The sequence below is a fragment of the Lampetra fluviatilis genome, unplaced genomic scaffold (assembly GCF_964198595.1).
Source record: "Lampetra fluviatilis unplaced genomic scaffold, kcLamFluv1.1 SCAFFOLD_643, whole genome shotgun sequence".
Lineage (NCBI taxonomy): Eukaryota > Metazoa > Chordata > Hyperoartia > Petromyzontiformes > Petromyzontidae > Lampetra > Lampetra fluviatilis.
The window spans coordinates 1-60675 of record NW_027621835.1 but is presented as its reverse complement, the minus strand read 5'-3'; the positions used below and the strand labels follow the sequence as shown (position 1 = coordinate 60675).

At 54.0% G+C, this 60675-nt stretch overlaps 1 protein-coding gene across 5 annotated transcripts; it reads left to right on the top strand.

The window, feature by feature from the left end:
* Positions 1-28344: 28344 nt before the first annotated feature.
* LOC144955766 (chemokine-like protein TAFA-5) lies at positions 28345-57027 on the top strand. Of its 5 annotated transcripts, none has more exons than XM_078885901.1 (6): positions 28345-29098; positions 51221-52483; positions 53573-53993; positions 55553-55702; positions 56162-56289; positions 56565-57027. In XM_078885901.1, the coding sequence occupies exons 3-6, from the start codon at positions 53906-53908 to the stop codon at positions 56571-56573; spliced, it is 375 nt and encodes a 124-aa protein (XP_078742027.1). In that variant the 5' UTR covers positions 28345-29098; positions 51221-52483; positions 53573-53905; the 3' UTR covers positions 56574-57027. The 5 variants fall into 5 exon arrangements, with proteins under 5 accessions (XP_078742027.1, XP_078742026.1, XP_078742023.1 ...); XM_078885900.1 differs by having other exon boundaries at positions 53558-53993; XM_078885897.1 differs by having other exon boundaries at positions 53524-53993.
* The last annotated feature ends 3648 nt before the right edge of the window (positions 57028-60675 follow it).

Genomic DNA, 60675 nt, shown 5'->3' with positions numbered 1-60675 from the left:
CCCCTGACCCTACCCCCTCTACCCCCTCACCCTACCCCCTGACCCTACCCCTCACCCTAACCCCTCACCCCACCCCCTCTACCCCCTCACCCTACCCACTCTACCCCCTCACCCCACCCCCTCTACCCCCTCACCCCACCCCCCTCACCCTACCCCCTCTACCCATCACCCTACCCCCTCACCCCACCCCCTCTACCCCCTCACCCTACCCCCTCACCCCACCCCCTCACCCCACCCCCACTACCCCCTCACCCTACCCCCTCACCCCACCCCCTACCCCTCACCTACCCCCACCCCACCCCCTCTACCCCCTCACCTTACCCCCTCACCCCACCCCCTCACCCCACCCCCTCACCCCCTCACCCTACCCCCTCTAACCCCCTCACCCTACCCCTCATCCCACCCCCTCTACCCCCTCACCCTACCCCCTCACCCCACCCCCTCTACCCCCTCACCTTACCCCCTCACCCTACCCCCTAACCCTACCCCCTGTAACCCCCTCACCCTACCCCTCACCCTACCCCCCTCACCCTAACCCTCTACCCCCCTCACCCTAACCCCCTCACCCTACCCCCTCTACCCCCTCACCCTGCCCCTCACCCTCCCCCTCTAACCCCCTCACCCTACCCCCTCACCCCACCCCTTCTACCCCCTCACCCAACCCCCTCACCCCACCCCCCTCACCCTACCCCCTCTACCCCCTCACCCTACCCCCTCACCCCACCCCCTCAACCCCCACACCCTACCCCCTCACCCCACCCCCTCTACCCCCTCACCCTACCCTCTCTACCCCCTCACCCCACCCCCTCTACCCCCTCACCCCACCCCCCTCACCCTACCCCCTCTACCCATCACCCTACCCGCTCACCCCACCCCCTCTACCCCCTCACCCTACCCCCTCACCCCACCCCTCACCCCACCCCCTCTACCCCCTCACCCTACCCCTCACCCCACCCCCTCTACCCCCTCACCCTACCCCCTCACCCCACCCCCTCTACCCCCTTACCTTACCCCCTCACCCCACCCCCTCCCCCACCCCCTCTACCCCCTCACCCTACCCCCTCTAACCCCCTCACCCTACCCCCTCATCCCACCCCTCTACCCCCTCACCCTACCCCCTCACCCCACCCCTCTACCCCCTCACCTTACCCCCTCACCCTACCCCCTAACCCTACCCCCTGTAACCCCTCACCCTACCCCCTCACCCTACCCCCCTCACCCTACCCCTCTACACCCCTCACCCTAACCCCTCACCCTACCCCTCTACCCCCCCCCCTCCACCCCCCCTCCTCCACCCCCCCCTCCTCCACCCCCCCTCCTCCACCCCCCCCCTCCACCCCCCCCTCCTCCACCCTCCCCTCCACCCCCCCCCTCCTCCACACCCCCCCTCCACCCCCCCTCCTCACCACCCCCCCTCCTCCACCCCCCCTCCACCCTCCCCTCCACCCCCCCTCCTCCACCCCCCTCCACCCCCCCTCCTCCACCCCCCTTCCTCCACCCCCCTCCTCCACCCCCCCCTCCACCCCCCCCTCCTCCACCCCCCCTCCTCCACCCCCCCCCCTCCACCCCCCCCCTCCTCCACCCTCCCCTCCACCCCCCCTCCTCCACACCCCCCTCCACCCCCCTCCTCCACCCCCCCTCCTCCACCCTCCCCTCCACCCCCCTCCCCTCCACCCCCCTCCACCCCCCCTCCTCCACCCCCCTTCCTCACCCCCCTCCTCCACCCCCCCTCCACCCCCCCCCTCCACCCCCCCTCCTCCACCCCCCTCCACCCTCCCCTCACACCCCCCTCCTCCACCCCCCCCCCTCTACCCCCTCACCTTACCCCCTCACCCTACCCCCTAACCCTACCCCTGTAACCCCCTCACCCTACCCCCTCACCCTACCCCCCTCACCCTACCCCTCTACACCCCTCACCCTAACCCCCTCACCCTACCCCCTCTACCCCCCCCCCTCCACCCCCCCTCCTCCACCCCCCCCTCCTCCACCACCCCCCCTCCTCCACCCCCCCCCCACCACCCCCCCCTCCTCCACCCTCCCCTCCACCCCCCCCCTCCTCCACACCCCCCCTCCACCCCCCTCCTCCACCCCCCCTCCTCCACCCCCCCCTCCACCCTCCCCTCCACCCCCCCTCCTCCACCCCCCTCCACCCCCCCTCCTCCACCCCCCCTCCTCCACCCCCCCTCCTCCACCCCCCCCTCCACCCCCCCCCTCCTCCACCCCCCCCTCCTCACCCCCCCCCTCCACCCCCCCCCTCCTCCACCCTCCCCTCCACCCCCCTCCTCCACACCCCCCTCCACCCCCCCTCCTCCACCCCCCCTCCTCCACCCTCCCCTCCACCCCCCCTCCCCTCCACCCCCCTCCACCCCCCCTCCTCCACCCCCCTTCCTCCACCCCCCCTCCTCCACCCCCCTCCACCCCCCCCCCTCCACCCCCCTCCTCCACCCCCCTCCACCCTCCCCTCCACCCCCCCTCCTCCACCCCCCCCCTCCACCCCCCCTCCTCCATCCCCCCTCCTTCCTTCTCCTCCACCCCCCCTCCACCCCCCCCCCTCCACCCCCCCTCCTCCACCCCCCCTCCTCCACCCCCTCCACCCCCCCCCTCCACCCCCCCTCCACCCTCCCCCCTCCACCCCCCTCCACCCTCCCTCCACCCCCCCCCCCTCCACCCTCCCCTCCACCCCCCTCCTCCACCCCCCCTCCTCCACCCCCCTCCTCCACCCCCCTCCTCCACCCCCCCTCCTCCACCCCCCTCCTCCACCCTCCCTCCACCCCCCCTCCTCCACCCCCCTCCTCCACCCCCACCTCCACCCCCCCTCCTCCACCCCCCCTCCTCCACCCCCCCCCTCCACCCCCCCCTCCTCCACCCCCCCCCCTCCACCCCCCCCCTCCCCCCCCCCTCCTCCATCCCCCCCCTCTTCCATTCCCCCATCACCCCTCCCCCCCATCACCCCCTTCACCCATCCAGAATCTCTATCTACGCTGCAGGAGGATTCAATCTCCTGGCGCGGCACTTGCAACATTGGAGGCAACTTTATTAAACCCTTCCAAAGGGGCCGTCCATAAATGACGTCACGCACCGAGGGGGGGGGGGGGTCAGACATTGGTGACGATGTGTGACTAGGGGGGGGAGTTTGAGAAATGTGACGTCACAAAAAAAGTTAAATAAATATAGACAACACGTTCTACTTAATTAAATGGACTTTTTAATAAATGTTTTCTCCTACAACATCAGAGTGCAGCGCCACATTAAATACGCACTACAATGACAATAGTTTAAAGCGATTTGAAGCATCTTCTTGGTTCTTTCGGTAAAGTCACGTGACTTTACCGAAAGAACCAAGAAGATGAATCCTGCAGTCACGAAAGCTTTACTTCAAGATAAACGACGTTGCTATATTTGCCAGGTAAGGCCTCACTGAGCTGTGTAGCTCTTCTGAAGAAGCGACCTGGTTGATGGGTAGGTGAGTGGCCCCTCGTCGTCATCATCACGTGGACACTTACAGCAGCAGCAGCAGCCACAATAGTCTAAGACAAGCGCGTGGCGATGTCGATTCTCAGCGTGGAGGAGAAGAAACCGGAGGACCCGGAGAAAAATCCACGCGTCCACAGGGAGAGAGAGAGACACGCAAACTCCACATACACAGCAGCAGCAGCAGGCGTCAGGGTCGAACCCACGACCTCCTGTATACCAGCGCGGGTTGGTAGCGCAGCGCGCTAACCGTTGCACCACCGCTCCCCACCACCACGGCCGCCGCCTCCAGGATGGCCCGGAGCTTGCCTCCGATGTGCCTCCGATCCATTGACATCCACCCCCCCATCCCCCCATCCCCCCCGCCCCCTCCATACCCCCTGCCCCCCCCCATACCCCCTGCCCCCCATCCCCCCCGCCCCCGCCATCCCCCCACCCCCCCATCCCCCCTACCCCCCCGGTCCCCCCCGGCCCGCTGTCCTCCCGCCCCCCCCCCCCCGTTTTCTCACAATTAGCCCCCCCCCCTCCCCCACGGTCTTATCCCTGCCGCCGTGAACTCCTCCCATCAGCGCCATCGCCTCCTGAACAGCAGAACACGGATTTTAATTAAAATCTCCAATTAACTCCCCGCGCGCTCCTGCAACGGCGAGATAGCCGCCGCTGCTGCCCTCCGCCGCGTGGAGGGAGCTCAGAGGGGAGAGGGTGGGGGGTGGGGGGGAGAAATCTCCCCCGCGTCCGTCTTTGTCTCTCTCTCTGTCGAGTAATTAAGCGGCTCCCCGTGATCTACAGTGCTGGTTCTGATTCTCCCCGCCCCCCTCTCTCCTCTCTCTCTCTTCACTCTCCCCTCTGTCGCTCTCCCTTTCCTCTCTCGTTATCTCGCTCACTTGCTCGTATCAGCGGCTCTGCAACTAAATTAATTACATCATTAGTTAACGTCACGAGCGGTGGGACGAGCACGACAGATAAAAAGAGACGTTTTTTTAAATATTCCTCCATTTCTTATTGCTCCTGCTGCTGATGCTGCTGCTGCTCCTGCTGCTGCTGTTCCTGCTCCTGCTGCAGCTAATGCTGCTGATGCTGATGCTCCTGCTGCAGCTGATGCTGCTGCTCCTGCTGCTGCTCATGCTCCTGCTGCTCCTGCTGCTGCTCCTGCTGCTGCTGCTCCTGCTGCTGCTGCTGCTGCTGCTCCTGCTGCTGCTGCTGCTGCTCCTGCTGCTGCTGCTCCTGCTCCTGCTGCTGCTGCTCCTGCTGCTGCTGCTGCTGCTCCTGCTGCTGCTGCTGCTGCTCCTGCTGCTCCTGCTGCTGCTCCTGCTGCTGCTGCTCCTGCTGCTGCTGCTGCTGCTCCTGCTGCTGCTGCTCATGCTCCTGCTGCTCCTGCTGCTGCTCCTGCTGCTGCTGCTCCTGCTGCTGCTGCTGCTGCTGCTCCTGCTGCTGTTGCTGCTGCTCCTGCTGCTGCTGCTCCTGCTCCTGCTGCTGCTGCTCCTGCTGCTGCTGCTGCTGCTCCTGCTGCTGCTGCTCATGCTGCTGATGCTGCTGCTGCTCATGCTCCTGCTGCTGCTGCTCCTGCTGCTGCTGCTGCTGCTCCTGCTGCTGCTGCTCATGCTGCTGATGCTGCTGCTCATGCTCCTGCTGCTGCTGCTCCTGCTGCTGCTGCTCATGCTCCTGCTGCTGCTGCTCATGCTCCTGCTGCTGCTGCTCATGCTCCTGCTGCTGCTGCTCATGCTGCTGCTGCTGCTGCTCCTGCTGCTGCTGCTCATGCTCCTGCTGCTGCTGCTCATGCTCCTGCTGCTGCTGCTCCTGCTGCTGCCGCTCATGCTGCTGATGCTGCTGCTGCTGCTGCTCATGCTCCTGCTGCTGCTGCTCATGCTGCTGATGCTGCTGCTGCTCATGCTCCTGCTGCTGCTGCTCATGCTGCTGATGCTCCTGCTGCTGCTCATGCTCCTGCTGCTGCTGCTGATGCTGCTGCTGCTCCTGCTGCTGCTCCTGCTCCTGCTGCTGCTGCTCCTGCTGCTGCTGCTCATGCTCCTGCTGCTGCTGCTCCTGCTGCTGCTGCTGCTGCTGCTGATGCTGCTGCTGCTCCTGCTGCTGCTCATGCTGCTGCTGCTGCTGCTCCTGCTGCTGCTGCTCCTGCTGCTGCTGCTGCAGCTGTGGCGTGATCTGCAAACGCCGTGCATGATGTTCTCACCCAACCACTCACACAGCCACTCACCCAGCCACTCACCCAGCCACTCACCCAGCCACTCACCCAGCTACTCACTCACCCACTCACCCAGCTACTCACTCACCCACTCACCCAGCCACTCGCCCAGCCACTCACCCAGCCACTCACCCAGCCACTCACTCACCCACTCACCCAGCCACTCACACAGCCACTCACCCAGCCACTCACACAGCCACTCACCCAGCCACTCACCCAGCCACTCACTCACCCACTCACCCAGCCACTCACACAGCCACTCACCCAGCCACTCACACAGCCACTCACACAGCCACTCGCTCCCATACACGTGACTGGGTTTGAATGTAATTGATTCTGACTGATTGAGTGGGTGGCGTGAGTAGGTAGGTGAGAGTGGGTAGGTGAGAGTGTGGATGGGTGGGTGGGTGAGAGTATGGGTGGGTGAGAGGCTGAGTGGGAGGATGGGTGGGTGGGTGGGAGGATGGGTGGGTGGGTGGGAGGATGGATGGGTAGGTTACTGGGTGAGTGAATGACAGGATAGGGAGAATGAGTGAGTGGGTGAGTGAGTAGTGGGTGGGTGAGAGGCTGGGTGGGAGGATGGGTGAGTGGGTGGGTAGTGGGTTGGTGGCTGGGTGAGTGAGTTGGCAGGAGGGTGGGTCGTGGGATGCATGGGTGAGTAGGAGGGTGAGTCGGTGAGTGTGTGGGTTGGTTGGGTCACTGAGTCGGTGGGTGTAATGTTTGGGTGGTGGGTGGATGTGTGGCGAGTGGGCATGTGGGGGGGCTGACAGAATGGGCGAGTGAGTGTGTGGGCGGCCGAATATTTAGCAAATTATTTGGCGAATTAACGGGTGAGCGAATGAACGAGTTGGTGCGTGAATGGCTGAGCGAGCGGCTAAGTGAGCGGCGAGCGATGGACCCGTGAGTGGAGTGAGCGGTGGTGGTGGTGACGGTGGTGGTGGTGAGGCTTCGTGTGCAATGGCGGGTTTTTGAGTGGCTGAGTGATTCTCGTGACCGATCAGCTGAGCGAGGGGGGGGTGCGACGTCTCGATTAACGAAGCGCGTGATTGATCATTCACGTCGCCGGCTTGCTAGGCTCCGCGCACATCACAGTTCCCCCCCCCATGCACCACCACCACCACCGTCACCACCACCACCACCGTCACCACCACCACCACCGTCACCACCACCACCACCGTCACCACCGCCACCGTCACCACCGCCACCACCGTCACCGTCACCACCGTCACCGTCCACCACCGTCACCACCACCACCGTCACCACCACCACCGTCACCCTCACCACCACCACCACCGTCACCACCACCACCACCGTCACCACCACCACCACCGTCACCACCACCATCGCCACCACCACCACTACCACCCTCACCACCGCCGTCGTCTCCCCGCCATTAACATTCCCATCTCGTAGCAGCCCCTGAACTTTCCAGTTTGCCTCCTTATCTCTCTCCCATTTGTTATTTCACATTTTCTCTCTCTCTCCTCTCTCGCTCTCTCGCTCTCGCCCCCCACCCACCCACCCTGCCTGCTGTGTTTTATTCTTCTTACTTTTATTCCGGGAATCTCGCTCCGTCCTCCCTCCTCCTCCTCCCCCAACAAGACAAAGGTCCCCCGTGTAGCCTTGAACAGGCCGTCAGGGCAAGTGCTGCTCGCGGCGAGCAGCAGCTCATGGAGGCCGGCGCTGTGGCACACAGCGCGGAGGGGATGGGGGCCCGGCCGCCTTTGTCTCCCCCAGTGTGTCGATGCCTAACACACACCGCACCAGGAACTCATTTTGAGGCCGAGTCGACCTAGAGAGAGGCCGTCCATAAATGACGTCACGCGATTTTGGACGATTTTTGACCCCCCCCCGTCACACGGCGTCGCAAAAAGTGAGACCCCCCCTCAAATATGACGTCACAAAGCTCTGCCCCCCCCCAAAATAAACATGCTTCAAATCGCTTTAAACTATTGTCATTGTAGTGCGTATTTAATGTGGCGCTGCACTCTGATGTTGTAGGAGAAAACATTTATTAAAAAGTCTATTTTATTAAGTAGAACGTGCTGTCTATATTTATTTAAAGTTGCGCATTTTTGACGTGAGGTCACATTTCTCACCCCCCCCCCTAGGTGCGTGACGTCATTTATGGACGGCCCCCAAGAAGCCGTTCAGATGCTCGCCGTCAGTGGCGTTCAAACTACAGCGGAGTGCGCTAACCGCTGCGCCACCGCTCCCCCCCCTCCACGCCGCTGCTGCTGCCACCCGCAGCAGCCAAAATGATCCGCCCTTTAAATTTCTTTCATTTTTCTCGACTCCACAATTTCTCTTACATTTCATTTCATCGCACCGATAGATCGAGGGGTGGGGGGGGGCTGGGGGTTTAAATAAATATTTTATTTCGCTGTGATTCGGGCTGGAATAGAGTTGTGTGTGTGTGTGATTCTTTCGTGGATTAGTATCAGCGTGATATGTTGTTGTTTTGCAAGTGACATCTTACAACAGCTTCCCCCCCCATTGACTTGTAGCGACAGCGCGAATTCTCGCACTGCCTGCGGTGTGCGAGTGCGTCTCGGGAGAGCGGTGGCGCAGCGGTTAGCGCACTGCAGGTCACCCCGTCACCCCCAAGTTCGACTCCCGCTCACGGCCACCGTCAGCAGTGAGGCTCAGCTGCAGCGGTACCGGGCACCCCCTCGGTGGACTCGGCCTTAAATGAGCAGCCTTGTGCCGCGTAGTCGTAGTGGTGGTGGTGGTGAACATCGTCACTGGGGAGACAAAGGCGGTCGGGCGTGGTGCCGGCCACCCACCCCTCGTGTGCCGGGCCGGGCTTCATTGGTGCTGCTCGCTACTAACAGCACTTTCCCCAACAAGTATGTTAAGGCTACACGGGGGACCTTTGTCTTTGGAGCGTGAGGGTGTGTGTATGTGAGTTAATGTGTGTGTGAGTGCGTGAGTGTGGGTGTATGTGTGAGAGTGTGTGTGAGTGTGTGTGTGTGAGTGTGTGTGAGAGTGTGTGTGAGTGTGTGTGTGTGAGTGTGTGAGAGTGTGTGAGAGTGTGTGTGAGTGTGTGTGAGTGTGTGTGTGACTGCGTGTGTATGTGTGAGAGGGTGTGTGAGTGTGTGTGTGTGTGCATGCGTGTGTGTGTGTGTGTGAGAGTGTGTGTGTGTGTGAGTGTGTGTGAATGCGTGTGTATGTGTGAGAGTGTGTGTGAGAGTGTGTGTCTGTGCGTGTGTGCGTGCGTGAGTGTGTGTGTGTGAGTGTGTGTGAGTGTGTGAGTGTGTGTATGAGTGTGTGTGTGAGTGTGTGAGTGTGTTTGTGTGAGTGTGTGAGTGTGTGAGTGTGTGTGTGAGTGTGTGTGTGAGTGTGTGAGTGTAGTCCGGCAAAACAACCTCCTACCTCCTCGTGGTGCCGGACGGGCAACACTGTCGTGGGCAGTGCTGTGGGGGGGGGGGGCAATGCCCATTGGCCTCTCCCCTCATGGCGTCTGTGGCCACCACAGTGGCTAAACGGGGGCTATGGACGGGTGCGAGGGGCTGGTAACCCCTCCACCTTCAATTAACCACCACTAAACTACGAATTAAACATAAACCTGTAACTAATAAGCTTGTGCCGGAGGCCCCGGGGGGTCAGGCTTTTATGACGTCTCCTGGCCAAACCCCATTTGGCGGAGCCAGGAGATTGAATTTTCACCCTCGGGGCTCCTCCAGAAACAACGAAAAACCATTGCGGATGGCCATGTGGAATGTTCGAACGCTCACTGCGGAGGAGAGGCTGCCACTCCTCTGTCGGGAGCTGGACCGGTACCGCCTGGATCTCTGTGGCATTCAGGAGGTCCGGTGGACTGGTTCTGGATCCTGCCACCATGAGGGGTGGACAGTCCTCTACTCGGGGCAGGAGACTGCCAAACAACAGGGTGTGGCTCTTCTTCTGAACAAAATAATGAAGGGGGCGTGGGAGCGTGGCGGTGAGGTGTGGGAAGCTGTAAGCCCCAGGATACTTTGGGCTCGCCTTCCCATCAATCAGAGGCGAGGAATGGTGGTCGTGGTTACTTATGCCCCCACCGAAGACGAACATCCGTGGAGGGATGCAGGCAAAGCCGATGAGTCAGACGCTTTCTATGACCTCCTGTCACAGGTGCTGGCTAAAGTGGCCACTCGGGACAGAGTCATCTTGTTGGGTGACTTCAATGCCCGAGTTGGTCATGATGCTGACACCTGGTCTGGAGTGATTGGAAGGCATGGGCCAGATCAGCTCAATAATAACGGTAGGAGGCTGCTAGATTTTTGTGCAGCCCATGGGCTTGTAATTACCAACACGCTCTTCCGGCATCGACGCATCCACACAACATCATGGATACATGCCGGGTCCAAGCAAGAACATCTGCTGGACTACATAGTGACGGACCAGCGGATGCGAGCCCATGTCCTTGACACCAGGACCTACCGTGGAGCTGATCTGCCCTCTGACCATCGACTAGTCATCTGTAAGATGCGCCTGCCATTCTTCCACTCCGGTGGTGGGTGTACACCCAGGATCCCATTCCAACCAAAAGTGGCCTGTTCTCAGTTAGCTGATGAAAGTTGCAAGCGAGAATTTCATCATCGCTTGCAGCTGGGGTTGGCATCGTCCCACACTCCACCTGATGTCGAGGGTAAATAGGCGAGGTTTAGGACTGTGACTCATGCAGCTGCAATGGCTGCTTTGGGCACGCGGTCCAGACCTCCCCAGAAACCCTGGCTGACAGAGGAGGTGTTCAGGTTAATTGAGAAAAAGCGACAGGCCCACTCTCATCGCCTACAGCATCCCACGTCAGAGAATGAGGAGGTTTACCGCAGCCTTCGCTCGGAGGTTCGGAGAGCCGTAAGGCGCTGTAAGGATGGGTGGTGGTCGCGGGTTGCCGAGGAGATGGAGTCTGCCTCAGTGGCCCGCGATCACAAATCACTATTTAACTCCATCAAAAAAGTAACCTGCAGCGCCACACCTATTACCATCATTAGAGGAAAAAACGGTGATCCAATATCCGACCCCCAGGAACAGGTTTGCAGATTTGCTGAGCATTTCTGTGAGGTCCTGGGGGAGGGAAAATCTCTCAGCCAGGAAAATATCATGGCACAAAGTGGGGATAACCCTGCTGAGGTTGCAGTGCCTCAAATATTGGAAGAGGTCACCCCCTGTGAGTGGCTGGCTGAGGTGCCAGCTGTTGAGAAAGTACTGAGGGCGATCCGGAGTCTGAGACCAGGGAGGGCACCGGGCAGAGATGATCTCCCAAGCGAAATGCTGAGGGAGGGTGGCGTTTGTGCACAGACTGCCCTATATGACATCATAACAACAGTCTGGACCACTGGACGGGTTCCGCAGGACTGGAAGGATGCCCTGGTGGTCCCCCTCTTTAAGAAGGGGGACCGTACCGACTGTAACAACTACAGGGGCATCTCACTCCTCAGTGTGCCGGGTAAGGTCCTGGCAAGGATTATTCAACATCGCCTTGCTAGGCACGCTGAGGAGAGGCTTGCGGAGCCCCAATGCGGTTTCAGGAAAGGGCGGTCCTGCACAGATGCCATATTTTTTGTCCGTCTGCTACAGCAGAGGTGTAGGGAATTCCAAAAAGACCTACATCTCTGCTTTATTGACCTGGTCAAGGCCTATGATACCATCAGTAGGACTGGGCTCTGGGTTGTTCTTCGTGCTTTCGGAGTCCCTGACCCTCTGCTCACGATCATTAAGGACCTTCATGATGGTGAGCGGGCCCGGGTAAAACTACGTGGCCGGGAGTCGGAGCCTTTCCCTGTACACCTTGGGGTGCGACAGGGATGTCCTCTGGCTCCCACATTATTTAACATCTATTTCGACTGCGTAGTTCGTGAAGCCTTCAATAGCTGTACCGGGGGAATTTCCATTTGGTACAGATATAATGTGAGGCTGATCGACGCCCGGGTGCGATCAAGGGATGGCACCCTATTGGTCAACCACGTTATGTATGCCGATGATTTGGTAATAGCTGCTCATTCAAAAGAGGAGTTGGAGACGCTGCTGCTGAGACTGGAGCATGCCACTAAGAGGTGGGGCCTTACCATCAGCCCCACCAAAACTAAGCACCTGCCTGGGTATTTTGTACCATCGGACACTCCACCCCCACAACTCCCAATCGGTGATGGGGCAGTTGTGGAGAGAGTGAAGAGTTCCCCATACCTGGGCAGTGTGCTTATGACCTGCTCCAGTTTATCAGCAGAGGTCTCACTCCGAATCAGTCGAGCGTAAATATCTTTTCATCGGTTGCGTAACGCTGTGTGGAAGCTACCTGGTCTGTCGCTCCGCACGAAGCTTCAGGTCTTCTCGGCCACGGTCATTCCCTCCCTTCTCTACGCTTGCGAAACGTGGACCCCCCTAGTGGAGCATCTTCGCCGGCTGGAAACATTTAGGCTGGCCTGCCTACGATCCATCCTGGGTTTAACCAGGCTGGATTGTGTGAGGAGCTCACAAGTCCTTGAAAGATCTGGGCAAAGTCCCATCAGTGAGCTCCTCCGGCAGGCAAGGCTGCGTTGGCTGGGTCATGTAGCCCGCATGCCCAGCCACCGCATGCCTAAACAGCTTTTGTTCGGCCGGATCGAGGGGGCTAAACGGGCGCGGCACGGGCTAGAGAAGAGATGGAGTGATGTGGTACAGGAGGACGTGGAGCTGAGTGGACTTGCCGATGACTGGTACCAGCGGTGTCAAGATCGGCCTCAGTGAAGGAGGCTCGTGAAGGACGCTACTGGGCAGTTGGAGGCAGTCGCCCTCCAACAACAACGGAGGGCGGAGGAGCGACGCTCACAACAACGAGCGGAGCGCCGGGTGGCTAAAGCACAGCAAGTTGGTACAGTAGGGGGCACAGGTGGTGCATCAGCCAGTCATCTCGGTCATCTCGGTCAGTCGACCCGTGGCACCTGGGTCTGCCCCGTGACCTCCTGCCAGCGGGCGTTCGACACTTCACGTGGCCTCAAGGTGCACATGGCCTGGCACAAGCGTCGTGGTGACGTCACCGCCACTTAGTGGCGAATGGCGGTTGTTGTTGTTGTGTGAGTGTGTGAGTGTGTGTGTGAGTGTTTGTGTGGGGCACGGTAGTGTAGTGGTTAGCGCTACGCTGCGCTACGATCCCGGCGACCCGAGTTCGATTCCCGCTCACGGCCATCACCACCAGTGACGATCATCTTAACCGGTCCTGAGCCTCCTCTAGGTCAACTCAGCCTCAAATAAGTTACCTGGTGGCATCGCCACTGGAGAGACAAAGGCGGCCGGGCGTGGTGTTGTCCACCCACCCCCTCGTGTGCCACAGTGCCGGCCTTCATAGGTGCTACTCGCGACTGACAGCACTTGCCCCAACACTATGTGAAGGCTAAACGGGAGGATCTTTGACTTTGCGTGTCGAGATAGATCCGCGGCGACGTTTCGGCCAATGGGCCCTTTTGCATATCACGTAAAAGAAGAGGCGATTATCCAGAAACGTCGCCCGCCATATATATGTCTCTTTTAAGGCCACACACACAGAGTGATTCATGATGGGCGTGTTGGGTGCGTGTGTGTGTGTTTTTATTTGCTGTGTGTGCTTTTGCACCACCGCCCCAGACACCGCTTTGCCGACTGAAGGATGGGCGTGGGTAGAGAGGATGCAATGAGACAAATAAATAAGTGAATAAATCGATCTGTAATCGATTATGCCCCAGGAGTCTATTCGGGGATGGTCACGTGTCTATCCCCAGTTGGGTGGCGGAGGTGCGGTGACTCTGGTGAGAGACGCGGGGAGACACGGAGACACAGGGAGACACTGGGAGACAGAGGGAGACACAGAGAGGCACATGGAGACACGGGGATACACAGGGAGACACTGGGAGAGACAGAGAGAAACAGGGAGACAGAGAGAGAGACAGCGAGACACGGGGAGGGACAGAGAGAAACAGGGAGACACTGTGAGACACAGGGAGACACAGGGAGACAGAGAGAGACAGAGGGAGACAGAGGGAGACACTGGGAGACACTGGGAGACGCTGGGAGACACTGGGAGACACAGGGAGACACAGGGAGAGACAAGGAGACACAGTGAGACACAGTGAGACACAGGGAGACACAGGGAGAGACAGGGAGACACAGGGAGACACTGGGAGACAGAGGGAGACACAAGGAGACACAGGGAGAGACAGGGATACACAGGGAGACACTGGGAGAAACAGGGAGACACTGGGAGAGACAGGGAGACACGGGGAGACACTGGGAAACACAGGGAGACACAGAGAGAGACAGGGAGACACAGGGAGACACTGAGAGACACAGGCACAGGGAGACACTGAGAGACACAGAGAGACATAGAGAGACACAGTGATACACGGGGAGACACTGGGAGAGACAGGGAGACACTGGGAGAGACAGAGAGACAGAGAGACACAGGGAGACACGGGGAGACACTGGGAGAGACAGGGAGACACAGAGAGACACGGGGAGACACAAAGAGACACAGGGAGACACGGATACACGGGGAGAAACTGGGAGAGACAGGGAGACAGGGAGACACAGGGAGACACGGGGAGACACTGGGAGAGACAGGGAGACAGGGAGACACAGGGAGACACTGGGAGACACAGGGAGACACAGGGAGACAAGGGGAGACACAGGGAGACACTGGGAGACACGGGCAGACACAGGGAGACACAGGGGGACACTGGGAGACACAGGGAGAGACAGATAGACACAGGGAGACACTTGGAGACACAGGGGGACACGGGGAGACACAGAGAGAGACATGGAGACACAGGGAGACACTGAGAGACACAGAGGAACAGGGAGACACAGGGAGACACAGGGAGACAGGGAGACACAGAGAGACACAGGGAGACACATGGATACACGGGGAGACACTGGGAGACACAGGGAGACACAGGGAGACACGGAGAGACACAGGGAAACACTGGGAGAAACAGGGAGACACTGGGAGAGACAGGGAGACAGGGAGACACGGGGAGACACTGGGAGAGACAGGGAGACAGGGAGACACAGGGAGACACTGGGAGACACAGGGAGACACAGGGAGACAAGGGGAGACACAGGGAGACACTGGGAGACACGGGCAGACACAGGGAGACACAGGGGGACACGGGGAGACACAGGGAGAGACAGAGAGACACAGGGAGACACTTGGAGACACAGGGGGACACGGGGAGACACAGAGAGAGACAGGGAGACACAGGGAGACACTGAGAGACACAGAGGAACAGGGAGACACAGGGAGACACAGGGAGACAGGGAGACACAGAGAGACACAGGGAGACACATGGATACACGGGGAGACACAGGGAGACACAGGGAGACACAGAGAGACACAGGGAAACACTGGGAGAAACAGGGAGACACTGGGAGAGACAGGGAGACACGGGGAGACACTGGGAGACACAGGGAGACACAGGAAGACACTGAGAGACACAGAGGCACAGGGAGACACAGGGAGACACAGGGAGACAGGGAGACACAGAGAGACACAGGGAGACACAGGGATACACGGGGAGACACAGGGAGACACAGGGAGACACAGAGAGACACGGGGAAACACTGGGAGACACAGAGAGACACTGGGAGACACAGAGACACGAGGAGACACAGAGATACACTGGGAGACACAGAGAGACACTGGGAGACACACGGAGACACTTGGAGACACAGGGAGACAAGGGGCGTGAGAAATGTGGATGTGGAGTGTCAGGCGAGCGAGAGCGATGAGAGGGAGCCTCCCTCCCTCCCTCCCATCCCGCGGTGTCGCCGCTCTCCGCGTCTCCTCCTAACGAGCGTCAGTAATTGATTTGACGCGAACCCGGCCCCGGTGAAGTGAATCATTTAATCGATGCCGGGTCTGGGCGCGAACGGCGCAGGGAGAAGAGCACGTGACCTGACCACGTGACCTGACCGCGTGCAACGAAGTTCGGTTGCGTGGACGTCAAGTAGGCGGTAGGTCGGGTGTGTGTAGGTGTGTGTGTGTAGGTGTGTGTGTGTGAGTGTAGTGGTGTGTGTGTATGTAGAGGTGTGTGTGTGTAGAGGTGTGTGTGTGTAGAGGTGTGTGTGTGTAGAGGTGTGTGTGTGTGTAGAGGTGTGTGTGTGAGTGTGTGTGTAGAGGTGTGTCCGGCAAAACAACCTCCTACCTCCTCGCGGTGCCGGACGGGCAACACTGTCGTGGGCAGTGCTGTGGGGGGAGGGCCAATGCCCATTGGCCTCTCCCCTCATGGCGTCTGTGACCACCACAGTGGCTAAACGGGGGCTCTGGACGGGTGCGAGGGGCTGGTAACCCCTCCACCTTCAATTAACCACCACTAAACTACGAATTAAACATAAACCTGTAATTAATAAGCTTGTGCCGGAGGCCCCGGGCGGTCAGGCTTTTATGACGTCTCCTGGCCAAACCCCATTTGGCGGAGCCAGGAGATTGAATTTTCACCCTCGGGGCTCCTCCAGAAACAACGAAAAACCATTGCGGATGGCCACGTGGAATGTTCGAACGCTCACTGCGGAGGAGAGGCTGCCACTCCTCTGTCGGGAGCTGGACCGGTACCGCCTGGATCTCTGTGGCATTCAGGAGGTCCGGTGGACCGGTTCTGGCTCCTGCCACCATGAGGGGTGGACAGTCCTCTACTCGGGGCAGGAGAATGCCAAACAACAGGGTGTGGCTCTTCTTCTGAACAAAATAATGAAGGGGGCGTGGGAGCGTGGCGGTGAGGTGTGGGAAGCTGTAAGCCCCAGGATACTTTGGGCTCGCCTTCCCATCAATCAGAGGCGAGGAGTGGTGGTCGTGGTTACTTATGCCCCCACCGAAGACGAACATCCGTGGAGGGATGCAGGCAAAGCCGATGAGTCAGACGCTTTCTATGACCTCCTGTCACAGGTGCTGGCTAAAGTGGCCACTCGGGACAGAGTCATCTTGTTGGGTGACTTCAATGCCCGAGTTGGTCATGATGCTGGCACCTGGTCTGGAATGATTGGAAGGCATGGGCCAGATCAGCTCAATAATAACGGTAGAAGGCTGCTAGATTTTTGTGCAGCCCATGGGCTTGTAATTACCAACACGCTCTTCCGGCATCGGCGCATCCACACAACATCATGGATACATGCCGGGTCCAAGCAAGAACATCTGCTGGACTACATAGTGACGGACCAGCGGATGCGAGCCCATGTCCTTGACACCAGGACCTACCGTGGAGCTGATCTGACCTCTGACCATCGACTAGTCATCTGTAAGATGCGCCTGCCATTCTTCCACTCCGGTGGTGGGTGTACACCCAGGACCCCATTCCAACCAAAAGTGGCCTGGTCTCAGCTAGCTGATGAAAGTTGCAAGCGAGAATTTCATCATTGCTTGCAGCTGGGGTTGGCATCGTCCCCCTCTCCACCTGATGTCGAGGGTAAATGGGCGAGGTTTAAGACTGTGACTCATGCAGCTGCAATGGCTGCTTTGGGTACGCGGTCCAGACCTCCCCAGAAACCCTGGCTGACAGAGGAGGTGTTCAGGTTAATTGAGAAAAAGCGACAAGCCCACTCTCATCGCCTACAGCATCCCACGTCGGAGAATGAGGAGGTTTACCGCAGCCTTCGCTCGGAGGTTCGGAGAGCCGTAAGGCGCTGTAAGGATGGGTGGTGGTCGCGGGTTGCTGAGGAGATGGAGTCTGCCTCAGTGGCCCGCGATCACAAATCACTATTTAATTCCATCAAAAAAGTAACCTGCAGCGCCACACCTATTACCATCATTAGAGGAAAAAACGGTGATCCAATCTCCGACCCCCAGGAACAGGTTTGCAGATTTGCTGAGCATTTCTGCGAGGTCCTGGGGGAGGGAAAATCTCTCAGCCAGGAAAACATCATGGCACAAAGTGGGGATAACCCTGCTGAGGCTGCGGTGCCTCAAATATTGGAAGAGGTCACCCCCTGTGAGTGGCTGGCTGAGGTGCCAGCTGTTGAGGAAGTACTGAGGGCGATCCGGAGTCTGAGACCAGGGAAGGCACCGGGCAGAGATGATCTCCCAAGCGAAATGCTGAGGGAGGGTGGCGTTTGTGCACAGACTGCCCTATATGACATCATAACAACAGTCTGGACCACTGGACGGGTTCCGCAGGACTGGAAGGATGCCCTGGTGGTCCCCCTCTTTAAGAAGGGGGACCGTACCGACTGTAACAACTACAGGGGCATCTCACTCCTCAGTGTGCCGGGTAAGGTCCTGGCAAGGATTATTCAACATCGCCTTGCTAGGCACGCTGAGGAGAGGCTTGCGGAGCCCCAATGCGGTTTCAGGAAAGGGCGGTCCTGCACAGATGCCATATTTTCTGTCCGTCTGCTCCAGCAGAGGTGTAGGGAATTTCAAAAAGACCTACATCTCTGCTTTATTGACCTGGTCAAGGCCTATGATACCATCAGTAGGACTGGGCTCTGGGTTGTTCTTCGTGCTTTCGGAGTCCCTGACCCTCTGCTCACGATCATTAAGGACCTTCATGATGGTGAGCGGGCCCGGGTAAAACTACGTGGCCGGGAGTCGGAGCCTTTCCCTGTACACCTTGGGGTGCGACAGGGATGTCCTCTGGCTCCCACATTATTTAACATCTATTTCGACTGCGTAGTTCGTGAAGCCTTCAAAAGCTGTACCGGGGGAATTACCATTTGGTACAGATATAATGGGAGGCTGATCGACGCCCGGGTGCGATCAAGGGATGGCTCCCTATTGGTCAACCACGTTATGTATGCCGATGATTTGGTAATAGCTGCTCATTCAGAAGAGGAGTTGGAGTCGCTGCTGCTGAGACTGGAGTGTGCCACCAAGAGGTGGGGCCTTACCATCAGCCCCACCAAAACTAAGCACCTGCCTGGGTATTTTGTACCATCGGGCACTCCACCCCCACAACTCCCAATCGGTGATGGGGCAGTTGTGGAGAGAGTGGAGAGTTTCCCATACCTGGGCAGTGTGCTTATGACCGGCTCCAGTTTATCAGCAGAGGTCTCACTCCGAATCAGTCGAGCGGCAATATCTTTTCATCGGTTGCGTAACGCTGTGTGGAAGCTACCTGGTCTGTCGCTCCGCACGAAGCTTCAGGTCTTCTCGGCCACGGTCATTCCCTCCCTTCTCTACGCTTGCGAAACGTGGACCCCCCTAGTGGAGCATCTTCGCCGGTTGGAAACATTTAGGCTGGCCTGCCTACGATCCATCCTGGGTTTAACCAGGCTGGATTGTGTGAGGAGCTCACAAGTCCTTGAAAGATCTGGGCAAAGTCCCATCAGTGAGCTCCTCCGGCAGGCAAGGCTGCGTTGGCTGGGTCATGTAGCCCGCATGCCCAGCCACCGCATGCCTAAACAGCTTTTGTTCGGTCGGATCGAGGGGGCTAAACGGGCGCGGCACGGGCTAGAGAAGAGATGGAGTGATGTGGTACAGGAGGACGTGGAGCTGAGTGGACTTGCCGATGACTGGTACCAGCGGTGTCAAGATCGGCCTCAGTGGAGGAGGCTCGTGAAGGACGCTACTGGGCAGTTGGAGGCAGTCGCCCTCCAACAACAACGGAGGGCGGAGGAGCGACGCTCACAACAACGAGCGGAGCGCCGGGTGGCTAAAGCACAGCAAGTTGGCACAGTAGGGGGCACAGGTGGTAGATCAGCCAGTCATCTCGGTCATCTCGGTCAGTCGACCCGTGGCACCTGGGTCTGCCCCGTGACCTCCTGCCAGCGGGCGTTCGACACTTCACGTGGCCTCACAGTGCACATGGCCTGGCACAAGCGTCGTGGTGACGTCACCGCCACTTAGTGGCGAATGGCGGTTGTTGTTGTTGTTGTAGAGGTGTGTGTGTGTAGAGGTGTGTGTGTGTAGGTGTGTGTGTGTCGAGGAGTGGAGTTGGAGGCGCTGCTGCTGAGACTGGAGCGTGCCACTAAGAGGTGGGGCCTTACCATCAGCCCCACCAAAACTAAGCACCTGCCTGGGTATTTTGTACCATCGGACACTCCACCCCCACAACTCCCAATCGGTGATGGGGCAGTTGTGGAGAGAGTGAAGAGTTTCCCATACCTGGGCAGTGTGCTTATGACCTGCTCCAGTTTATCAGCAGAGGTCTCACTCCGAATCAGTCGAGCGTCAATATCTTTTCATCGGTTGCGTAACGCTGTGTGGAAGCTACCTGGTCTGTCGCTCCGCACGGAGCTTCAGGTCTTCTCGGCCACGGTCATTCCCTCCCTTCTCTACGCTTGCGAAACGTGGACCCCCCTAGTGGAGCATCTTCGCCGGCTGGAAACATTTAGGCTGGCCTGCCTACGATCCATCCTGGGTCCAACCAGGCTGGATTGTGTGAGAAGCTCACAAATCCTTGAAAGATCTGGGCAAAGTCCCATCGGTGAGCTCCTCCGGCAGGCAAGGCTGCGTTGGCTGGGTCATGTAGCCCGCATGCCCAGCCACCGCATGCCTAAACAGCTTTTGTTCGGCCGGATCGAGGGGGCTAAACGGGCGCGGCACGGTCTAGAGAAGAGATGGAGTGATGTAGTACAGGAGGACGTGGAGCTGAGTGGACTTGCCGATGACTGGTACCAGCGGTGTCAAGATCGGCCTCAGTGGAGGAGGCTCGTGAAGGACGCTACTGGGCAGTTGGAGACAGTCGCCCTCCAACAACAACGGAGGGCGGAGGAGCGACGCTCACAACAACGAGCGGAGTGCCGGGTGGCTAAAGCACAGCAAGTTGGTACAGTAGGGGGCACAGGTGGTGCATCAGCCAGTCATCTCGGTCAGTCGACCCGTGGCACCTGCTGGGTCTGCCCCGTGACCTCCTGCCAGCGGGCGTTCGACACTTCACGTGGCCTCAAGGTGCACTTGGCCTGGCACAAGCGTCGTGGTGACGTCACCGCCACTTAGTGGCGAATGTCGGTTGTTGTTGTGTGTGTAGAGGTGTGGGTGTTTGAGTGTGGGTGCGGGGGGAGCCGTGGGTGTAGTGGTTAGCGCTACGCTGCGCTACGAATTCGGCGACCCGAGTTTGATTCCCGCTCACGGCCAACACCACCAGTGACGATCATCAGAACCGGTCCTGGGCCTCCCCTAGGTCGACTCAGCCTCAAATGAATACCTGGTGCGATGTACAAACACCGCCACTGGGGAGACAAAGGCGGCCGGGTGCGACGCTGCCAACCCACCCCTCGTGTGCCTTCATAGCTCTCGCTGCTACTCGCGACGAGCAGCACTTGCCCCAACAGTGTGCTCAGGCTACACGGGCGATCTTTGTCTTTGTGCCTGTGAGTGATTTGTCCCCGACGCCACGAGCTGAACCCCCTCTGAGGTCGTCTCCGGTCTCGGACATCGACCCCTCCACGCTCACCGCTCGGATTGTTCACAGCCAACCTCGCCGGGCGCCCGCGACAAAAAAACACGATCTGACTCGTCGCTCGTGATCGGATTAGCCCCGAGTAAGAAAGTGAATAGGTACGGTGTGGTGGTGGTGGTGGTTGTGGTGGTGGTGGTTGTGGTGGTGGTGGTGGTAGTGGTTGTGGTTGTGGTGGTGGTGATGGTGGTGGGGGGTGGTGGTGGTGGTGGTAGTGGTTGTGGTGGTGGTGGTGGTGGGGGGTGGTGGTGGTGGTTGTGGTGGTGGTAGTGGTTGTGGTGGTGGGGGGGTGGTGGTGGTGGTTGTGGTGGTGGGGGTGGCGGTGGTGGTAGGGGGGGGGTGGTGGTGGCGGTGGTGGGGGGGGGGGGGGGTGGTGGTGGTGGTTGTGGTGGTGGTGGTGGTGATGGTGGTGGTGGTTGTGGTGGTGGTGGTGGTGATGGTGGTGGGGGGTGGTGGTGGTGGTGGTTGTGGTGGTGGTGGTTGTGGTGGTGGTGGTTGTGGTGGTGGGGGGGGGGGGTGGTGGTGGTGGTGATGGGGGGGGGGTGGTAGGGGGGGGTGGTGGTGGTGGGGGGGGGGTGGTGGTGGTGGTGGGGGAAGGGGTGGTGGGGGGGGGTGGTGGTGGTGGTTGTGGTGGTGGTAGGGGGGGGTGGTGGTGGTGGTGGTGGTGGGGGGGGGGGTGGTGGTGGTGGTTGTGGTGGTGGGGGGGGGTGGTGGTGGTAGTGGGAGGGTGGTGGTTGTGGCGGTGGGGGGGGTGGTGGTGGTGGTGGTGGGGGGGGGGTGGTGGTGGTGGGGGGGGGGGGGGTGGTGGTGGGGGGGGGGGTGGTTGTGGTGGTGGTGATGGTGGGGGGTTTGCTGCTTCAACAGAACAATGTTGAACACTTTTGAGAATTTGCAAGGACACCACGAGACGCTTCGTGCCGCCGGTAGGAACCTCCTGGTTACACCAGCCCACAGGGGATTAGTGTGTCCGTCCGTCCGTCGTGCATCCAAAAATGGGAGGGGTGGGACTGGGTGGAGAGGGGAGGGTGGGGAGGGTGGGGCTGGGTGGGGGTGGGGAGGGTGGGGCTGGGTGGGGAGGGTGGGGAGGGGCTGGGTGGGGTGGGGCTGGGTGGGGTGGGGCTGGGTGGGGAGGGGCTGGTCACCCCGTGGTGCCCTTATAAAACTCAACGCTTAACCTACTCACGCCGGCTTGTGCCCGCCCTCAGAGTCGGGCATATTTGCGGAATACACCACGCCGCCGTTGACCGAGCAGCCCAACGTTCCTACCAGCTCCCTCCGCAGCAGGAATGTGTTGAACGTCACGGTGCATTCTTATCCGTTATTATTCCGTGAAAAAAACGACCGTCCCATGGAGGTGTTAACATTTTTTTGAAGCCATTAACGTCGATTTGTTTTCATTTTACAGCGTAGTATTATCCGTTCTTGTCCCGTGTAAGTGTTACCCGGCCACGGAATTCCGAGCCTCCCCCAAAACACACGCGCCTGTACAGTAGCATAGTCAGATAAATGAGTAATGCACATGTCTCATTGAGTAATATGTGCCAATTAATTTAACACGTAGGCTTTCGCGACCAATATTATTCATAATAAACGTTTTTGGGTTTGATCGCGTTATTTATAAATGTGTCGTTACACCTCCACCACCCGACACGGCCAATCAGCAAAAAAAAAACTATTCTGGCGAATTTCCCGATGATGCTGGATGTAATGACTAGCGAAACGTCGTACTACTCAAAAATCTTACATGTTGTGGATTCACTCTTCAACACACCGGAGGGCTAAAGTAGTGAACTATTTGTCTTTTGTCAACGTGACACATTTTTTTGCTGATTGGCCGTGTCGGGTGGTGGAGGGTTACGACACATTTATAAATAACGCGATCTAACCCAACAACGTTATTATGGTGCCAATAAATGTTAATGCGTGCGAGACAGTGAATTATTGATTTGAGTTACTGGATAAGTGTGACACGGGGGTAAGTGTGACCGGATAAGTGAATGGGTGGATAAGTGAATGAGTGAGTGAATGAGCGAGTGGGTGAATGAGTGGGTGGGTGTTTGAATGGGTAAGGGTGGTGAGTCAGTCAATCAGTGGGTGACCGGGTGGGTGAGCGGGTGAGTGGGCGAATCAGAGAGTGGGTGAGTGAATGAGAGAGTCGGTGAATGAGTGAGTGAATGAACGAGTGGGAAGTGGGTGAATGAGTGGGGGAGTGGGTGAGTGAATGAGAGAGTTGGTGAATGAGTGAGTGAATTAACGAGTGGGAAGTGGGTGAATGAGTGGGGGAGTGGGTGAGTGAATGAGAGAGTGGGTGAATGAGTGAGTGAATTAACGAGTGGGAAGTGGATGAATGAGTGGGTGAGTGAATGAGAGAGTGGGTGAATGAGTGAGTGAATGAACGAGTGGGAAGTGGGTGAATGAGTGGGTGAATGAGTGGGTGAATGAGTGGGTGAATGAGTGGGTGAATGAGTGGGTGAATGAGTGGGTGAGTCAGTGGGTGAGTCAGTGGGTGAATGGACGAGTGGGGGAGCGGGTGCACGAGTGAGTGGGTGGTTGAATGAATTTTGCTGAGTTATATTTTTAGCTATGAAGCGTTAATTAATTTTCTGGGAGCGAGAGAGAGAGAGAGTGGCGGACGTCAACTCTCAATTAAACCCACACGCTCTGCACCAGCTATCACGCAGCCGACCTTATCTATATCCACTGCTGGATGACTCACACAGAGACCTGTAGACTCACACGGGGGGCGGGGTGGGGATGGATCCCGAGCCTCAGGGCCTCTATCCAACTCTCACCTCTCTTTTTTATGATCAGTGGAAACAAGAAGATGCTCGGTGTAGTCGGCACTTTGCTTCGTTCATCATTTCGTATTTTTTTTTTATTTAAACTTTGCTTTATGTAAACCCCCACCTCTCGTTCACCCTCTCGGCCACGCTCTCGTTCACTCTCTCGCTCACTCTCTCGGTCACTCTCTCGTTCACTATCTCGCTCACTCTCTCGGTCACTCTCTCGCCCACTCTCTCGCTCACTCTCTCGCTCTCTCGCTCACTCTCTCGCTCACTCTCTCGCTCTCTCGCTCACTCTCTCGGTCACTCTCTCGCCCACTCTCTCGCTCTCTCGCTCGCTCTCTCGCTCGCTCTCTCGCTCACTCTCTCGCTCTCTCTCGTTCTGCACGCAGCCCTTCTCGCAGTCCGACGGCCTCCGACGGGTAGCTCATATCAGCATGCAGAGCTCCCCGTCATCTGCCACCGAGCACACGGCCTCCTCCATCGCCCACTGCTCCTTGAAGGCTGGCACGGCGTGGGTCAGCCGCGCATGGTGAAACTCCAGCCCACACACCCTGCTCCGACCAGAGCAACTCTCCCTTCTCTCTCCTCCCTCCCTACCCCCCTCTCCTCCCCTCCCTCCAGCCCCCCCTCCTCTGGGTAGAAAGCGCGTGAGGGGGAGGGGGGGGGCAGCTGGGCGCGGTGAAGATGAGAGGAGACGCGGAGGAAATCACTCCACGTCTCATCACGGGCTCGTCTCATCCCTTCCCCGCCTCTCCGTCTGCTCTCTCCTCTCTCTCCTCTCTCTCTACAAATATCTCCCTCGGTCTTTCTCCAACCCGCTAGCTCTCTCCCTCCCTGTTTGCTGGTGACTTTGTGTATTTCGTATCGGAATCGCCTCCAGTGCTGTTGCTGCTGGCGGAAATAAAAGTCGTCAAGAAGTCTCTCCGTATGCGTCTCTCTCTCTCTGTGTCTCTCTCTCTCTGTGTGTCTCTCTCTCTCCATGCCTCTCTCCCCTGTCTCTCTCGTCAGCATCCTCTCAAATCTCTCTCTCCATGCCCCTGTCCCCGGATTGACGTCGCTCCGGCTGCACGCGGGAGTTGGCGGCGCTCACGCGGCACGAACGCGTCATGAACTCGTCACGAACTCGTCACGAACGCGTCACGAACGCGTCATGAACTCGTCACGAACGCGTCACGCACGCGTCACGAACGCGTCATGAACTCGTCACGAACGCGTCACGCACGCGTCACGAACGCGTCATGAACTCGTCACGAACGCGTCACGAACGCGTCATGAACTCGTCACGAACGCGTCATGAACTCGTCACGAACGCGTCACGCACGCGTCATGAACGCGTCATGAACTCGTCACGAACGCGTCACGAACTTGTCACGAACGCGTCACGCACGCGTCATGAACTCGTCACGAACGCGTCACGCACGCGTCACGAACGCGGCACGAACGCGTCATGAACGCGTCACGAACGCGTCATGAACTCTTCACGAACGCGGCACGAACGCGCCACGAACGCGACATGAACGCGTCACGCACGCGTCACGAACTCGTCACGAACGCGTCACGAACTCGTCACGAACGCATCACGAACTCGTCACACATGCAACACACACGCGTCACGCGCGTTTCCATTGTGACGCTGCATTCGGAAGCAGGAAGGGCGCGTCTCTGCGTGTGGCTGCCGGGATGTGTGAACAGACACGATGCTTCGAGAGGGAGAGGCGGGTACGAGGCGGAGGCGGGTAGCGGCGGCGTGCCGGTGTTCTCCCTTCGAGGGTTTCGTCGCCAGATGCCGTTAAGACTGTAAGATAAACACTACTCATGCTGCTGCTCATTGAGAGCCAGGCTCGATCCACTGCCGGATACAGGCCTCATGCCCATTGCCGTGTCAGTCAAGCCACATGGGGAGTTGTTGTTGTTGTTGCTGTTTGACCACAAATGTCTTCGTCTTCATTCAACTGTGGATCGATCACGGTGGTGGTGATTACACTGAGAGAGAGAGGTTCGCGTGGGTCAGAGAACACACCACGGGGTGGAGAGACACCACCACCATCCTGCGTGCAGGGAATTCAACTTGACCGGCTGTGGGTGAGGGGTGGCAGGCAGGCAGGCAGGGGGAGGGGGAGGCGAGCGAACGAGCGAGAAATGAGGAGCGGCTTTGTGCAGATTGAGCTCGGTCACCGCGAGGCGCTCTGTGGCTTGGCGCGAGGAGCGGTGGCGCAGCGGTTAGCGCGTCGCGCTACGAACCCGGCCAGACGAGTTGGATGTCGCGCTCACGGGGTGATGCCGATTCTCTGAACTGGTCCTGGGCCTCCCCTGGGTCGACTCGGCCTCTAATGAGTAACTGGTGCCGATGTATTAAAAAAAAACAACTTCGCCGCTGGGGAGACAAAGGCGGCCGGGCGTGGTGCTGCCCCCCCCTCTTTGTCTTTGTTGCGTGGCGGGGAGCGGTGGCGCAGCGGATAGCGCGTCGCGCTACGAACCCGGCCAGACGAGTTGGATGTCGCGCTCACGGGGTGATGCCGATTCTCTGAACTGGTCCTGGGGCTCCCCTGGGTCGACTCGGCCTCTAATGAGTAACTGGTGCCGATGTATTAAAAAAAAACAACTTCGCCGCTGGGGAGACAAAGGCGGCCGGGCGTGGTGCTGCCCCCCCCTCTTTGTCTTTGTTGCGTGGCGGGGAGCGGTGGCGCAGCGGTTGGCGCACTGCACTCGGATAATGGTGATCGACATCGGCCTTCGAGTGAGTACAGCAGCGACGTGAGTGCCGGGGGAGACAAAGGCGGTCGAGCGTGGGTCTAGCCTTAATAGGCGCTCGCTAACAGCACTTGCCCCATACGTCAATTAAGGCTATACTGGGTGGGGGGGGTCTTTGTCTTTATGTATTTGACCCCAAGGCAGTGGTGGCCGGCACGGCACACGAGGGGGTGGGTGGCCAGAACCACACCCGGCCGCTTTTGTCTCCCCAGTGGTGATGTTTACACACCGCAACAGGTACTAATTTGAGGCTGAGTCGACCTAGGGGAGGCACAGGATCGGTTCAGATAATCGTCACCGGTGTTGGCCGTGAGCGGGAATCGAACCCGGGTCGCCAAGTTCGTAGCGCTAACTACTACACTACCACTCCCTACTACACACACACACGAACCTACACACACACACCTACACACACACACCTACACACACACGCACCTACACACACACGCACCTACACACACACACCTACACACACATCTACACACACACACCTACACATACACACCTACACACACACGCACCTACACACACACACCTACACACACATCTACACACACACACCTACACACACACACCTACACACACACCTACACACACACGCACCTACACACACACACGCACCTACACACACCTACACACACACACCTACACACACACACACGAACCTACACACACACGCACCTACACACACACACCTACACACACACACACCTACACACACACACCTACACACACACGCACCTACACACACCTACATACACACACCTACACACACACACATCTACACACGCACACCTACACACACGCACCTACACACACACACGCACCTACACACACACACCTACACACACACCTACACACACACACTTACACACACACCTACGCACACACACCTACACACACAAAACACACCTACACACACACACGAGCCTACACACACCCACACACACACACGCACCTACACACACACACCTACACATACACACACCTACACACACACACACCTACACACACACCTACACCCACAAACCTACACACACACACGCACATACACACACACACACCCCTACACACACACACCTACACACACCTACACACACACCTACACACACGCACCTACACACACATGTAGACAAACACCGATTCAGACATCCACACAAACGCACTCACTCAGCCCCTCCCCCCACTCCCCCCTCCAGCTACACACGCAGTGACGCACTCATCATTCGAACCACAATTCCCCCTGTTTCTCTCCCCCCTCTCTCTCCCCCCTCTCCCCCCTCTCCCCTCCCTCTCCCCACTCTCCCTCCCACTCCCTCTCACTCTCCCCCCTCTCCCCACTCTCCCTCCCACTCTCCCTCCCACTCTCCCTTTCTCTGTCTCCCTCTCCCCCCTCTCCCCTCCCTCTCCCCACTCTCCCTCCCACTCTCTCTCACTCTCCCCACCCCCCCTCTCCCACTCTCCCCCCTCTCCCCTCCCACTCTCCCCCCTCTCCCCTCCCTCTCCCCTCCCTCTCTCCCACTCTCCCTCCCACTCTCCCTCCCCCTCTCCCCTCCTTCTCTCCACTCTCCCTCCCACTCTCTCTCACTCTCCCCACCCCCCCTCTCCCACTCTCCCCCCTCTCCCCTCCCACTCTCCCCCCTCTCCCCTCCCTCTCCCCTCCCTCTCCCCTCCCTCTCTCCCACTCTCCCTCCCACTCTCCCTCCCCCTCTCCCCTCCTTCTCTCCACTCTCCCTCCCACTCTCCCCCCCTCCCCCCCGTGTCTCTCGTCCCCAGCGAGCACACAAGGCTCCCTCTCTCTCTCCCCGCGTCTCTCTCCCTCTCGCCCCCTCTCCATCCATCATCACTTCATTGCGGCTGCGTCTGCTGCTGCTCCTTACAACCACGTCTCGCGTCTCTCTCTCTCTGTGTGTGTCTCTCTCTCTGTGTCTCTGTGTCTCTCTGTCTTCGTGTCTCAATATTTCGAGCGCTGTGCATCTCCCACCCCCCTAGGTGTCTCTCTCTCTCTGTCTCTCTCTCTCTGTGTCTCTGTCTCGGCGTTGTCCGCTTGTGTCTCTCTGTGCCGCTGTGCGAACATCGCCGTGTCTCTGTCTGTGTCTCAGTCGAGCCCTGCGTGAGTCTCTCTGTGTCTCTCCGTGTCCCTCCACGTCTCTGTGTCTCTACTTGTCTGTGTGTGTGTCTGTCTCCCCGTGTCTTTACTTGTTTGTCTGTCTGTGTCTGTCTGTGTGTGTCTGTGTGTCTGTGTCTGTCTCCCCGTGTCTCTACTTGTCTGTCCGTCTGTGTCTGTCTGTGTGTGTCTGTCTGTGTCTGTGTCTGTCTCCCCGTGTGTCTACTTGTCTGTGTGTGTGTGTCTGTCTGTCTGTGTCTGTCTCCCCGTGTCTCTACTTGTCTTGCTGTGTCTGTTTGTGTCTCTTCACTCCACGAAGAGCGCAGTGAAGAGTCGAGGGAGACACGCGGATTACCACCAGGGACACAACCAGCACCAACTTGTACCGCGATACGAGGAGGCAGCACCAAGGGGGGGGGGGGCACACGGCGGGTGGGATAGCCACGCGCTCACCGAGCTCTCGGAGGTGAGCGAGCGACACTGGGAATACAAAGACGGACGGGCGGGGTGCTGGCCACCTACCCAGCAGTGTGCCGTGCCCGCCTTCAGAGGTGACGGCACTTGCCCCAACAGTCTGTGCAGGTTACACGGGGCTTCTTTGTTCTGTGTACGCTCACAGTTGGACACGCGCACAAAGACAAAGATCACCCGTATGGGTTGCAACAGACTGGTGGGGCAAGTGGCGTTAGCGAGCACCGGTGGAGGCCGAAAACACGCGAACACTCATAGACTCACACACAGACTCATAGACTCACACACACACTAAACACTCATAGACTCACACACACACAGACTCACACACAGACTCATAGACTCACACACACACAGACTCACACACACACACAGACTCACACACACTAAACACTCATAGACTCACACTGTCACTCATAGACTCACACACACACAGACTCACACACACACTAAACACTCATAGACTCGCACACAGACTCACACACTCACAAACTCATAGACTCACACACACACAGACTCATAGACTCACACACACACAGACTCACACACACACTGACACTCATAGCCTCACACACATACTCACACACACACCCATAGACTCACACACAAACAGACTCATACACACACTAAACACTTATAGAATCACACTGCCACTCACAGACTCACACTGTCACCCATAGACTCACACTGTCACTCATAAACTCACACTGTCACTCATAGACTCACACTGACACTCATAGACTCACACTGACACTCATAGACTCACACTGTCACCCATAGACTCACACTGTCACCCATAGACTCACACTGTCACTCAGACTCACACTGACACTCATAGACTCACACTGTCACTCATAGACTCACACTGTCACTCATAGACTCACACTGTCACTCATAGACTCACACTGTCACTCATAGACTCACACTGACACTCATAGACTCACACTGACACTCATAGACTCACACTGTCACTCATAGACTCACACTGACACTCATAGACTCACACTGTCACTCATAGACTCACACTGTCACTCATAGACTCACACTGACACTCATAGACTCACACTGTCACTCATAGACTCACACTGTCACTCATAGACTCACACTGTCACTCATAGACTCACACTGACACTCATAGACTCACACTGTCACTCATAGACTCACACTGTCACCCATAGACTCACACTGTCACTCATAGACTCACACTGACACTCATAGACTCACACTGTCACCCATAGACTCACACTGTCACCCATAGACTCACACTGTCACTCATAGACTCACACTGTCACTCATAGACTCACACTGTCACTCATAGACTAACACTGTCACCCATAGACTCATACTGTCACCCATAGACTTACACTGTCACCCATAGACTCACACTGTCACTCATAGACTCACACTGTCACCCATAGACTCACACTGTCACCCATAGACTCACACTGCCACTCATAGACTCACACTGTCACTCATAGACTCACACTGTCACCCATAGACTCACACTGTCACCCATAGACTCACACTGTCACTCATAGACTCACACTGTCACTCATAGACTCACACTGTCACTCATAGACTCACACTGTCACTCGTAGACTCACATTGTCACTCAGACTCACACTGTCACCCATAGAATCACACTGTCACCCATAGACTCACCCTGTCACTCATAGTCTCACACTGTCACTCATAGACTCACACTGTCACTCATAGACTCACACTGTCACTCATAGACTCACATTGTCACCCATAGACTCACCCAGTCACTCATAGACTCACTCTGACACTCATAGACTCATACTGTCACTCAAAGACTCACACTGTCACTCAGAGACTCACACTGTCACTCATAGACTCAAACTCTCACCCATAGACTCACACTGTCACCCATAGACTCACACTGTCACTCATAGACTCACACTGTCACCCATAGACTCACACTGTCACTCATAGACTCACACTGTCACTCATAGACTCAAACTCTCACCCATAGACTCACACTGTCACCCATAGACTCACAGTGTCACTGATAGACTCACACTGTCACGCATAGACTCACACTGTCACTCATAGACTCACACTGTCACTCATAGACTCACCCTGTCACTCATAGACTCACACTGTCACTCATAGACTCACACTGTCACTCATAGACTCACACTGTCACCCATAGACTCACACTGTCACCCATAGACTCACACTGTCACTCATAGACTCACACTGTCACCCAGAGACTCACACTGTCACCCATAGACTCAAACTGTCACTCATAGACTCACACTGTCACTCATAGACTCACACTGTCACTCATAGACTCACACTGTCACCCATAGACTCACACTGTCACTCATAGACTCGCACTGTCACCCATAGACTCACACTGTCACTCATAGACTCACACTGTCACCCATAGACTCACACTGTCACTCATAGACTCACACTGTCACTCATAGACTCACACACTGTCACCCATAGACTCACACTGTCACTCATAGACTCACACTGTCACCCATAGACTCACACTGTCACTCATAGACTCACACTGTCACCCATAGACTCACACTGTCACTCATAGACTCACGCTGTCACCCATAAACTCACACTGCCACCCATAGAATCACACTGTCACTCATAGACTCACACTGTCACTCGTAGACTCACACTGTCACTCATAGACTCACACTGTCACTCATAGACTCACGCTGTCACCCATAAACTCACACTGCCACCCATAGAATCACACTGTCACTCATAGACTCACACTGTCACTCGTAGACTCACACTGTCACTCATAGACTCACACTGTCACCCATAGAATCACACTGTCACCCATAGACTCACCCTGTCACTCATAGTCTCACACTGTCACTCATAGACTCACACTGTCACCCATAGACTCACACTGTCACTCATAGACTCACACTGTCACTCATAGACTCACACTGTCACCCATAGACTCACCCTGTCACTCATAGACTCACTCTGACACTCATAGACTCATACTGTCACTCATAGACTCACACTGTCACTCATAGACTCACACTGTCACTCATAGACTCAAACTCTCACCCATAGACTCACACTGTCACCCATAGACTCACACTGTCACTCATAGACTCACACTGTCACCCATAGACTCACACTGTCACTCATAGACTCACACTGTCACTCATAGACTCAAACTCTCACCCATAGACTCACACTGTCACCCATAGACTCACACTGTCACTCATAGACTCACACTGTCACCAATAGACTCACACTGACACTCATAGACTCACACTGTCACCCATAGACTCACACTGTCACTCATAGACTCACACTGTCACTCATAGACTCACACTGTCACTCATAGACTCACACTGTCACTCATAGACTCACACTGTCACCCATAGACTCACACTGTCACTCATAGACTCACACACTGTCACCCATAGACTCATACTGTCACTCATAGACTCACACTGTCACTCATAGACTCACACTGTCACCCATAGACTCACACTGTCACGCATAGACTCACACTGTCACTCATAGACTCACACTGTCACTCATAGACTCACACTGTCACCCATAGACTCACACTGACACTCATAGACTCACACTGTCACCCATAGACTCACACTGTCACTCATAGACTCACACTGTCACTTATAGACTCACACTGTCACTCATAGACTCACACTGTCACTCATAGACTCACACTGTCACCCATAGACTCACACTGTCACTCATAGACTCACACACTGTCACCCATAGACTCATACTGTCACTCATAGACGCACACTGTCACTCATAGACTCATACTGTCACTCATAGACTCACACACTGTCACCCATAGACTCATACTGTCACTCATAGACTCACACTGTCACTCATAGACTCATACTGTCACTCATAGACTCACACACTGTCACCCATAGACTCATACTGTCACTCATAGACTCACACTGTCACTCATAGACTCACACTGTCACCCATAGACTCACACTGACACTCATAGACTCACACTGTCACTCATAGACTCACACTGTCACCCATAGACTCACACTGTCACTCATAGACTCACACTGTCATCCATAGACTCACACTGTCACCCATAGACTCACACTGTCACCCATAGACTCACACTGTCACCCATAGACTCACACTGTCACTCATAGACTCACACTGTCACCCATAGACTCACACTGTCACCCATAGACTCACACTGTCACTCATAGACTCACACTGTCACCCATAGACTCACACTGCCACTCATAGACTCACACTGTCACTCATAGACTCACACTGTCACCCATAGACTCACACTGTCACCCATAGACTCACACTGTCACTCATAGACTCACACTGTCACTCATAGACTCACACTGTCACTCATAGACTCACACTGTCACTCGTAGACTCACATTGTCACTCAGACTCACACTGTCACCCATAGACTCACACTGTCACCCATAGACTCACACTGTCACTCATAGACTCACACTGTCACTCATAGACTCACACTGTCACCCATAGACTCACACTGTCACTCATAGACTCACACACTGTCACCCATAGACTCATACTGTCACTCATAGACGCACACTGTCACTCATAGACTCACACTGTCACTCATAGACTCACACACTGTCACCCATAGACTCATACTGTCACTCATAGACTCACACTGTCACTCATAGACTCATACTGTCACTCATAGACTCACACACTGTCACCCATAGACTCATACTGTCACTCATAGACTCACACTGTCACTCATAGACTCACACTGTCACCCATAGACTCACACTGACACTCATAGACTCACACTGTCACTCATAGACTCACACTGTCACCCATAGACTCACACTGTCACTCATAGACTCACACTGTCATCCATAGACTCACACTGTCACCCATAGACTCACACTGTCACCCATAGACTCACACTGTCACCCATAGACTCACACTGTCACTCATAGACTCACACTGTCACCCATAGACTCACACTGTCACCCATAGACTCACACTGTCACTCATAGACTCACACTGTCACCCATAGACTCACACTGCCACTCATAGACTCACACTGTCACTCATAGACTCACACTGTCACCCATAGACTCACACTGTCACTCATAGACTCACACTGTCACCCATAGACTCACACTGTCACTCATAGACTCACACACTGTCACCCATAGACTCATACTGTCACTCATAGACTCACACTGTCACTCATAGACTCACACTGTCACCCATAGACTCACACTGTCACGCATAGACTCACACTGTCACTCATAGACTCACACTGTCACTCATAGACTCACACTGTCACCCATAGACTCACACTGACACTCATAGACTCACACTGTCACCCATAGACTCACACTGTCACTCATAGACTCACACTGTCACTTATAGACTCACACTGTCACTCATAGACTCACACTGTCACTCATAGACTCACACTGTCACCCATAGACTCACACTGTCACTCATAGACTCACACACTGTCACCCATAGACTCATACTGTCACTCATAGACGCACACTGTCACTCATAGACTCATACTGTCACTCATAGACTCACACACTGTCACCCATAGACTCATACTGTCACTCATAGACTCACACTGTCACTCATAGACTCATACTGTCACTCATAGACTCACACACTGTCACCCATAGACTCATACTGTCACTCATAGACTCACACTGTCACTCATAGACTCACACTGTCACCCATAGACTCACACTGACACTCATAGACTCACACTGTCACTCATAGACTCACACTGTCACCCATAGACTCACACTGTCACTCATAGACTCACACTGTCATCCATAGACTCACACTGTCACCCATAGACTCACACTGTCACCCATAGACTCACACTGTCACCCATAGACTCACACTGTCACTCATAGACTCACACTGTCACCCATAGACTCACACTGTCACCCATAGACTCACACTGTCACTCATAGACTCACACTGTCACCCATAGACTCACACTGCCACTCATAGACTCACACTGTCACTCATAGACTCACACTGTCACCCATAGACTCACACTGTCACCCATAGACTCACACTGTCACTCATAGACTCACACTGTCACTCATAGACTCACACTGTCACTCATAGACTCACACTGTCACTCGTAGACTCACATTGTCACTCAGACTCACACTGTCACCCATAGACTCACACTGTCACCCATAGACTCACACTGTCACTCATAGACTCACACTGTCACTCATAGACTCACACTGTCACCCATAGACTCACACTGTCACTCATAGACTCACACACTGTCACCCATAGACTCATACTGTCACTCATAGACGCACACTGTCACTCATAGACTCACACTGTCACTCATAGACTCACACACTGTCACCCATAGACTCATACTGTCACTCATAGACTCACACTGTCACTCATAGACTCATACTGTCACTCATAGACTCACACACTGTCACCCATAGACTCATACTGTCACTCATAGACTCACACTGTCACTCATAGACTCACACTGTCACCCATAGACTCACACTGACACTCATAGACTCACACTGTCACTCATAGACTCACACTGTCACCCATAGACTCACACTGTCACTCATAGACTCACACTGTCATCCATAGGCTCACACTGTCACCCATAGACTCACACTGTCACCCATAGACTCACACTGTCACCCATAGACTCACACTGTCACTCATAGACTCACACTGTCACCCATAGACTCACACTGTCACCCATAGACTCACACTGTCACTCATAGACTCACACTGTCACCCATAGACTCACACTGCCACTCATAGACTCACACTGTCACTCATAGACTCACACTGTCACCCATAGACTCACACTGTCACCCATAGACTCACACTGTCACTCATAGACTCACACTGTCACTCATAGACTCACACTGTCACTCATAGACTCACACTGTCACTCGTAGACTCACATTGTCACTCAGACTCACACTGTCACCCATAGAATCACACTGTCACCCATAGACTCACCCTGTCACTCATAGTCTCACACTGTCACTCATAGACTCACACTGTCACTCATAGACTCACACTGTCACTCATAGACTCACATTGTCACCCATAGACTCACCCAGTCACTCATAGACTCACTCTGACACTCATAGACTCATACTGTCACTCAAAGACTCACACTGTCACTCAGAGACTCACACTGTCACTCATAGACTCAAACTCTCACCCATAGACTCACACTGTCACCCATAGACTCACACTGTCACTCATAGACTCACACTGTCACCCATAGACTCACACTGTCACTCATAGACTCACACTGTCACTCATAGACTCAAACTCTCACCCATAGACTCACACTGTCACCCATAGACTCACAGTGTCACTGATAGACTCACACTGTCACGCATAGACTCACACTGTCACTCATAGACTCACACTGTCACTCATAGACTCACCCTGTCACTCATAGACTCACACTGTCACTCATAGACTCACACTGTCACTCATAGACTCACACTGTCACTCATAGACTCACACTGTCACCCATAGACTCACACTGTCACCCATAGACTCACACTGTCACTCATAGACTCACACTGTCACCCAGAGACTCACACTGTCACCCATAGACTCAAACTGTCACTCATAGACTCACACTGTCACTCATAGACTCACACTGTCACTCATAGACTCACACTGTCACTCATAGACTCACACTGTCACCCATAGACTCACACTGTCACTCATAGACTCGCACTGTCACCCATAGACTCACACTGTCACTCATAGACTCACACTGTCACCCATAGACTCACACTGTCACTCATAGACTCACACTGTCACTCATAGACTCACACACTGTCACCCATAGACTCACACTGTCACTCATAGACTCACACTGTCACCCATAGACTCACACTGTCACTCATAGACTCACACTGTCACCCATAGACTCACACTGTCACTCATAGACTCACGCTGTCACCCATAAACTCACACTGCCACCCATAGAATCACACTGTCACTCATAGACTCACACTGTCACTCGTAGACTCACACTGTCACTCATAGACTCACACTGTCACTCATAGACTCACGCTGTCACCCATAAACTCACACTGCCACCCATAGAATCACACTGTCACTCATAGACTCACACTGTCACTCGTAGACTCACACTGTCACTCATAGACTCACACTGTCACCCATAGAATCACACTGTCACCCATAGACTCACCCTGTCACTCATAGTCTCACACTGTCACTCATAGACTCACACTGTCACCCATAGACTCACACTGTCACTCATAGACTCACACTGTCACTCATAGACTCACACTGTCACCCATAGACTCACCCTGTCACTCATAGACTCACTCTGACACTCATAGACTCATACTGTCACTCATAGACTCACACTGTCACTCATAGACTCACACTGTCACTCATAGACTCAAACTCTCACCCATAGACTCACACTGTCACCCATAGACTCACACTGTCACTCATAGACTCACACTGTCACCCATAGACTCACACTGTCACTCATAGACTCACACTGTCACTCATAGACTCAAACTCTCACCCATAGACTCACACTGTCACCCATAGACTCACACTGTCACTCATAGACTCACACTGTCACCAATAGACTCACACTGACACTCATAGACTCACACTGTCACCCATAGACTCACACTGTCACTCATAGACTCACACTGTCACTCATAGACTCACACTGTCACTCATAGACTCACACTGTCACCCATAGACTCACACTGTCACTCATAGACTCACACACTGTCACCCATAGACTCATACTGTCACTCATAGACTCACACTGTCACTCATAGACTCACACTGTCACCCATAGACTCACACTGTCACGCATAGACTCACACTGTCACTCATAGACTCACACTGTCACTCATAGACTCACACTGTCACCCATAGACTCACACTGACACTCATAGACTCACACTGTCACCCATAGACTCACACTGTCACTCATAGACTCACACTGTCACTTATAGACTCACACTGTCACTCATAGACTCACACTGTCACTCATAGACTCACACTGTCACCCATAGACTCACACTGTCACTCATAGACTCACACACTGTCACCCATAGACTCATACTGTCACTCATAGACGCACACTGTCACTCATAGACTCACACTGTCACTCATAGACTCACACACTGTCACCCATAGACTCATACTGTCACTCATAGACTCACACTGTCACTCATAGACTCATACTGTCACTCATAGACTCACACACTGTCACCCATAGACTCATACTGTCACTCATAGACTCACACTGTCACTCATAGACTCACACTGTCACCCATAGACTCACACTGACACTCATAGACTCACACTGTCACTCATAGACTCACACTGTCACCCATAGACTCACACTGTCACTCATAGACTCACACTGTCATCCATAGACTCACACTGTCACCCATAGACTCACACTGTCACCCATAGACTCACACTGTCACTCATAGACTCACACTGTCACCCATAGACTCACACTGTCACCCATAGACTCACACTGTCACTCATAGACTCACACTGTCACCCATAGACTCACACTGTCACTCATAGACTCACACTGTCACCCATAGACTCGCACTGTCACCCATAGACTCGCACTGTCACTCATAGACTCACACTGTCACCCATAGACTCACACTGTCACTCATAGACTCACACTGTCACTCATAGACTCACACTGTCACTCATAGACTCACAATGTCACTCATAGACTCACACTGTCACCCATAGACTCACACTGTCACTCATAGACTCGCACTGTCACCCATAGACTCACACTGTCACTCATAGACTCACACTGTCACCCATAGACTCACACTGTCACTCATAGACTCACATTCTCACTCATAGACTCACACACTGTCACCCATAGACTCACACTGTCACTCATAGACTCACACTGTCACCCATAGACTCACACTGTCACTCATAGACTCACACTGTCACTCATAGACTCACACTGTCACCCATAGACTCACACTGTCACTCATAGACTCACGCTGTCACCCATAAACTCACACTGTCACCCATAGAATCACACTGTCACTCGTAGACTCACATTGTCACTCATAGACTCACACTGTCACCCATAGAATCACACTGTCACCCATAGACTCACCCTGTCACTCATAGTCTCACACTGTCACTCATAGACTCACACTGTCACTCATAGACTCACACTGTCACTCATAGACTCACATTGTCACCCATAGACTCACCCAGTCACTCATAGACTCACTCTGACACTCATAGACTCATACTGTCACTCAAAGACTCACACTGTCACTCAGAGACTCACACTGTCACTCATAGACTCAAACTCTCACCCATAGACTCACACTGTCACCCATAGACTCACACTGTCACTCATAGACTCACACTGTCACCCATAGACTCACACTGTCACTCATAGACTCACACTGTCACTCATAGACTCAAACTCTCACCCATAGACTCACACTGTCACCCATAGACTCACAGTGTCACTGATAGACTCACACTGTCACGCATAGACTCACACTGTCACTCATAGACTCACACTGTCACTCATAGACTCACACTGTCACTCATAGACTCACACTGTCACTCATAGACTCACACTGTCACTCATAGACTCACACTGTCACTCATAGACTCACACTGTCACCCATAGACTCACACTGTCACCCATAGACTCACACTGTCACTCATAGACTCACACTGTCACCCAGAGACTCACACTGTCACCCATAGACTCAAACTGTCACTCATAGACTCACACTGTCACTCATAGACTCACACTGTCACTCATAGACTCACACTGTCACTCATAGACTCACACTGTCACTCATAGACTCGCACTGTCACCCATAGACTCACACTGTCACTCATAGACTCACACTGTCACCCATAGACTCACACTGTCACTCATAGACTCACACTGTCACTCATAGACTCACACACTGTCACCCATAGACTCACACTGTCACTCATAGACTCACACTGTCACCCATAGACTCACACTGTCACTCATAGACTCACACTGTCACCCATAGACTCACACTGTCACTCATAGACTCACGCTGTCACCCATAAACTCACACTGCCACCCATAGAATCACACTGTCACTCATAGACTCACACTGTCACTCGTAGACTCACACTGTCACTCATAGACTCACACTGTCACTCATAGACTCACGCTGTCACCCATAAACTCACACTGCCACCCATAGAATCACACTGTCACTCATAGACTCACACTGTCACTCGTAGACTCACACTGTCACTCATAGACTCACACTGTCACCCATAGAATCACACTGTCACCCATAGACTCACCCTGTCACTCATAGTCTCACACTGTCACTCATAGACTCACACTGTCACCCATAGACTCACACTGTCACTCATAGACTCACACTGTCACTCATAGACTCACACTGTCACCCATAGACTCACCCTGTCACTCATAGACTCACTCTGACACTCTTAGACTCATACTGTCACTCATAGACTCACACTGTCACTCATAGACTCACACTGTCACTCATAGACTCAAACTCTCACCCATAGACTCACACTGTCACCCATATACTCACACTGTCACTCATAGACTCACACTGTCACCCATAGACTCACACTGTCACTCATAGACTCACACTGTCACTCATAGACTCAAACTCTCACCCATAGACTCACACTGTCACCCATAGACTCACACTGTCACTCATAGACTCACACTGTCACCAATAGACTCACACTGACACTCATAGACTCACACTGTCACCCATAGACTCACACTGTCACTCATAGACTCACACTGTCACTCATAGACTCACACTGTCACTCATAGACTCACACTGTCACTCATAGACTCACACTGTCACTCATAGACTCACACTGTCACCCATAGACTCACACTGTCACTCATAGACTCACACACTGTCACCCATAGACTCATACTGTCACTCATAGACTCACACTGTCACTCATAGACTCACACTGTCACCCATAGACTCACACTGTCACGCATAGACTCACACTGTCACTCATAGACTCACACTGTCACTCATAGACTCACACTGTCACCCATAGACTCACACTGACACTCATAGACTCACACTGTCACCCATAGACTCACACTGTCACTCATAGACTCACACTGTCACTTATAGACTCACACTGTCACTCATAGACTCACACTGTCACTCATAGACTCACACTGTCACCCATAGACTCACACTGTCACTCATAGACTCACACACTGTCACCCATAGACTCATACTGTCACTCATAGACTCACACTGTCACTCATAGACTCACACTGTCACTCATAGACTCACACACTGTCACCCATAGACTCATACTGTCACTCATAGACTCACACTGTCACTCATAGACTCATACTGTCACTCATAGACTCACACACTGTCACCCATAGACTCATACTGTCACTCATAGACTCACACTGTCACTCATAGACTCACACTGTCACTCATAGACTCACACTGTCACCCATAGACTCACACTGTCACTCATAGACTCACACTGTCACTCATAGACTCACACTGTCACTCATAGACTCACACTGTCACCCATAGACTCACACTGTCACCCATAGACTCACACTGTCACCCATAGACTCACACTGTCACTCATAGACTCACACTGTCACTCATAGACTCACACTGTCACTCATAGACTCACACTGTCACTCATAGACTCACACTGTCACTCATAGACTCACACTGTCACCCATAGACTCACACTGTCACCCATAGACTCACACTGACACTCATAGACTCACACTGTCACTCATAGACTCACACTGTCACCCATAGACTCACACTGACACTCATAGACTCACACTGACACCCATAAACTCACACTGACACCCATAGACTCACACTGTCACCCATAGACTCACACTGTCACCCATAGTCTCATACTGTCACTCATAGACTCACACTGTCACCCATAGACTCACACTGTCACCCATAGACTCACACTGTCACCCATAGACTCACACTGTCACTCATAGACTCACATTGTCACCCATAGACTCACCCAGTCACTCATAGACTCACTCTGACACTCATAGACTCATACTGTCACTCAAAGACTCACACTGTCACTCAGAGACTCACACTGTCACTCATAGACTCAAACTCTCACCCATAGACTCACACTGTCACCCATAGACTCACACTGTCACTCATAGACTCACACTGTCACCCATAGACTCACACTGTCACTCATAGACTCACACTGTCACTCATAGACTCAAACTCTCACCCATAGACTCACACTGTCACCCATAGACTCACAGTGTCACTGATAGACTCACACTGTCACGCATAGACTCACACTGTCACTCATAGACTCACACTGTCACTCATAGACTCACCCTGTCACTCATAGACTCACACTGTCACTCATAGACTCACACTGTCACTCATAGACTCACACTGTCACTCATAGACTCACACTGTCACCCATAGACTCACACTGTCACCCATAGACTCACACTGTCACTCATAGACTCACACTGTCACCCAGAGACTCACACTGTCACCCATAGACTCAAACTGTCACTCATAGACTCACACTGTCACTCATAGACTCACACTGTCACTCATAGACTCACACTGTCACTCATAGACTCACACTGTCACCCATAGACTCACACTGTCACTCATAGACTCGCACTGTCACCCATAGACTCACACTGTCACTCATAGACTCACACTGTCACCCATAGACTCACACTGTCACTCATAGACTCACACTGTCACTCATAGACTCACACACTGTCACCCATAGACTCACACTGTCACTCATAGACTCACACTGTCACCCATAGACTCACACTGTCACTCATAGACTCACACTGTCACCCATAGACTCACACTGTCACTCATAGACTCACGCTGTCACCCATAAACTCACACTGCCACCCATAGAATCACACTGTCACTCATAGACTCACACTGTCACTCGTAGACTCACACTGTCACTCATAGACTCACACTGTCACTCATAGACTCACGCTGTCACCCATAAACTCACACTGCCACCCATAGAATCACACTGTCACTCATAGACTCACACTGTCACTCGTAGACTCACACTGTCACTCATAGACTCACACTGTCACCCATAGAATCACACTGTCACCCATAGACTCACCCTGTCACTCATAGTCTCACACTGTCACTCATAGACTCACACTGTCACCCATAGACTCACACTGTCACTCATAGACTCACACTGTCACTCATAGACTCACACTGTCACCCATAGACTCACCCTGTCACTCATAGACTCACTCTGACACTCATAGACTCATACTGTCACTCATAGACTCACACTGTCACTCATAGACTCACACTGTCACTCATAGACTCAAACTCTCACCCATAGACTCACACTGTCACCCATAGACTCACACTGTCACTCATAGACTCACACTGTCACCCATAGACTCACACTGTCACTCATAGACTCACACTGTCACTCATAGACTCAAACTCTCACCCATAGACTCACACTGTCACCCATAGACTCACACTGTCACTCATAGACTCACACTGTCACCAATAGACTCACACTGACACTCATAGACTCACACTGTCACCCATAGACTCACACTGTCACTCATAGACTCACACTGTCACTCATAGACTCACACTGTCACTCATAGACTCACACTGTCACTCATAGACTCACACTGTCACTCATAGACTCACACTGTCACCCATAGACTCACACTGTCACTCATAGACTCACACACTGTCACCCATAGACTCATACTGTCACTCATAGACTCACACTGTCACTCATAGACTCACACTGTCACCCATAGACTCACACTGTCACGCATAGACTCACACTGTCACTCATAGACTCACACTGTCACTCATAGACTCACACTGTCACCCATAGACTCACACTGACACTCATAGACTCACACTGTCACCCATAGACTCACACTGTCACTCATAGACTCACACTGTCACTTATAGACTCACACTGTCACTCATAGACTCACACTGTCACTCATAGACTCACACTGTCACCCATAGACTCACACTGTCACTCATAGACTCACACACTGTCACCCATAGACTCATACTGTCACTCATAGACGCACACTGTCACTCATAGACTCACACTGTCACTCATAGACTCACACACTGTCACCCATAGACTCATACTGTCACTCATAGACTCACACTGTCACTCATAGACTCATACTGTCACTCATAGACTCACACACTGTCACCCATAGACTCATACTGTCACTCATAGACTCACACTGTCACTCATAGACTCACACTGTCACCCATAGACTCACACTGACACTCATAGACTCACACTGTCACTCATAGACTCACACTGTCACCCATAGACTCACACTGTCACTCATAGACTCACACTGTCATCCATAGACTCACACTGTCACCCATAGACTCACACTGTCACCCATAGACTCACACTGTCACCCATAGACTCACACTGTCACTCATAGACTCACACTGTCACCCATAGACTCACACTGTCACCCATAGACTCACACTGTCACTCATAGACTCACACTGTCACCCATAGACTCACACTGTCACTCATAGACTCACACTGTCACCCATAGACTCGCACTGTCACCCATAGACTCGCACTGTCACTCATAGACTCACACTGTCACCCATAGACTCACACTGTCACTCATAGACTCACACTGTCACTCATAGACTCACACTGTCACTCATAGACTCACAATGTCACTCATAGACTCACACTGTCACCCATAGACTCACACTGTCACTCATAGACTCGCACTGTCACCCATAGACTCACACTGTCACTCATAGACTCACACTGTCACCCATAGACTCACACTGTCACTCATAGACTCACACTGTCACTCATAGACTCACACACTGTCACCCATAGACTCACACTGTCACTCATAGACTCACACTGTCACCCATAGACTCACACTGTCACTCATAGACTCACACTGTCACTCATAGACTCACACTGTCACCCATAGACTCACACTGTCACTCATAGACTCACGCTGTCACCCATAAACTCACACTGTCACCCATAGAATCACACTGTCACTCGTAGACTCACATTGTCACTCATAGACTCACACTGTCACCCATAGAATCACACTGTCACCCATAGACTCACCCTGTCACTCATAGTCTCACACTGTCACTCATAGACTCACACTGTCACTCATAGACTCACACTGTCACTCATAGACTCACATTGTCACCCATAGACTCACCCAGTCACTCATAGACTCACTCTGACACTCATAGACTCATACTGTCACTCAAAGACTCACACTGTCACTCAGAGACTCACACTGTCACTCATAGACTCAAACTCTCACCCATAGACTCACACTGTCACCCATAGACTCACACTGTCACTCATAGACTCACACTGTCACCCATAGACTCACACTGTCACTCATAGACTCACACTGTCACTCATAGACTCAAACTCTCACCCATAGACTCACACTGTCACCCATAGACTCACAGTGTCACTGATAGACTCACACTGTCACGCATAGACTCACACTGTCACTCATAGACTCACACTGTCACTCATAGACTCACACTGTCACTCATAGACTCACACTGTCACTCATAGACTCACACTGTCACTCATAGACTCACACTGTCACTCATAGACTCACACTGTCACCCATAGACTCACACTGTCACCCATAGACTCACACTGTCACTCATAGACTCACACTGTCACCCAGAGACTCACACTGTCACCCATAGACTCAAACTGTCACTCATAGACTCACACTGTCACTCATAGACTCACACTGTCACTCATAGACTCACACTGTCACTCATAGACTCACACTGTCACTCATAGACTCGCACTGTCACCCATAGACTCACACTGTCACTCATAGACTCACACTGTCACCCATAGACTCACACTGTCACTCATAGACTCACACTGTCACTCATAGACTCACACACTGTCACCCATAGACTCACACTGTCACTCATAGACTCACACTGTCACCCATAGACTCACACTGTCACTCATAGACTCACACTGTCACCCATAGACTCACACTGTCACTCATAGACTCACGCTGTCACCCATAAACTCACACTGCCACCCATAGAATCACACTGTCACTCATAGACTCACACTGTCACTCGTAGACTCACACTGTCACTCATAGACTCACACTGTCACCCATAGAATCACACTGTCACCCATAGACTCACCCTGTCACTCATAGTCTCACACTGTCACTCATAGACTCACACTGTCACCCATAGACTCACACTGTCACTCATAGACTCACACTGTCACTCATAGACTCACACTGTCACCCATAGACTCACCCTGTCACTCATAGACTCACTCTGACACTCATAGACTCATACTGTCACTCATAGACTCACACTGTCACTCATAGACTCACACTGTCACTCATAGACTCAAACTCTCACCCATAGACTCACACTGTCACCCATATACTCACACTGTCACTCATAGACTCACACTGTCACCCATAGACTCACACTGTCACTCATAGACTCACACTGTCACTCATAGACTCAAACTCTCACCCATAGACTCACACTGTCACCCATAGACTCACACTGTCACTCATAGACTCACACTGTCACCAATAGACTCACACTGACACTCATAGACTCACACTGTCACCCATAGACTCACACTGTCACTCATAGACTCACACTGTCACTCATAGACTCACACTGTCACTCATAGACTCACACTGTCACTCATAGACTCACACTGTCACTCATAGACTCACACTGTCACCCATAGACTCACACTGTCACTCATAGACTCACACACTGTCACCCATAGACTCATACTGTCACTCATAGACTCACACTGTCACTCATAGACTCACACTGTCACCCATAGACTCACACTGTCACGCATAGACTCACACTGTCACTCATAGACTCACACTGTCACTCATAGACTCACACTGTCACCCATAGACTCACACTGACACTCATAGACTCACACTGTCACCCATAGACTCACACTGTCACTCATAGACTCACACTGTCACTTATAGACTCACACTGTCACTCATAGACTCACACTGTCACTCATAGACTCACACTGTCACCCATAGACTCACACTGTCACTCATAGACTCACACACTGTCACCCATAGACTCATACTGTCACTCATAGACTCACACTGTCACTCATAGACTCACACTGTCACTCATAGACTCACACACTGTCACCCATAGACTCATACTGTCACTCATAGACTCACACTGTCACTCATAGACTCATACTGTCACTCATAGACTCACACACTGTCACCCATAGACTCATACTGTCACTCATAGACTCACACTGTCACTCATAGACTCACACTGTCACTCATAGACTCACACTGTCACCCATAGACTCACACTGTCACTCATAGACTCACACTGTCACTCATAGACTCACACTGTCACTCATAGACTCACACTGTCACCCATAGACTCACACTGTCACCCATAGACTCACACTGTCACCCATAGACTCACACTGTCACTCATAGACTCACACTGTCACTCATAGACTCACACTGTCACTCATAGACTCACACTGTCACTCATAGACTCACACTGTCACTCATAGACTCACACTGTCACCCATAGACTCACACTGTCACCCATAGACTCACACTGACACTCATAGACTCACACTGTCACTCATAGACTCACACTGTCACCCATAGACTCACACTGACACTCATAGACTCACACTGACACCCATAAACTCACACTGACACCCATAGACTCACACTGTCACCCATAGACTCACACTGTCACCCATAGTCTCATACTGTCACTCATAGACTCACACTGTCACCCATAGACTCACACTGTCACCCATAGACTCACACTGTCACCCATAGACTCACACTGTCACTCATATACTCAGACTGTCACCCATAGACTCACACTGTCACCCATAGACTCACACTGTCACGCATAGACTCACACTGTCACTCATAGACTCACACTGTCACTCATAGACTCACACTGTCACTCATAGACTCACACTGTCAATCATAGACTCACACTGTCACCCATAGACTCACACTGTCAATCATAGACTCACACTGTCACTCATAGACTCACACTGACACTCATAGACTCAACACTGTCACCCATAGACTCACACTGTCACTCATAGACTCACACTGTCACCCATAGACTCAAACTGTCACTCATAGACTCACACTGTCACTCATAGACTCACACTGTCAATCATAGACTCACACTGTCACTCATAGACTCACACTGTCACTCATAGACTCACACACTGTCACCCATAGACTCACTCTGTCACTCATAGACTCACACTGTCACTCATACACTCACACTCTCACCCACTCACCCAGTCACCCACTCACTCACCCAGCCACCCACTCACTCACCCAACCACCCACCCACTCACTCACCCAGCCACCCACTCACTCACCCAGTCACCCACTCACTCACCCACTCACTCACCCAGCCACCCACTCACTCACCCAGCCACCCACTCACCCACTCACTCACCCACTCACTCACCCAGTCACCCACCCACTCACTCACCCACCCACACCACAGTAGGCACTATGCCTAAGGCCTACGAGAGGAAATCAAATGGCTGACCATGTTGTTTTTCGTTTGCCTGATAACAAAAATGTAACCAAGATATCATCTCCAAATATTTTTCGGCTATCCTAGGTTCGTTTTTCTTTCTCCTCTTGCAAATAATTTCAAACGAAATCCGCTTATCCCCGTCGCACCACACGTGCCAGCACTCTCCCGCGTGTCGCGTTGGCGGCACAACAGACTGGGATAATAATGACACGTTGGCAGTGGTAACGAGGTCTTGGGGGCCTGGACCCAGACTCCGCGTGAGAAGCCAGCGGAGTGACGGCGGCGGTGACACGGGGCAGCAGCCAGTCCCGACTTGTGGAAAGTTATCACCGAAGGTCCTGCAGAACCAGAAGTGCCGAGGGACTACGAGAATCCAAATCCACCACCATCTCACCACCATCAGCATTGACACCACCACCACCATCTCACCATCAGCATTGACACCACCATCACCACCATCTCACCATCACCATTGACACCACCATCAGCATTGACACCACCACCACCATCTCACCATCAGCATTGACACCACCACCATCTCACCATCAGCATTGACACCACCACCACCATCTCACCATCAGCATTAACACCACCACCACCACCATCAGCATTGACACCACCATCACCACCATCTCACCATCACCATTGACACCACCATCAGCATTGACACCACCACCACCATCTCACCATCAGCATTGACACCACCACCACCATCACCACCATCTCACCACCTCCATCTCACCACCATCAGCATTGACACCACCACCACCATCTCACCATCAGCATTGACACCACCATCACCACCATCTCACCATCACCATTGACACCACCACCACCATCTCATCATCAGCATTGACACCACCACCACCATCTCATCATCAGCATTGACACCACCATCACCACCATCTCACCATCACCATTGACACCACCATCAGCATTGACACCACCACCACCATCTCACCATCAGCATTGACACCACCACCACCATCACCACCATCTCACCATCACCATTGACACCACCATCAGCATTGACACCACCACCACCACCATCTCACCATCAGCATTAACACCACCACCACCACCATCTCACCATCAGCAATAACACCACCACCACCATCTCACCATCAGTAATAACACCACCACCACCACCATCTCACCATCAGCAATAACACCACCACCACTATCTCACCATCAGTATTAACACCACCACCACCACCATCTCACCATCAGCATTAACACCACCACCTCTCCCACCACCACCATCTCATCATCAGCATTGACACCACCACCACCATCTCATCATCAGCATTGTCACCACCACCACCACCATCTCATTATCAGCATTGACACCACCACCATCTCATCATCAGCATTGACACCACCACCACCATCTCATCATCAGAATTAACACCACCACCATCTCATCATCAGCATTGACACCACCATCAGCATTGACACCACCACCATCTCATCATCAGCATTGACACCACCACCACCATCTCATCATCAGAATTAACACCACCACCACCACCATCTCATCATCAGCATTGACACCACCACCACCATCTTCAGCATTAACACCACCACCACCACCACCATCTCACCATCAGCATTAACACCACCACCACCACCACCATCTCACCATCAGCATTAACACCACCACCACCATCATCAGCATTAACACCAGCACCACCACCATCTCACCAGCATTAACACCACCACCATCACCATCTCACCATCAGCATTAACACCACCACCATCTCACCATCAGCATTAACACCACCACCTTCATCTCACCATCACCATCTTCACCATAATCACCACCCTCTTCATTACATCGCCATCATCATCATCATCATCACCACCACCAACGTTACAATCATCACCGTCACCATCATCACTCCCACCATCACGTCCACCACCACCACCATCATCAATAACTCCGATGAGCGTGGTTGGCTACGTACGGTGCGAAAGAAGTGCAGCATGAATACATCGTCATCTCCACCATTACCACCACCATCATCTCTTCCACCACCACCATCACCACCACCACCACCACCACTGTCACAACAATCTCCACCACCATCACCACCACCATCATCTCTTCCACCACCATCACCACCACCACCACCACTGTCACAACAATCTCCACCACCATCTCCACCACCACCATCTCCACCACCACCAACTCCACCACCACTGTCACAACAATCTCCACCACCATCTCCACCACCACCACCACCACCACCACCAACTCCACCACCACTGTCACAGCAATCTCCACCACCATCTTCCCTCGCTGGCGCCGTCTCTGGGCCTCATGCTGTGCTCTGGGGATCGCTCTGCGATTCCAGTTGGTGCTTTGTCCGACCAGATCGCACCCGAATCGTACCGGGCACCGGACCGGATCGGATTGTACCGAGGCCCAGACCGGGTCGCACCAGGAACCAGACCGGATTGGACTGGGAGCCGGACTGGATCACACCGGGCACTGTAACGGATCCTACTGGAGACTGGATTGTGCCGGGGACCAGATCGGATTACACCGGGAACTGGGCCGGATTCTACCAGGGACCGGACTGGATTTGATCGCACCGGGACGAGAGCGGATCGCACGCCAGACCGGACCGGATCACACTGGTGACCCGACAGAATAGCACTGGGCACGAGACCGGATCGCACCAGGGTAGAGACCGGATTGTATCCAGCGACTGGACCGGATTGGATTTCACCATACCAGGGATCAGATCGGACCTGTTCGGATTTTACCACGGACCGGATTGGATTGCACCGGGCACTGGATCTGATTGGAGAGAGCAGAGAGTCGCACCCAGGATCGGATGGACTCGAGCTGGTTTGGAGATATTGGACCAGAAATTCGGATCGGAGAGGATTTGCCGAATCGGAGACGGTTTTCCATGCCAGATGGTCGCCCGACTCGTAGCATGGCCAACCAACCAGTCACCCGGATGTCCAGTGATCCAGTTAGTCACCGGGCTAGTCACCCTCCCGGACAGTAGCCCGTCCAATTTGTCACTCACCCACCTAGTCATCTAGCCAACCACCCGCCCAGCTAGTCACACATTTAGTCATCGACTAAGTCACCCACCCAGCCAGTTATACGTTGAGTCATCCATTTAATGACCCAGCCACTTAGTCACCCATTTAATCGTCTGCTTGGCCACCCGCCGGCATTAACCCAGCTAGTCACCCACCAGCCATTGCCATGGTTAAGTCACCCAGTTAGCCAACTCCCAACCGAGTCACCCACCCAAGCTAGTCGCCCGGCGAGTCGCCCTGCGAACGGGCGGAGCGGCGGCGCTGGAGAATTGGCACGCGGTGGTGCCGGTCGGCAGTGCCGGGGGGGGGGGGGGGGGGGCAGTCACCGGGCGGTGGCGCCGATCCTTGGTGAGAAGCCGGGGAGAGCCGCGGGCAGCGCATTCTGCAACTCGGAACGATCCGCCCGTCGCTCCGGAAGATCGGTTTCGTCCCCCCCCCCACCCCCGTGAGCTGGTGGTGTGGGCAAGGCTGAGAGAGCGGCGGTAGCAGCGGCGGCCAGCAGCTGGGCTCCACCACCACCTCCACTACCGCCGAGTCCGAGTTGCTGCTGGGTTGAGGTGGGCCAAGAGAGAGTTGGGGAGTAGCAGGGACATCGCCACTTAGAAGGATGACCATCCACTGCCATGATCATCGTTGTCGTCGTCATCATCATCAACATCATCGGCATCATCATCGTCGTCGTCTTCATCAACATCATCATCGTTGTCATCAACATCGTCATCGTCGTCGTCATCATCATCGTCGTCGTCGTCATCATCATCGTCATCATCATCAACATGATCGTCATCGTTATCATCATCATCGTCTTCATCAACATCGTTGTCGTCATCATCATCATCGTCATTATTTTTATTATCATCGTTTCCACTTTGAAGAATAACCATCCAACACCTCCATCGTCATCGTCAACAATATTAGTGGACGTCAAGTAATATTCCGCACCTCTGATTGGTGCGGTTGGCTACGTACGGTGCAAAAGAAGTTCAACGTACACACACAAATAACGTAACAGTATTCATCCAGGAGATCGTAAGGAGCCATCGACTAATTGCCGATGCTTTTGGAATAAGCTGCAGTAGGACTGTTCAGTAGGACTATTCAGTAGGACTACCCAGTAGGATTACCCAGTAGGATTACCCAGTAGGATTACTCAGTAGATTTACTCAGTAGGATTACCCAGTAGGATTACTCAGTAGGATTACTCAGTAGGACTACCCAGTAGGACTATCTGTTAGGACTATCTGGAGGGTACCTAATGCCCATGCAAGATTCTCTCAGCTGGAAGAGAATTGCCAACTTGTGTGGTGTGTGTGGTGTGTGTGGTGTGTGTGGTGTGTGTGGTGTGTGTGTGCGTGTGGTGTGTGTGTGCGTGTGGTGTGTGTGTGTGGTTCGTGTGTGGTGTGTGTGGTGTGTGTGTGTGGTTCGTGTGTGGTGTGTGTGGTGTGTATGTGCGTGTGGTGTGTGTGTGTGGTGTGTGTGGTGTGTGTGGTGTGTGGGTGGTGTGTGTGGTGTGTGTGTGTGGTTCGTGTGTGGTGTGTGTGGTGTGTATGTGCGTGTGGTGTGTGTGTGTGGTGTGTGTGGTGTGTGTGGTGTGTAGGTGGTGTTTGTGGTGTGTGGATTTCCACCAGCAGGTCTGGTCCATGTAGGAATGAGAGGCGCGTGAGGACCGCTGGACTTCTGGAGGTTGTTGTGGAGTCCCAGCAGAGATCCTCTTGAGGAACCCCAAAGGCCTTAGTGGTGATGCTGCTGCTGCTGCTGAACAATGCTCAGACTATGAAAGGTTGCTACTAAGGGACCTGTCGACTCACAGAGAACCTGTGGACCTGCTTGAGTGACCAGTCGGGTCACAGCCCACGAGACCTGTGGACTGCCAGAGAACCTGTGGACCCGCTGGAGTGAGGGTCGGGTCACAGTCCACGAGAGCTGTGGACTCTCTATGAGACTCTCACCCCTCCAAGTCTGCCGTGAGAGTGCCCGCGATGTCTCCTCGCTGTGCCTGCTGCCTTCTCCTGTCCGCAACCATCTCTGCCATCATCTTCTGTATCGGCCTCCGTCTCCTGCGAGAAGGTGAGGGTTACACCACGTCACCCTGACAGTGGCGATGGTGATGATGTTGATGATGCTCCTGATGGTGCTGACGGTAGTGGTGATGTTGATAATGCTCATGATGTTGCTGTTGGTGGTGTAGAGAAGTTCCCACGGACGTACTCGGAGACGGAGGTAAGTTAAGGGCTTCCGCCAGGGTTTATTAAAGCTGTTACAATATTACACAGCAGGGTACACAACTCCCAGGGGCTAGGGGTCCTACTCTGAGTCCGGGTCCCTGCCGGCTAGCTCCGGTCTCTCTCTCTCGTGTCGGATCGTGGACTCTGCCGACTCCACCGAGCGGAGAGAGAAGCACCTCTACGGCTACCACCGGCTTCTCCCCAGACTCACCACTCGATCCCTCTCTCTACCCCTGGTTCCCTCTTCACCCTGCTTACTCTACCCGTTCCCACAGTGACCCCGCTTACGTCACGGGGTCTCCCTTAAGTACCCTAGGAGACGTGACGTCATCGCACTGAACGGCACACCTGACGTCACGTCCCCATTTTACTCCTCTACAGTGGTATGGTGGTGATGTTGATGATCTTGATGATGCTTGTGATGATGTTAACGGTGGTGATGATGATGTTGATAATGCTTGTGATAGTGCTGATGGTATTGATGGTGCTGATGCTGATGATGCTCGTGATGGTGGTGATGGTAGTGATGGTGATCATGTTGATGATGCTCGTGATGGTAGTGATGGTGATGATGTTGATGATGTTCGTGATGGTGCTGACGGTGGTGATGGTGTATGATGTTTTTGATGGTGGTGTTGATGTAGATGGTGGTGGTGTTGGTGTTGTTGATGGTGGTGTTGATGTAGATGGTGGTGTTGTTGATGTAGATGGTGGTGTTGTTGTAGATGTTGTTGATGGTGGTGTTGTTGATGTAGATAGTGTTGGTATTGTTGATGTTGTTGATGGTGGTGGTGTTGATGTAGATGGTGGTGTTGTTGATGTAGATGGTGGTGTTGTTGATGTTGTTGATGGTGGTGTTGTTGATGTAGATAGTGCTGGAGTTGTTGACGGTGTTGATGGTGGTTGTGCTGATGTAGATGGTGGTGTTGTTGATGTTGTTGATGGTGGTCTTGTTGATGTAGATGGTGGTGTTGGTGTTGTTGATGTTGTTGATGTTGATGGTGTTGTTGATTTTGATGGTGGTGGTGTTGCTGTAGATGGTGGTGGTGTTGTTTACGATGGTGTTGTTGTAGATGGTGGTGGTGTTGTTGACGATGGTGGTGGTGGTGGTGTTGTTGACGATGGTGGTGGTGTTGTTGTAGATGGTGGTGGTGTTGTTGACGATGGTGGTGGTGTTGTTGACGACGGTGGTGGTGTTGTTGACGATGGTGGTGGTGTTGTTGACGATGGTGGTGGTGTTGTTGACGACGTTGGTGGTGTTGTTGACGATGGTGGTGGTGTTGTTGACGATGGTGGTGGTGTTGTTGACGATGGTGGTGGTGTTGATGTAGATGGTGGTGGTGTTGTTGACGATGGTGGTGGTGTTGTTGACGATGGTGGCGATGGTGGTGGTGGTTGCAGGCCAGCTGGCGGTGGGCACGTGCGAGGTGGTGACGCTGTCGCACGAGGAGGTGGAGTCGCGCCGCGCCGTCTCCACGCAGACGGCGCGCTGCGCTTGCCGCCGGGGACAGGTGGCAGGCACCACGCTGGGGCAGCCGGCATGCGTGGACGGTGAGGCACGGCAAGGGGGGGGGGGGCACTAGGGAGACACGGGGAGACACGGGGGGGGGGGGGGGGACACGCGGACAGGGAAGGACATGGGGAGACGGGGGACACGGGGAGACACTCCACAGGGACACACATGGGGGACAGACACGGCGACATGGTGACACGGCAGGAGACATGGGGAGGACACGGTGACACGGTGAGACAGGGGGAGACGCACGCAGACACACAGCTCACATTGACCCTTAACCCCTATCCGTGCCCTTGCTCCAGATTTAAACCTTCAAAGTGAGCCCAGTCCCCAATACTCTGACCCCATTACTCCATCCCCACGTGAACCTGTGACCCTGTCCTCCCGTGATCCCACCCCCCGTGACCCCCCCCCCTGTGACCCCATTACCCCACCCCCACGTGACCCCATCCCCCCCGGGGTGCCCCCCCCCCCCCGCGGTGCCCACCCCCCAGCCCACGTGGTGCGCGTGCGTGCGTGGTGCGAGATGCGGCCGTGCGTGGCGGGAGAGCAGTGCCGCCCGCTGCGAGGCCGTGCCGGCTGGACCTGCAGCCGGCCTGGAGGGCGCCTCAAGACCACCACGGTGATGCCACCACCGCAACCACACGCAACCATGGCAACCACCACAACCAACGCACCCACCGCAACCGCTGCTGCAACCACCACCACCAAAACACCGAACACCACCAACACCACCACTGCAACCATCAACACAACCACTGCAACGACCACCATGAACGCAACCACCACCAACACCACCCCGTGTCTTTGCGTCTCTCGTGTCTAACCTCATGTCTCTGTGTATTACCTCGTGTCTCTGTGTCTCTGTGTGTCTAACCCTGTGTCTCTGTGTCTTAGGTGTCGTGACCTCGTGCGCCGGCACCACAGCACCTGCATGAGGAGCTCCGCGCCTCTCGCCAACCCGGTCGCCTCTGTCTGACGGCCGGCAGCCGCCCTCGACGTCGTTTCCATGGCGACCCGAGCGCCGGTCCAGGGAAGACGAAGGCAGCAGCGGTGACGATGATGACGACGACGATGATGATGATGATGAAGACCCCGAGGAGGATGGTGGAGGGTGGTGGTGGAGGATGTTGGTGCGATGTCATCGTCAACGGCATGGACGAGCAACTCAGAACCCACCACGCCTGTTGCCACGGCGATGATGGTGGCGATGATGGTGACGATGATGAGGATGGTGGAGGTTGTTGGAGGATGTTGGTTCGATGTCATCGTCAACGTCATGGACGAGCAACTCAGAACCCACCACGCCTGTTGCCAGGGCGATGGTGATGATGGCGATGATGGCGATGATGGCGATGATGATGGGGGTGATGGGGGTGATGGGGGTGATGATGATGGGGGTGAAGGGGGTGATGGGGTGATGGGGGTGATGATGATGGGGTGTGATGGGGGTGATGATGATGGCGATGATGATGCGGGTGATGATGGCGATGATGATGGGGGTGATGGGGGTGATGATGATGGGGGTGAAGGGGGTGATGGGGGTGATGATGATGGGGGTGATGATAGCGATGATGATGGGGGTGATGGGGGTGATGATGATGGGGGTGATGGGGTTGATGATGATGGGGGTGATGGGGGTGATGATGATGGGGGTGATGGGGGTGATGATGATGGGGGTGATGGGGGTGATGATGATGGGGGTGATGGGGGTGATGATGAAGGGGGTGATGGGTAAAGGTGCTAAGCTGGCGCCAAAAATGGAAGGGTTCATAATGGACGTGCCGCAAATTCACAGAGACCCACAGACTCACACAGAGACCCATAGACTCACACAGAGACCCACAGACTCACACAGAGACCCATAGACTCACACAGAGACCTATAGACTCACACAGAGACCCATAGACTTACACAGAGACCCATAGACTCACACAGAGACCTATAGACTCACACAGAGACCCATAGACTCACACAGAGACCAATAGACTCACACAGAGACCCACAGACTCACACAGAGACCTATAGACTCACACAGAGACCCATAGACGCACACAGAGACCCACAGACTCACACAGAGACCCATAGACTCACACAGAGACCCACAGACTCACACAGAGACCCATAGACTCACACAGTGACCCACAGACTCACACAGAGACCCATAGACTCACACAGAGACCCATAGACTCACACAGTGACCCACAGACTCACACAGTGACCCATAGACTCACAGAGACCCACAGACTCACACAGAGACCCATAGACTCACACAGAGACCCACAGACTCACACAGAGACCCATAGACTCACACAGTGACCCACAGACTCACACAGTGACCCATAGACTCACACAGAGACCCATAGACTCGCAGAGACCCATAGACTCACACAGAGACCCATAGATTCGCATAGAGACCCATAGACTCACACAGAGACCCACAGACTAACACAGAGACCCATAGACTCACACAGAGACCCATAGACTCACACAGAGACCCATAGACTCACACAGAGACCCATAGACTCACACAGAGACCCATAGACTCACACAGAGACCCATAGACTCACACAGAGACCCATAGACTCACACAGAGACCCACAGACTCGCACGGAGACCCATAGAGTCGCATAGAGACCCATAGACTCGCACGGAGACCCACAGACTCACACACAGAGACCCACAGACTCGCACAGGGACCCACAGACTCGCACGGAGACCCACAGACTCACACACAGAGACCCACAGACTCGCACAGAGACCCACAGACTCGCACGTAGACCCACAGACTCACACACAGAGACCCACAGACTCGCACAGAGACCCACAGACTCGCACAGAGACCCATAGACTCACACACAGAGACCCACAGACTCACACACAGAGACCCACATTGTGAACTCGCTGGGAGAGCGTGAGGGTGAGAGAGAGACACCCAGACCCATGAATCGAACCCAGCTATACCAGCCCAGCGGCTCTGGTACGGCCAATGTGAACCTTTTGAGCGTTTACGAGACAGAGAGAAAGAGGGAGGAGATGCCCTCGCACGGGAGTTGAACCCAGGAGCTCTGGAGTGGGGGGGGGGGGTCAGTGCCCAGAGCCTGCCTGGAGCCTCACGTCTCCATCCTTCCGGGTTGGCGCGGCTCTATCGACCCAGCAAACAGAGACCCATAGACTCATCACACAGAGACCCATAGACTCACTACACAGAGATCCATAGACTCACTACACAGAGACCAATTGACTCATCACATAAATACCTATAGACTCACTACACAGAGACCCATAGACTCACTACACAGAGACCCACAGACTCATCACTCAGAGACCCATAGACTTATCACACAGATACCCATCGACTCACTACACAGAGACCCATAGAATCATCACACAGAGACCCATAGACTCATCACACAGAGACCCATTGAATCATCACACAGAGACCCATAGACTCACTACACAGAGACACATAGACTCATCACACAGAGAACCATAGACTCACTACACAGAGACCAATTGACTCATCACATAAATACCTATAGACTCACTACACAGAGACCCATAGACTCACTACACAGAGACCCATAGACTCATCACTCAGAGACCCACAGACTCATCACTCAGAGACCCATAGACTTATCACACAGAGACCCATCGACTCACTACACAGAGACCCATAGAATCATCACACAGAGACCCATAGACTCATCACACAGAGACCCATTGAATCATCACACAGAGACCCATAGACTCACTACACAGAGACACATAGACTCATCACACAGAGAACCATAGACTCACTACACAGAGACCCATAGACTCACTACACAGAGACCCACAGATTCATCACTCAGATACCCATAGACTCCCACAGAGACCCATTGACTCACTACACAGAGACCCATAGATTAATCATTCAGATACCTATAGACTCACGACACAGAGACCCATAGATTCACTCAGAGATCCATTGACTCGTCATTCAGAGACACACAGACTCATCATACAGATACCCATAGACTCATCACACAGAGACCCATAGACTTATCACTTAGAGACTCATCACTCAGAGACCCATAGACTAATAACTCAGAGACCCATAGACTGATCACACAGAGACATATAGACTCACACAGAGACCCACAGACTCACATAGAGACTCACACAGAGGCCCACTGATTCACACAGAGACTCACACAGAGACCCACAGACACATACAGAGACCCACAGACTCACACAGAGACCCACAGACTCACACAGAGACCCACAGATTCACACAGAGACCCACAGAGTCACACAGAGACCCACAAGCTCACACAGAGACCCACAGACTCACATAGAGACCCACCGATTCACACAGAGACCCACACACTCACACAGAGACCCATAGTCTCACACAGAGACCCACAGACTCACACAGAGACCCACACACTCACACAGAGACCCATAGTCTCACACAGAGACCCACAGACTTACACAGAGACCCACATACTCACACCGAGAACCACAGACTCACACAGGGACCCACATACTCACACAGAGACGTATCTGGTGAACTGCGAAGGAATACAGAACGAGAGTGGGAGAGAAGCACAGCAGAGCACGTGGTGTGCATGGAAAGGGCTCATGGCCGTGTCTCTCTGTGAGTCTCTCTGTGTCTCTCTGTTAGTCTCTCTGTGTCTCTCTGTGTGAGTCTCTGTGTCTCTCTGTGTGTCTCTGTGTGAGTCTCTCTGTGTTAGTCTCTCTGTCTCTCTGTGTGTGTCTCTCTGTGTCTCTCTGTGTGAGTCTCTCTGTGTGAGTCTCTCTGTGTCTCTCTGTGTTAGTCTCTCTCTGTCTCTCTGTGTCTCTGTGTGTCTCTGTGTGAGTCTCTCTGTGTTAGTCTTTCTGTGTCTCTCTGTCTCTCTGTGTGTGTCTCTCTGTGTATCTATGTGTGTGTCTCTCTGTGTGTGTCTCTGTGTGTGTCTCTCTGTGTCTCTCTGTGAGTCTATCTGTGTGAGTCTCTCTGTGT

Bases quoted from the DNA above. Each gene is read 5' to 3' on its own strand.
- LOC144955766 (XM_078885901.1), top strand. From the start codon at position 53,906: ATGTCTCCTCGCTGTGCCTGCTGCCTTCTCCTGTCCGCAACCATCTCT. The intron at 53,994-55,552 runs GTGAGGGTTACA...TGGTGGTTGCAG, and splicing joins CCTCCGTCTCCTGCGAGAAG to GCCAGCTGGCGGTGGGCACG. The intron at 55,703-56,161 runs GTGAGGCACGGC...CCCACCCCCCAG, and splicing joins GCAGCCGGCATGCGTGGACG to CCCACGTGGTGCGCGTGCGT.